Source organism: Hemibagrus wyckioides, linkage group LG09 (assembly GCF_019097595.1).
Source record: "Hemibagrus wyckioides isolate EC202008001 linkage group LG09, SWU_Hwy_1.0, whole genome shotgun sequence".
Taxonomy (NCBI): domain Eukaryota; kingdom Metazoa; phylum Chordata; class Actinopteri; order Siluriformes; family Bagridae; genus Hemibagrus; species Hemibagrus wyckioides.
Window position 1 is genome coordinate 1,613,521 of NC_080718.1, and position 72,089 is coordinate 1,685,609.

General features: G+C 37.8%; 3 long non-coding RNA genes and 2 other non-coding genes across 6 annotated transcripts; 4 read left to right on the forward strand and 1 right to left on the reverse strand.

Moving 5' to 3' along the window:
* The first annotated feature begins 1,078 nt into the window (after window positions 1–1,078).
* LOC131359058 (uncharacterized) lies at window positions 1,079–2,537 on the forward strand. 2 transcript variants are annotated; one of them, XR_009205731.1, is made up of 6 exons: window positions 1,079–1,160; window positions 1,249–1,638; window positions 1,790–1,870; window positions 1,957–2,055; window positions 2,162–2,209; window positions 2,426–2,537. It is a non-coding gene; the product is annotated as an uncharacterized LOC131359058 (long non-coding RNA). The 2 variants fall into 2 exon arrangements; XR_009205730.1 differs by having other exon boundaries at window positions 1,249–2,055.
* Window positions 2,538–2,620: 83 nt separating this feature from the next.
* LOC131359057 (uncharacterized) lies at window positions 2,621–3,692 on the forward strand. Its single transcript, XR_009205729.1, has 5 exons — window positions 2,621–2,730; window positions 2,813–2,866; window positions 2,955–3,041; window positions 3,390–3,488; window positions 3,612–3,692. It is a non-coding gene; the product is annotated as an uncharacterized LOC131359057 (long non-coding RNA).
* Window positions 3,693–23,128: 19,436 nt separating this feature from the next.
* Window positions 23,129–25,626, forward strand: LOC131359785 (uncharacterized). The gene is made up of 8 exons (XR_009205812.1): window positions 23,129–24,018; window positions 24,280–24,326; window positions 24,410–24,487; window positions 24,602–24,696; window positions 24,807–24,856; window positions 24,941–25,026; window positions 25,135–25,226; window positions 25,345–25,626. It is a non-coding gene; the product is annotated as an uncharacterized LOC131359785 (long non-coding RNA).
* Window positions 25,627–53,074: 27,448 nt separating this feature from the next.
* trnae-cuc (transfer RNA glutamic acid (anticodon CUC)) lies at window positions 53,075–53,146 on the forward strand. Its single transcript has one exon. It is a non-coding gene; the product is annotated as a tRNA-Glu (tRNA).
* Window positions 53,147–53,236: 90 nt separating this feature from the next.
* Window positions 53,237–53,325, reverse strand: trnay-gua (transfer RNA tyrosine (anticodon GUA)). Its single transcript is given in 2 exon segments — window positions 53,237–53,272; window positions 53,289–53,325. It is a non-coding gene; the product is annotated as a tRNA-Tyr (tRNA).
* Between the last annotated feature and the right edge of the window lie 18,764 nt (window positions 53,326–72,089).

A 72,089-nucleotide genomic window follows, 5' to 3' on the forward strand; every position in this document is an offset into this window, starting at 1 on the left:
AATTTATCACTTATGTATATTGTTATGGTGTGTGTCTTGGGCTGTATTATTCTTATCTTTGAAAAAAAAAAGACAATATTTCTAACAGTAGGTCGTACTGAGAAGCCATATTTTGCAGATAATTAAATAATCGAAGTCAACTAACTACACAGGACTTAGAACTTGACTCATTTTGACAGCAGGACTGTTTCTGTAGACTAACAGTTGCCATTTCAAAACAGAATGCAATATTTAATCCTTGTCTGAGGTGGGATTCGAGCCGGGTCGCTGTGGATGGGAGGGGGACTTGAATTTTTACTGATTTGTTTGTAAAAAAGCACATTTTTAAATAAAAATTTACAAAACAGGCGTATATAAATCACACGTGGCATTCTGTCTCTCTTTTGTTTTCTTCCTCTTTCTTTTCTTCTCTTTTTTCTCTTTTTCTCTCTTTCCCCTTCTTCCCCATTTTTTTCCTTTCTTCCCCACCCGAAACAGACTATTGTTCCCCAGCTTCAAGCTACTAATGCTACAATTAGTCTGTTTCTTCACAAATTAACTAGCTAACTAACTCACTAAGGTTTAAGCATTAGAAAGAAAGGAGAGGAAAACTTACAAGGTCTCTCTCTCTTTCTCTCTCTCTCTCGCTCTCTTTCTCTCTACCTATCTACTAATTAATAAACTTGGCCATTTTAATGTTGTAAAATATTAATTGTAATTGAACTTACATGAAACTCATTTATTGCAGAACCTGTGGATTTGCAGGGAGAATCATCAGATACTCCCTCAGTCCTCCAGGTAGGTGTCAGTAAAATATTTCAACTACATTTGAAACGTGTAGGCTGCTTTTGTCTAAGGGTGTGTGTGTGTGTGTGTGTGTGTGTGTGTGTGTGTGCGCGTTAAGGTTGTTGAGCCAATCCTGCCGCTGCTGCCCACAGAAACTCACCCCACATCTTCAGCTGTTGTTCTGGTAACCAAACCTGTCATTTATTTACTAAATCTGATCGCTCGGTTTTACAAGTGACAGAATGTTTGAAAGTGTTAGTGTGAAACTGCTATGATAAAAAGCACTAATGATCTTCATGTTCTACTTTTCACAGCCCCTCAGTGCTGGTGAGCTGAACAGCACCTGCTGTAATGTTGACTACAACACTGCAGACTCCTCCATCTCCCAGTCTGGGGTATTGTACAGTGCTGTAGCTGAGATACAAACACACACACATCCTTCTTTACAAGTTCTAATGTTTAGTTTTGTTTCTTTATTTTTAGCAAGTGGACCTTAGGAGAGACATCCTCAGGTTTATAAGGAGTCCAGAGAGTCGTCTCTGCTGGCATGAAACTGCACACTGCTGGACGCTCGAGGTAATCACAGTATTTCTTACTCTCATGAAGAGGTTCCACTTTAACGATTATTAAAAGAGAACTTAAATGAAATGCGGTTGTAGATCTTGAGTTTCATCTAATTGTCGTTTGCACGACAAGGGATTCCCTTACCATAACAACTGTGAGGACAGTTTCCCTGGCATTCAGGTAAGGGGTTCAGGTAAGGGGTTCAGGTAAGGGGCAGTTACTAATTGTGTTTGTGTGTTTTAAGGTCGTTGAGCCAACCTTCAGCTGCTGCCAAAAGAACATGACCAGGAATCTTCACCCATCCTTCTGGTAACCAAACCTTTCATTTATTTACTAAAGCTGATCACTGGATTTCACAGGGTTGTTTTGATTGTAAAGAAAGCGAGAGAATGTTACTTGTGTTATTATAAAATCGCTGTGATAGGAAGCAGTTATGTTCATCATGCTCTTCATTTCACAGAGGCTCGATGCTGGTGAGCTGATCAGCGCCTGGCAAAATATCCAGTTCCTCTCTGCACGCACCTTTACCTTCCTGTCTGGGGTATTCTACAGTGCTACAGCTGAGATACAAGCACACACATCCTTCTTTACAAGTTCTAATGTTTAGTTTGGTTTCTCTATTTCTAGGCAGTGGACATTAAGGGATACTTCCTCGGGATGATAAGGGGTCCTGAGAGTCGTTTTTGCTGGTTTAAAACCACCAAGACGCGCTACTTCGACCAGCTGGTAATCACCATCTTTGTTACTCTGATGAAGAGAATTGATATTAATGATTATTAGATGAACACTTTTGTGAAGTAGATCTTGAGTTTCAGCTAATTGTCATTTGCAGGGATTCCCTTATTGAACCACCATCGAGGACCAGTTCACTGCCATACAGGTGAGGGATTATCTTTTTTGGCATCACAAAACTTTTGTTAGTTGCAGTGACTAATTGTGTTCACTTCAAATTGTTCTCTTAAGGCTGAATATGGGAAGGTTACAGAGCTCATTTCAATTTCATGAAGTTTGTATTGTAGATAGTAACTCTTGAAATTTTCTAAACATATGGGTCTAGAGTGTTAATTTTTCTTTCTTTCTTTTTTAAATTTAACAGCGAACCTTGGTGTCCTGCACGTTCCTGCATGTGGCTAAAGATGGTCAGGTGAACATCTCCACCTGGGAGCAGGAGCAGGAGCAGGTTGACACTCCCCACAGTGATTCAGAGGAACAGTACAACTCTGAGGTAATTCTGTGTTTCAGACCTGATGTGTATCTACATATGCTGCTATTCCCCTGAATGGGAGGCTGTAACATTTACTGTGTGAGTTTTAATGATTTATTGCTAATGTGTCTTTCACACATTAGCAATATGAGTGAGGAGAGCCTTAGCCAGGAGGAGATGGAGGTGCTCTTTAATTGGTACGATTATCTTCACAGTTTAATGGTATAAAGCTGTAATGTATGTTTAATACACTAAGCATGTAAATCTTTTGTTTCTTAGGGACCATCTTACAGAGAGAGGGGTAACTGATATGTGATCCATGAGGCGTTTGCTGTGAGTAAAACCTTTGTTTAGCTGCTGTTTTTACTCAGGTAAAGTCCACTCTGCTTTAATTTTCTATTGTGTGCTGTCTTATATTCAGATTCATCTTACCTGCATCGACAATCAGAACTTCTTGTTTGTTATGGGGAAGAAGATTGTGATGCGTCTGTCAGCAGTTAACAACCAGGTGACTTCAGAATGATGATAGACTGTTTCCTTGTGCAACACACTTTCAGTTACTGGGCTTGAAAATGTTGCAGTTGTTAAATAAATGTGGTAATGAGTAATTAAGGAATAATAATTAAAATAACAAGCATCAAAAGCTAATTTTATAACAATCACACCCTTAGGATAACCCTAGGGCTCTGGGATATGAAGTAGTTGGACATTTGGTCCATGTAATACATCATCTGTGTATCTTTAGTAAAGTACTGGACATGCTGAGGCTTACATACTGCTTCATTTTAGGGTTTAAAATGAGTTTCCATGTTGAAAACTATAGCCAAAGTGATTATTTTGTTTGTTTGTTTAACAGGATGCAGGTCGTGTACAGCTGGCCTACGAGGCTCTGATTCATTTCCTGAAGACTCCTTCTTATCAGGACTCGATTGCAGCAGAGCTCTCCAGGTCCTATGTAAGCTTATAAATGCTTGCGTAACATGACTAATGTTTAAATCTAAAAGATTTTGATGTGATTGAAAACAGGACTCCATTATGTAAAGCTAATTTCTTTTTGGAACTTTTCTTTTCTGTGCAGGTCCACCACTACAACTTCGTGGACATCTTTTTCGAGCTGCTTCTATTTGGCTACTTCACAAACAGCTCAATACCTGAGACAGTAAGAGTCTTATCAGGAGATTTAAAAGCCATGCTTGAATGTAGTTTCAGAACCTGGTTTATTTCATCTCATTTTATTTTTCCATATTGTTAACCCTGATATGACATGGTATTAAAGGAGCTTGTTGTCTTTCTTTCCTAAAGCTTAAGGGAGGATTCTTGGAGCGCATGTTTGCACTCATCAGCATGTGGGAGGTAGACATGTGGAAGCCTGCAGCAAGGACCTACTTTAAAGTGCTTATTGTAAGTGTCTAATATCTTCTGATGCTGTGATTCTCAGTATTGTATCCTAAACTCAGTGACACTGTGTTGGATTATGATAGTGATGATGTCATTTGTCTATAGGACCAGCTTACAGATCTTGCTGAAATGCTGTTTACTCAGCCCCCGGAGTTCTACCAAGACACAGCAGCCTTATCCAGCAAACTGAGACCTTTCCTCAGACAGCGTGTCCAGAAGATGATGGACATTTTGTGGAAGCTCTGAGCAATGTCCTTCCTTCTACCCAATTCCTCTTTTCTTCCTCTGTTCCATTTCTTTTCCCTCACTTCTTTTCTATACATTGTTCAAGCTCCCCACACATAAGTAGAAATTAATTTTATTCTTATTTTTGATTAACTTAATATTAAAGTATTTTCTTTTCTTCTCTACAGGTCTGTACAGTAAACCCAGCACCCAAGGAGTAGTTTTAATATCCCTCATCCCTCATAGAGTGTCCCTTATCAATCTATCCCTCTACCCCTGTCTTTTTAGATAACAGCAAATAGTAATTAGTATAAATAGTAGCTGCAAATAATATTGTTGTAAATAAACTTATAGTTGTATAATGTTTATATAGTTTACTTTAATAAATGTTTTCATTTGCTCCTATTACCGTCTCATTCTGATTATTTTTAGTCATCAGTATGTCTGTATAATTTTCCTTTAAAAAGCAACACAACACTAAATGAACTTTTCACTTATATACAAATCCTTTTTAAAGAACTTCAGAAACTTTAAGGTTTACTAAAATGTGAAAAATGACAAATAACATCAAACAAAATTCAGATATTTGTAGTCTTGGAAAGTTTGTTTCCAAAATGTAGAAAAATCTGTAACATTTGGGGAATTGCACATTTACATTTAAGCATCCAGAGCACAGTTGTGTATAAAAAGTCTGAAATCTTTAGATAAAAATCTGAAAATCTAAATTGTAGAGGACTAAAAATGTGGATTTACAGTTTACACCAAATCACACCACTGTAGCACATCATTTATAATGCAGTTACTCTGAACTCTCAAGGTTACTCTTTAAGAAGAAATAGTTTATAATATCAGTAGCCTTTAAGGTGTTTTCCTAAATAAATAAAAATCCTGTTCACAAAAATCAAGGTTGGTTAGATTTTTAATATTAGTTAACATTAATAAAGCATGAGCTTCAGCTTAATTAAACTGCACTTGATTTTTTAACAAAGTACATTAACACATGATTTAACTGACATTTATTGAAATGTTAATGAAATACACCTTCAGTGACTAATGTTTTATTCAACGACTAAAACAAGTCCTCATAAATTAGGCTATATTAAATACAGCATGTTGCTTAATGTTGATAAATGACTGAACTTTGGTCTCCACCTCAGTTCTGAATTTTGCTAACAATGTGCATTAAAAGAAAACACACAAACTAATACTAGTCTTTGTTAGCATTGCTTATGGTGTATATTAATAGTGACATACATGGTTTGTTTATGTAAACTAATGTTAAATAATATCATTTAAGGGGACCATAAGGTAAAGCATTATTGATTGAGACATTTCCCATGTGAGTAACATAGTTATTCTACCATAATTTAAATCATATCTAAGGCTGGGTTTGATTAGGAGTGGGATTATTAGATGAATTCAGACCCTCAGTGTGAAACATCACCCCTGGACACAGGTGGACACAGCGTCCCTCATTTATTCCAAGTGTAGGGTCGCTTGAGTTCAGACACCATTAGTCAGGTGTGACAGCATTAATCATACTGCAGAATTACTCTTCACTAAACAGCTTACGAGACAGATACCCCCTGCTGAAGAAATCTGTTTGCTTCACTTTTGTTCAGTCTGAAATCTTCAAATCTGTATTTGGCATACATTTCTTAAACCTGTTGTATTTTGCTAACATTTTAGGTCAGAAATTAAATAACTTCATGCTCAAGGGCAGTGAATAAAAAATATGATAAATAAAGACAAATAAAGGTACTTGTTCACTGGAAGATCCCAGACCCAGATAAATTATTTCCTCTTGAAATCCATCTGTTTTAGTCCAGTATTTTCCCAGACCACTGCAACTATTACTACATAATAAAACACCAGCTGCAAACAAGTGGAGTATATTTTACAGCACCTATCAGTACAAGTTATTTTATAGTGGGTTGATTAGCCTCTCACTAATTTTGGTCACTGTTCAAAATCATGTTTTTTTCTTGGGCTTATGACCCAGGGACAGGTTTGCAGAAAATTACACACTTGTTTAGGACGTCTAGAAAGCAGCCATAATTTTTTTCTAATACCTAAACCACAAAGCACTAACTGGTATAAACAGGTATAAATAAGCACTAACCAGTATAAACCGGTATAAGACAGTATAAACCAGCACTAACTGGTATAAACCAGTATAAACCAGCACTAACTAGTATAAACCAGTATAAACCAGCACTAACCAGCACTAACTGGTATAAACCAGTATAAACCAGCACTAACCAGTATAAACCAATATAAACCAGCACTAACTATAACTATAAATAACTTATTCTATACCGTTTTGCCAGATCTAAAGGGCAGAAATATGAGGTGTGTCTGGGTTTATTTGATGTCCAGAGAATGCACTCATGGAAGATCATGTCTGATTATTTTTTAAGGCTTCATACAGAATCTATTCAGCTTCTGTTTCTGTTGACATGTGAGTCAGAATATAAAACACTCTTACAGCTGACAAGTGCATGAATTCTACACACTGTCTCAACACAGTAGTTTATAAAAGTTTAGGTCACAACAGAAGATGATTTTTCCCTATTCATATTGTAAATACTGAGCTTTATGTAACTACAGTGATTGGTACAAGCCTCTGAAATGTTCCAGGGTTCCATTAAATATCTACACCAATACGAAGGTCATTTGAAATACCAAGATTGTGTGCACGTGTGCATGTGTACGCATGTTTGTCTAGACATGCTGGATGGGAGAGTATGTGATGATAGGATGATATATTTTAGTTTGCAGTGTTTCAGTTAGAACTCCATCACCATATCACACAAAAATAATAATAAACATAATTTATTTAGAGTAAGCACTCTGTGTGCTGCCATTGTCCAGTATAAAGTCCATTATGATTAACTCATGTTAATAATAAGAATATGAACAATAAAATAATTACAACACAGGACAGCTGTTCTAACTGTTAGATAAGCTTTATTTCAACTCCACTGATCAAAATGTTTGCTTACAGTTGCCTTTTAGTCCTACTGCCAACACGATTTTTCCATTTTCAGACAGTTCACATTTATCTATGACAAGAAGCAAGATATGCCACAAATGATCTAAAACCACACCATCAGACTGAGCTTTGTCCAGCAACTTCCATGTACATTAGTGTCTTAAAAATCAATTTCAGCTACAGCAGTATGTCAGAGCTTGAGATGCATTTCCTCAAAACACCTGGAATCAGTTATAAATGTTGCCTGCACAGACAAAACAAGGACATTTTAAGACACATTGAGGCCATTTCTGTCATAAATGAAAACACTTAAATTAATACACTAGCCTTCAAAATAAGGAATGTACAAAACAGAAAAGAAATATATAAAAGGTGGACACTTTATAGCCTTGCTAAGGCCATAATAAAATATATAGTGGGGTCCAAATGTCTGAGACCACTAGGAATAATGCTTCTTTTTTGCATTTTTTTCTAATTTAATACATTCATTTGTTTTACAGATTATATTATTTGACAACCTGAAGTAAAATCTTTGAAATTTATGCAAGATGCCTTTCTGAGTTTCTAGCATTTAGCAAGTTGCCGTTTTTGCTTTAAATGAGTTTGTGCATTTGAGCTGCATGGACACCACAAGTTTATGCAAAACCTTACAAGCCATTTTAGATTAAATGCATCAGTGTCACTTGAACACATGCTTCAGTAAAAAAGATCAGACATGAGGAAAATCTCACCTTTAAATAGACACCTAGAAAGAGTACAGAATCTTAAATTAACTATTGTTTACTTTTTATATTTTAAAGAGGAAAAAATGCAGTTGAAGAAAAATCCCAGATTATTAATGTGGTCACAGAATTTTGAACTCCATGCATTGATTTGTTGTTTTACCCGAGTTGGTTTCTTCAAGTCTTTTTGGTGATTGAATGAATCTGACATTTGACAAATTCAGCCTTTCAGCCTGTGAAAAAAAAACCCTGTGAGGGTGGACTAATGCAAATTTTGTTGAGATGACTAGAGCACAAGCCTCCATTTAAGAATATTGAGGATTAATAAGAGCTTAATCCTAGAAGGAAAACAATGTTTTCTACAAATAAAGTTTAAAAGCTTAGGTTTATTCTGATTTCAGCTGATTTTCTTTTGAAGTGGACATAATCAATACATTTATCACATTACAATTATTTATGTGAGTAATAAACCATATAAACATACTGTGATAACACTTTACATTAAGGCTCTGTTAACTTACTTTATTTACTGCATTAGTTAACATTAAAGAAATGCTTATATGAAAGCTTATACCGTCTTTATAACAGATCACCTTAGACCCTGAATCTGTTCTTGGAGCTGGATTTGATTTGTATTGTGAAATGTGAACTGACAGAAACTTCTTAACAATTACTGGTATACTTATGAAGAACAATTTACTTTAAAATAAATAACAGAACTGTAGGATGGGAATAATGAGGATTTAAGGATTTAAGGATTTTAGTGTTTTAAACCTAAGTGCCAGAATCTCTTCACAGAGCTTTAACTATGCGGTATTTCAAGATAATTGCAGCCACATACAGTGTGATGAGATGAAATAATAATTCTCTTGGACTCAAGGTCTAAGACACATGTATGACATTCACAGTGCTGATGAGACATATATAAAGTGCAACAGGAATAAGAAGCATGCAGGGAGGGGCTATGGGTAACAGTGGGGGTAAGTACACACATGGGTTCAAAGCTTTAAAGTGCAGTAATGCTTGTAAAAGTAACCTGAGATGAATGAAATTTAAAGTGACACAGTGTGTAGTAAGGTGTTAAGTCAGTAGTCTGTGTTATTCCTGCTGCCACCTCTGTATGATGGCCTTCTGCCTCTTTAAACAGCTGAGCACACAGACCCTCAGCCAAATATGGCAATTCTGTAAACTTTTACATTCATCCTGAAGGAAATTTCAGAGTGCTTTAAGTGAAGGAAAGTGCAGGGACAGGCCTTGTTTTCTTTCCACATCCTCCAGCTGAACTTAATCACCAGACCTAACTTATAAACACTGATTCAGATGTTTGAAACTGAAAAGTGTTTAAAAAAGAAAAGAAAAGAAAAACTATTTATTATATACAAGAAGTACAAGTATAAAAACAAATTTCATTCATGTCATTTAATTCATTTATTATTTTATTTCATTAAGTGGTTACAGGCTGGTCTTCTTGTGAAAGTATATAAAGAGACTTAATGCTTTACTTCTATACTCTGTGGTACCTGTTAGTAAGTCTCCTGTATTAGGTCAATTCTCAATCTCACCACAGGATGGCAGTATCGGATACAGCTTATATAAAACAAGGCGAAACCTAGAACTACCTGACAATCATTAGATTATATATCCAACAGTGAGATTGATTTGTTGTGAGAAAGCCTAGTGCATAAATTGATTGAAATAATAAGTTGCTGAATTTTCTCAGGAACAGCCATCTAGTTAAATTCAGTGAATGTCAGATGATGTTTGTGTGTTGCCAGATGTGTAGTTTTCAGACCAAACAATTATTTCAGGTCTTGTGTGTGGCGCATGTTCCATAATCTTCTTGCCAAGTAAGAATGTCACTTTTGAGAGATACAAGTTCTTCTCTGCTGACCAGACACAAGGAGTGAGTTTTGACCAGTACCTTGTGGAACTGCACACACTGAGTAAGACTTGTGAATTTGGAGATTTTAGAGGCTCTGACACAGTGTATGTAAACTTCTGGTTTCAATGGTAAGTACCTGGGTGTTCATCTCAACTATAAACTGGACTGGACAGACAATTCCACTGCACTTTACAACAAAGGTCAGAGCAGATGGTACCTGCTGAGAAGACTCAGTTCCTTTGTAGTGCAGTGGGCAGTCCTCAAGATCTTTTTTGACTCTGTGGTAGTATCTGTCATTTTTATGTTTCTTTTTCAGCTGGGGCAGTGGCAATTCTGCTGCAGACAGGAAGAGACTGGATAAAATTATAAAGATAGCTCTTTCATAGGATGCAGTCTCGACCCAGTGCAGGTGGAGGGAGAAAGGAGGTTGATGGTCAGGTTCTGGTAGACTCTGATGACCCTGGGCAGCTCCTGTAGTGGTAGGCTACTTCACCCCAAGTGTTTGAGAGAGTGGTACTGTAGGTCTTTCCTCCCTGCTGCTGTGAGACTGTACAACCAGCACTGCTCCCAGTAGCCCCTTCCACAAACTGGACAATACATTTGGGGATTTCTACTATATCATATGAGAATTGTGCAATAACACAAGATTCATTTTTACACAAGATACTTTATCTTGATATTTTCTCTATTTTATAATCAGATTACAATTTATTATTATTATTATTATTATTATTATTATTATTATAAACTGAAGAAGATAAATTACTGAAATTGTATGAATGAATAGAATTATAATGAATTATTATTATTGTTATAACTTTATTACAAAATACAGTGGTAAAAAGAAAGTATAGACAAGAAATTTGCTTGATAACAGAAAACGTTTACAAAAATTGCTCCAGATTACTTGATGTCATTTCATCGATTCTCCAGCAGGTGGCGCAAAGGGATTGTTGGATTTGTTTTACAATTTCTCTGACAGTTAGTGACATGCATTTATGAGTACTGTGTTCATATTTACAAAGCTCTTCACACAGTTAGAGCAACAACGGTCTATAATAAAGTGTATGTGTTAACAATAAGAACAATACAATAATAGTAATTACTTTATTATTATTATAATTAATAACGATAACAAACATAAAATAATAATAATAATAATAATAATCATCATCATCATCATCATCATCATCATCATCATCATCTGCGTGACCCCAATCCGCATCTCAGGTATTCCCACGTTGGGTCTCGAGCCGCGTGAATCTGTGCATTTTAGACGTCACGTGCGCATGCGTATTCGCTTCTTTGAATAGTTTGTGTTTAAACTGTATCCATGGTGATAACGCGTCACATCGAGTAGTTTAAAACCATAGCTCGGCATTTGAGTTGCTCCTTGGATACAGACAAACATCTGCTCTACAGAAACTCATCTCTTCATCTGAACAGCGCACAACTGAACATCGGAACAACTACATCAACACCACGAACAGCGACTCCCGACGAAGGACTTCATCAACACCACGAACAGCGACTCCCGACGAAGGACTTCATCAACACCACGAACAGCGACTCCCGACGAAGGACTTCATCAACACCACGAACAGCGACTCCCGACGAAGGACTTCTGACTCTGCGATGGATTTCCGCGTAATGCTGCAAGACCTGAAGAGCTTGACCCTGGGTGAGATCGCCTGTGCTGCGGGTCTGGTCACTCTCTCCTCCGGTGTGAGTTACTTCATTTCCCGCAGCCTCCGGGGAAAAAGATCTCCTCAAGGTAGGAAGAGCTTTATCCTACCACGTGACTCAGTCTCACTGATTTTACAATAAATCCAGTTGAAGTTACAGTTACAGTCTAATGTTATGTAGCTCACAAGCGACCTCATCTGTTGCCGCGAATTAGCCTCATGCTAGTTATCGTGCTAGCGAACTTGGCTACTGGTTTAAATCACACAATAAAATCATTAAGCTTGGTTTAAGAATTTATTTCATTTCCACAGTGAAATATTTCCTCCATCAGAAGGTCACTTAACAACCCTGAGTACTGGTTTTACACTAAATCATGATTAGACTAGTGATTATCCAGTTAGCGCCCTAAAGGACTTGATTACAGATGTATGTTAGCTAGCTAGCGCATTTCGCTAATCATTTCATGTACACAATATCATATTGAGTATAAAGCTTGCTGAAGTCGGGTGAAGGTGTAAATAATTATACAGTATAATATTTAGATAGATTTTGGATGATGGACAGGGACAGGAGGTTTTTGAGACTTTAATCAGTCACATGTACAGTGAATTTACACAAGCTGAATACTAATGCTGATATTTGTCTGTTTATTCACGAGTGAACTAGCTAACAAACTCACAATATTATTAACTTTTCTGCATTAAGGAAAGTTTTTTACTTCTCCCTTTCTCTCTGTTGTTCAGACATGTGTTCATTTAAGATTAGTACATAAAATGTGTTTTTAAATAGAAAAATCCTCATTTCCGGGTGTGGAAAACACAGGTTTAACTACACTGTTAGTAAGCCTGGATAATTAACTTGGTAGCATCATTAAGATAAATAATTTATTCATTAGAGCAAAAAGAAAAATGAGTGGATGGTTAAAAAAGTATTATAAATTAATGCTTGGCTATAAATTATAGCATATATTTAATGGTTAGCTAGTGCACTTGAAAACATGTCTACCCATTTTGAAATCTCATCACAATACAACTCATAAACTTGACTATTGGTTTATATGTACGATAGAAAATATTAGTTGTAATTGAAGTTATAATTATGAATCACATACAAATAAAACTAATTTATTACAGCTCCTGTGAAAACCCCGAGAGAAACACCAAGGGCTCCTTCTGTCATGGTTGTTGAGCCGATCTCTCTGCTGCATCCCACCATACGCCGCCATGTACCTACAGCTGCTGTTCTGGTAACCAAACCTTTCATTTACTTACTAAAAGCAATCTCTGAATTTTCCAAGCAGCAGAATGTTCAGTGTGTTAGTATGAAACTGCTATGATAAAAAGCCCTTATGATCTTCATGCTTTATTTTTCACAGTTTCTCAGGACTGGTGAGCTGTACAGCGTCTGCCGAAGTGTTCCCTCCCACATTGCAGACTCCTCCCTCTCACATGTAATCACAGTATTCATTACTCTGATGAAGAGATTTGATATTAATGATTTTTAGAAGAGCATTTTAATAAAATATATCTTGAGTTTCATCTTCCCGTTATTTGCAGGAATTCTCTTATTTTGCCCACACTGAGGATGGTTTCACTGGCATTCAGGTAAGGGATTATTTATTGTGGCATTGCAAAATTGTGTTAATTGCAGTGACTAATTGTGTTTGTGTGTGTTAAGGATGTTGAGAGAAATCTTCAGCTGCTGCCTTATGCACATGATCCATCCAATACCTTTCTGGTAAACAAACCTTTACTCAAGCTGTTTTTACTGTAAGGAAAATGACAGAATGTTTGATGTGTTATTATGAAACACAAACACACACATCACACACAAACACACACATCACACAAACATACACACACATCACACACAAACACACACACATCACACACAAACACACACATCACACACAAACACACACATCTCCTTCTTTACAAGTTCTCTTTTTTTTTTTGTATTTCTAGTCAGTGAACACTATTCGATCCTTCATCAGGAGGATAAGGGGCCCTGAAACTCAGCTCTGCTGGGTTTTATACAGATTTTTAACCAACGACTTAACACCTGAGTCGGTAAGAGTCTTATCAGTGCATTAAAAAAGAATGCTAGAATTGTAGTTTGACAACACAATCTATTTTATTGCATTTTCTTTTCTCATATTTTAACCCTGGCATTAACAGAGCTTGTCTTCTTTCTTTCCTAAAGTTAATGGGAGGATACTTGGACCACCTGCTGGAGTTCATCAACATGTGGGATGCAGACGAGGAGGAGCCTGAAGCAGAGAACTACTTCACAGAGCTTATTGTAAGTGTTGAATATCTTCTGATGCCACGATACACAAATTCTCACCATTGTATCTCTAAGACAGTGACATAATACTGGATTTGTGTGTGTGTGTGTGTGTGTGTAATTTGTTGATAGGGTCAGCTTACAGGCCTTATAGATGTATTCTACGCTCAGCCACAGTTACGGATCTCCTCCAGCAGCACATAGAGAAGATGATGAAGACTTTGGAGAGACTCTGAGCAATGTCTTTCCCTTACCCCCACACCTCCCCATTTCCCACCATACACACACACACAAACAATTTTTTTCACTAGTTAATTCCCTTTTAATACTTTTTTACATTTCATATTTTGTCCCTACATTGCTCAAGCTCTCCACAGGTAAGTATAAATTAATTTTGTAATTAAATTCTAACATTTTCAAATATTTTATATTGTTACTAACATTATTAACCCTCCTATTTTCATCCTCCTATTAAGCCCCCCATCACCCCCTCCTCCCTCATCCCTCTATGTAGATCTTCATCTGTAAATAGTTCAAAATCTGTAAATAGTTCAAAATCTGTAAATAGTTGCATCTTTTATTATAGTGCTTAATTAGTAATCTTTAATAAAATATTTGAATTGCATCTATTACAGCCTCCTTCCGATCATTTCTATGCATCTTTTTAGCACAAACACATGAAATTCATTTCTCACTAAAATACAAATCCTTTTTAAAGAGTGTCAGAAACTTTTAATCATTCACTACAATGTGAAATGAAAATGACAATAAAATACAGATAGCCTTCAAAAATCCTTCAAGACCCAACCTGTCAGGATTAAAGTCTGAAATTCTAATTGTAAAGGATCAAAAATCTGAGATGACACCATCTTACACATTTTAGTGGATTTGTTTACATGGAATAGTATTGACAAATGCACAAGTTACTTCATTATAGTTAAACATCCTTAAATGAAGCCGTAACTTTATTATTAATAAAAGAAGAAATAGAAATTTTTTAAGGTATTTTCCCTAAATAATGCTTTATGTAAGAACAACAACCTAAAATCTTACTTAGATTAGACAATAAGATGAGATATACCTTTATCTATACCAGAAGTATTTCCTTACTAATATCAAGAAATAGTGTAAAATTGTATAAGATAAAAATAAATAATCAAATAAATCTGTGTGTACATATATAGCTATGTATAGATGTAGAGATGCTCTAACCCAGTCATGTAGCACTTTTTTGTGTTATGCTACTAGGTATGAAATAAATGAAAACATTATTAGTAAGGCTTATAGAAACTTATGAACTGGTTCATTTGTGTTAATTCAGTTTTTTATTGTATCTTGTGCACTATATGTAAACTTTATGTAAAAGCAGAGCTAAATAAAAAAAATAAAATGCAATTTTTATGATCCCTCTTATTTATTTATTTGTTTGTTTGTTTTACATTTTCCATATTCTGCTAGTATCTAAACTTATGATGTCAACTGCATTAGTGTTGGCAATTTTATATCCCTGTGTGTGTGTGTTGGGGGTAAAAATGTAATGAATTAGTATGAAGTTCTTTATTAGTAAAAAGTATAGAAGGTTGTTTCTTGCCTTTACTTCTCCTGCTGTTGACCACGCCCCCTTTTACTTACATTTACATGGCATGTGATGCCTAATGTGATGTCACATTAATTGTGTTATAATTTATCACACAGTTTCACTGGTTAGACTTTCACTTCTTTATTTCTTTATTTTAATAAACAATTGTAAGTCTCTGTGTTTTAAACTCCAGCTGTTTTTAAATAGTCTACAGGGGTACAGATCATTCAGTAAAACCTTTGTTAAATTGCCTGCATATGTTACAAAGGCATACACACCATTTGATTTTTGACTCCTTATGCATCAAAAGCATCAACATATTTAAATGTACAGAAAAAGTTACAGAATTCAATTTTTGCCACACTGCAGTTTTGGAAACAGAAAACAATGTGATTCTACTTTCAGTATCTAATCAGTTCCTCCAGGATTTTGTGATTCTGAGATCACAGAAATGAAAACAAGATCAAGCAAATTCAATTCAGTTCAATTTATTTGTATAGCGCTTTTAACACTTCTCTCAAAGCAGCTTTACAAAAGTATAGAAACATAGAAAAAATGTTTAAATGAAAAAGTTACTATTATTTTAAGTTACGTTACTATTTATGTCTAAAATGTATCCCTAATGAGCAAGCCTGAGGTGACAGTGGTGAGGAAAAACTCCCTAAGATGATATGAGGAAGAAACCTTGAAAGGAACCAGGCTCAGAAGGGAAGCTCATCCTCATTTGGGTGATGATATTCAGAGGAGTTTGCCTTCTTTCAGTTTTGTCCGTGTTTCAATACCTGGCCCTTTAATTAAGCTACATAGAGATTGTCACAAATCATTGTTAAATCACATCTGTGATCATCCTTGTAACAATTTGATTGAAAATGATATGATATTGTATTGCTTAACTGTTATGAAACTGTATTTTCCTGTACTTTAGGATTCACCCTGCACTTCCTGATGAAATATTTATGATAAACACACATATGTATATACCACAATTTAAATCCAATGATCTAGAGATGTCCAGAATACCTCTAATCAGTTAAATATTATCACAAATAGATCTATTGGGTCCACAATATGTCTGGTCTATATGAAAGAGGTGACCAATCACTTCTCTTAATCTGGTAGCTAGTGTTTTTGACAATACCTTCAGTAAAAGGATGTGATGACCGCTCTCCTGCATCCCACAGGCAATGACCCTCTGGTCAAGCTATCAATGAGTACTGCTAGCAAGTCATCTCCTAAAACTTCCCAGAATGTACTGTAAATACCATCTGCACTGAAAAAAATAACTCATGAACTCAGTTGTGGGCAGGACTTCCATCCAATAAATATATATAGCTCCAACTCTGTCAGGAACAGGTGGACAGTTCCCTGCCAGGCCTAGAGAGGGAGCTGGCAGGTGATTCTGTGAAGCCTGCTTTATTGTGTGTATTTTTTTGTGCCACTCCTTTCCTATTGTTCTCGTTCCCACCATGTCACCTGTTCCCCATTAGTCTTAATGTTGTGCCCTATAAATAGGGATCCTTTTATACCTGTCATTGTTCTATGTTTGTTGTTTGTAAGTCAAGTTTCTGTTCATGTTTTAGTTTCTGTTAGTGTTGTCATGTCTTCGTTATTAGGTTAGTTTCCCCATGTCTTGTGTTTATGTTAATAAAGCAGTGCCTTCTGAATCCTGCATATGGGTCTTCTCCATGGCGTGCTGATGCACGCAGCGTCCACGGAGGTCCGGGTTCACGCACGGGGCGGCAGAGACCGGACGTGACACTCATCCATGCACTGTAATTTAATTGAATTAGTCCAACTAATTTTTTTATCAAATACAGCTACAATAATAACCAGTAAAAAGTAGACTTTCATTGTGTCGTCACTCCTACCTCTGGGGCATCATTTTCATGTCTGTTCCCTCCCCTATTGTTACACCTTGCTCAGAGATGTAACATTAAGGGAGACGACACAGCGGAATAAATATTTGTTATTTTGGTTAATTTTGTTGTAATAATCAGGACATCAGTATAATCAGAGTCAATCAGTATGAAATGCAAGTGAATGGCTGCACAATGAAGTGTGGTCAGTGCTAGTGAATGGATGCGAAACAAAACATAATGCCACAGGTTTCTGATATTTTTAAACTTTATTTTTTAGGACCAAATAATTTGTGATACAGAACCTGATCTTAAAATCACAAATATTAATTTGTTAAAAAATCTCACTGGCTTCTGTCCCAGCTTTATAGGGTCTCCATTACTGCTTGCAGGTGGTAGTAGCTGGATCATCAGGAAAGCCTGGGCTGGAGTACGGAGTGGACCAACCTGAAGTAATCTCTGCTACTTGTATGTTTAGTACTACTGCCATGTAGAGGACAATCAGATGAACATCAACTAATCTCTACAGTAATCAACACAGGACAGGACACACAGAACAACCCATACCTCACAGTTTGTAAAAGTGTATATGATTCTAAACAACAAAGGTGAAGAGTTAAATCTAGCACTGAGGTTTAAGATCAAGAAAAGAGTGCGAAAGAAAGTAATGAAGAAATAGAAAAGAAGAAAATAGAGATAACAAATGGTGATGCTGTAGAGGTAGAAAACTCAAAAGATATTGATATGACAGAAGATGATAACCTGCTTAAAACACCAACAGGATGATTAAATGGGAGTTGAATCTGATATCTGTAGTAACTCTGATGATTCAGTAATGGAAAGTGAGAGTGAATCAGTGAGCTCACTTGACTCGGTCCCTCAAAGAAGAGCTAGGAGGAGTGCTTATACTCCTGAGAAAATTAACTCCTTTCTGCAAACAACTAAAGTGATGAAAGGAATTAAAGTAGAGGAGTTTTTTCCAGATGGTGGATTGTTTACAGAGTCAGCAAGAGTAGCAATGAAAGAAACAGGGCTGGGGGTTTAACAGAACAGGAGAAATACAGGTTAAAGAAAATTGTGCAAACGTTGAGTTTAAGCATGTTGAATGATGAAAAACAAGTGTTCTACTTTTCTCTTTGTTTTTTTGTGTTTGTCTTGCTCAGTGTCTTTCTTTATTCATTTTATGAGTAATTTAAGACTGGGCAGTTTAAACATAAACGGTGCGAGAGACTACAGGAAGAGAGCGATGCTCTTTGAATTAATGAGACAAAAGCATATTGATGTCATGTTTATTGAAGAAACACACAGTGACATGCAAGATGAAAGTGAATGGATGATGGAATGGGAAGGAAAAGTGATATTTCATTTCATTATTGGATTTAAATTGTGGTATATACATATGTGTATTTATCATAAATATTTCATCAGGAAGTGCAGGGGGAATCCTAAACTACAGGAAAATACAGTTTCATAAGTTACGCAATACAATAAACAATCAAATCATTTTCATATTATTACAAGGATGATCACAGATGTGATTTAACAATGATTTGTGACAATCTCTATGTAGCTTAATTAAAGGGCCAGGTATTGAAACACTGACAAAACTGAAAAAAGGCAAACTCCTCTAAATATCATCACCCAAATGAGGATGAGCTTCCCTTCTGAGCCTGGTTCCTCTTAAGGTTTCTTCCTCATATCATCTTAGGGTGTTTTTCCTGTGTTTAGAGTTAAATACTAATTTAACTTTAAACTTTATACATTTTTCTATGTTTCTATACTTCTGTAAAGCTGCTTTGAGAGAAGTGTTAAAAGCGCTATACAAATGAATTGAACTGAATTGAATTTGCTTGATCTTGTTTTCATTTCTGTGATCTCAGAATCACAAAATCCTGGAGGAACTGATTAGATACTGAAAGTAGAATCACATTGTTTTCTGTTTCCAAAACTGCAGTGTGGCAAAAATTGAATTCTGTAATTTTTTCTGTACATTTAAATACACTATATTGCCAAAAGTATTTGCTCACCCATCCAAATATTCAGAATTAGGTGTTCCAATCACTTCCATGGCCACAGGTGTATAAAATCAAGCACCTAGGCATGCAGACTGTTTTTACAAACATTTGTGAAAGAATGGGTCGCTCTCAGGAGCTCAGTGAATTCCAGCGTGGAACTGTGATAGGATGCCACCTGTGCAACAAATCCAGTCGTGAAATTTCCTCGCTCCTAAATATTCCACAGTCAACTGTCAGCTGTATTATAAGAACGTGGAAGTGTTTGGGAACGACAGCAACTCAGCCACGAAGTGGTAGGCCACGTAAACTGACGGAGCGGGGTCAGCGGATGCTGAGGCACATAGTGCGAAGAGGTCGCCAACTTTCTGCAGAGTCAATCGCTACAGACCTCCAAACTTCATGTGGCCTTCAGATTAGCTCAAGAACAGTGCGCAGAGAGATTCATGGAATGGGTTTCCATGGCCGAGCAGCTGCATCCAAGCCATACATCACCAAGTGCAATGCAAAGCGTCGGATGCAGTGGTGTAAAGCACGCCACCACTGGACTCTAGAGCAGTGGAGACGCGTTCTCTGGAGTGACGAATCGCGCTTCTCCATCTGGCAATCTGATGGACGAGTCTGGGTTTGGCGGTTGCCAGGAGAACGGTACTTGTCTGACTGCATTGTGTCAAGTGTAAAGTTTGGTGGAGGGGGGATTATGGTGTGGGGTTGTTTTTCAGGAGCTGGGCTTGGCCCCTTAGTTCCAGTGAAAGGAACTCTGAATACTACAGCATACCAAGACATTTTGGACAATTCCATGCTCCCAACTTTGTGGGAACAGTTTGGAGCTGGCCCCTTCCTCTTCCAACATGACTGTGCACCAGTGCACAAAGCAAGGTCCATAAAGACATGGATGACAGAGTCTGGTGTGGATGAACTTGACTGGCCTGCACAGAGTCCTGACCTCAACCCGATAGAACACCTTTGGGATGAATTAGAGCGGAGACTGAGAGCCAGGCCTTCTCGTCCAACATCAGTGTGTGACCTCACAAATGCACTTCTGGAAGAATGGTCAAAAATCCCCATAAACACACTCCTAAACCTTGTGGACAGCCTTCCCAGAAGAGTTGAAGCTGTTATAGCTGCAAAGGGTGGACCGACGTCATATTGAACCCTATGGATTAGGAATGGGATGTCACTTAAGTTCATATGCGAGTCAAGGCAGGTGAGCGAATACTTTTGGCAATATAGTGTATACATTATATATATAATATGAGAAATTATTTGATTTGGTTACTTTACGTTGTGTCTTACTTTAGAAGTTTTTGAGAAATGTCGGAAAGACCATCTGCTATTGATAGCCGACTTCTTTAATATTTCGGTTCCATGACCCACTAGCAAGAATGTGGTTAAAGCCGCGTTGTATGAGGTACTAGTGGAGCAGCAGATCTTACCTGAGCGGGAGGTGCTTCCGGGCGTCGCTACTCGGCCACCTCAGGCTCCCAGCGCTGCGGGTGCCGATACGGAGCCTGGAAGTTGGTTGGGTGATGAAGCCTATTTTGAGCTGCTTCAGGCCGGCTCTGTAGATCCCGGGATGCAGTTTGGGGTTGCCAATAAAGTGGCAAGAGTGTAAGATGCAGTTGCTGCGCTTTCGGGAGAAGGAGTTGGATGCGGATTGGAAGAACCTCGACCTGGCTGCTCCACAAAGCCAGTGCCTCTTCCACGGAAATTCTGCCCATCAGCAGCAGCATCCTCTGCCCCCACTGGGACTGATGTCTCCATCGCGCCAGCATCACCGCTAGCTCCGCTCCTGACCTTGCCAGTAAACCAGTGTAGTGGGTCGAAAACAAATGTGTAAAGAGAGTGTACGTCTACAAGAAAAGTAGACATCCCACAAAACAGTGAAACAAGGTCACATGATGTTCAGTTTAATTTAGTAATGTTTTCTGTATTTTGCCCTAACTCTGAAAGTGTTTTATTTTGTGTCTCCTCTAGAGGGCGCTTAGCGCTTTTGAGACACTGAACTGCGGAGCTCAGGTCAGAGTTCATTAAACATCTCTAGAACTCGCAGGTGAGGAAAATATGGTTTGTTAATCGCTTGAAACAACATTAAATAAGTCATGATGTTTTGTTATACATGTGAGTGTAGATAAATGCAGTTTGTTTTAATGAAATGGTTATTTTGTTAGATTTTGTAAAGTGGTTGATTAATTTGTGTGATCCGTGAACAAATGTGTCAAGAAACAGTGACAGATAAGCAAGCAGGTACACAAAATGAGTTCATAGGTGTGTTTGAAGAATTTTATATATGGATTATAAGTACATGTGGACGTGGATGTGAGTTAAATGTCTGTTTTGTATCAGAGTTGAAACCAGTTTGAGTTGAGCCAAAATGGCGGCGAGTGTATTGTAGTTGAGCCAAAATGGCTACGTCCATGTGAAACACAGGGTGAAACGAAATGGCAGACCTGTTTAATGAAAAGGCAAAAATAGTTTTTATGTTCTGTTTATGATTATGTGGACAGTGAATAAGTGGATTTAAAAAAAGGGAAAAACATTTGTGATGTGAATTACTATTAATGATATGAATGTATAATGTAATGTATTGTTCATTTACATGTGCCATATTGAATCACAGACAGTCATGGACTATTTGAATACATGGACTTTATTAGAATACATGGCATTCACATCGAGTTTACATGGAGTTTGAGTTTTATTGTTTTAATTTTTGGTATTTTACAAACTGTCAGTTTTCTTGAAACTGAATACCTTCAATTCATGATAACATTATAAAAGAAAAGGGAAAGAATGCAGAGTTCATTAAACATCTCCAGAGCTCGCAGCATATTAATGTGTCTCTGATTTTTCTGCAGTATTGACACCACTGTGTATTCTACTTACTCAGTCGGGCGTCTTTGGTCTGAGACGGGTAACACCAGCCTGCTTTCGATGTTAGCCGACATGTTGGTTTAGTGCCTGTATTTAGGGAAGATGAAGCTGATACTTATTTTTCTGTGTTCGAGCGAATAGCCACAACGTTAAACTGGCCTAAAAGTTTGTGGACGCTGTTGTTGCAGTGTAAACTGTCAGGAAAAGCTGAGGAAGCCTGCTCCGCTCTCACTCTTGAACAGAGTCTAGAATATGAAGTTGTTAAGGCTACTGTTCATGTGTATGAGTGCGTGCCTGACGCTTACAAAGTTTTAGAAACTCCTTTAGAGCAGACAGCTAAATAACAATTATGAAGGAAGAAACAGAGTACTTACTTTAAATGTGGGTTAGCTGTCCATAGTGTGAGCCCTTGGTGTTCACCTTGTATTTTAGTGTCCAAGACTGTTGCCTCGCATCGTTTTTGTACCGATTATCGACTCTTTCCCCTTCCTAGAACGGAGGATTGTGTGGATTGTGTTGGCACAGCCAGGTTTACTAGCAAGCTGGACCTGTTAAAAGGTTATCGGCAGGTACCCCTCACTTCATGGGCATCTAAGATTTCTGCCTTTGCTACCCCGGGCAACTTCCTCCAGTATACAGTCATGGCTTTTGGTCTCCGGAATGCCCCCTCCACATTTCAAAGACTCATGAATTGTGTATTGGGGAGGTTCCGAATTGTGCTGCTCGCCTCGATGATGTGGAATCATATTCATGTATATTTGAATTGACGTGATTTTTAGAAGAGCATTTTTGTGTAATATGTGCGCTGATAAAGAAACATCAACTAGTTTGCAAAGTGTTGCTGAGAAGAATCAAGAATTAGAACCGAAAAGACATGACTTTTGTCTGACATCTCTCTGTGCACACACACACACACAAACAAATACCATGAGAGTGTGCGCTCGAATATGCTCTAGAACCGCTCTCGCAATACTTTAATGTCATACACCTATCGGTCTGCGCAGCGCCGCTTTCACACCATGTGACTAAAATACCTTACAGCCCTTGAGCGGGACAGCAATAAAAAAAAAATGGTCAGAAAACACAACAATCTTATTATTCAGATCATTTTAATTTTTATTGTTAACACAGTTGATAAAAGTCGGCTAACAAATGTATGTTGTGTCAAAAAGGAGGCCCACTGTCTTTGATTCTGAAAACCCCTGACATAAGGACCCTTTTGAATATTATTCCCTACCCAAGACGTACAAAATCCTTAAATTAAATAAGCCTAAAGATAGATCTAAATAAAATATAATCTGTTAAAACACTAAGACATTACAGTCTGAACATCATGACTTTCTATTATTCAACTAATGCAGAATTTAAGTTAAAATACAGACATGACTTAGGTGAACAATGGGTCAGAACAGACTCCATCATTTGGCTGTTCTGTCAATAGAAAAAGGAGTTCTCAGCTCCATAAATACTAGTATGGTAATTGACCATCAAGTCTCAGAGATACACTCTGATGACTCCACCCTCAAAGAAATAGGATCAAAAAGTCACCAAGATAAAAACTGTTATAGAATATGGCATGCAGTTGCTTCAAACAATGGTATAAAGCTATTCAAAACACCATTTAATGTAAATTATGATAATCGTAATTAAGAATCACAATTACAATTTCAAGGGAATAATCGACAATTATGATTTTTGTCATAATCATGCAGCCCTAGTTGTAGATCTTGAGTTTCATCTAATTGTCATTTGCTGGGATTCCGTTATTATACTAGCTATGAGGAGAGATTCACTGGCATTCAGGTAAGGGATTATTCATTGTGGCATTGTAAAATTTTGTTAATTGCAGTGACTAATTGTGTTTGTGTGTGAAGTTTGTTGAGCCAAACATTCAGCTGCTGCTCAATGAACAACACCAAGACCCTTTACCTGTGTCCCAGCTGAAGGTATTCTACAGTGCAGCAGCTGAGGTACAAACACCTTTCTGTACAAGTTCTAATGTTTAGTTTTGTTTCTCTATTTCCACTCGGTGGACATCAAGACATACTCCTTGCGGATGATAAGGGGCTCACAGAGACGTCTTTGTTGGTTTAAAACCACCAAGACACACTGCTTCAGTCACATAGAAATCACAGACTTAATTACTCTGAGGAAGAGAATTGAGCTTGATGATTATTTGATGCACGCGTTTGTGAAATAGATCTTGACTTTCAGCTTTTTGTCATTTGCAGGGATTCCCTTATCAAACCACCATAGAGGACTGTTTCTCTGGCATACGGTAAGGGATTATTTATTGAGGCATCACAAAACTTTTGTTAATTGCAGTGACTAATTGTGTTCACTTTAATTTGTTCTCTTCAGGCTGAATCTGGGAGGGTTACTGAATTCATCTCCTGTAACCGAGTGGAGACGTCTTTCATCGTGCCACATTATTACGTGGTAAATTTATTGCACTGTCATGAAGTGTATTTTGTAGACAGTAACTTTTGGAATTTTGTCAGTTGTACTTTTATTTGTCTGCATTGTCACTATTTATTTATTTTTATTCAACAGCAAACCATTACAACGGTAACCTGTACTTACCTGTATGTGGCTGCAGATGGACAATGTACACCTCCACTTGGGAGTGGGATCAGGACGACTCTGAGGTAATTCAGAGATTCAGATCTGATGTGTATCTACATATGCTGCTATTCCCCTGAATGGAAGGCTGTAAAATTTACTGTGTGTTTTAATGATTTAATGATTTGGCTTGCAGGAGAGTGATCAGTGCCTTAACCCAGAGGAGATGGAGGTGTCCTTTATTTGGTACGATCCTCTTCACTGTTCAGTGGTGTAATGGTGTATTGTATGTTTAACATACACTAAGCATTTATATCTCTTGTTTCTTAGCTGACTGACATCGGCCTGAAGGTGCCTGCTGTCCGCGAGGCGTTCGCTGTGAGTTAAACCTTTATTCAGCTGCTGTTATTGCACAGGTAAAGTCCACTCTGCTTTAACGTATAATGTGTGCTATCTTATATTCAGACTCTGCTTGCCAGCATCCACAACCAGAACTTGTTTGTTTTTTTCATTTGTTTTAACAGGATGCAGTTGGTGTGCAGTTGGCCTACGAGGCCCTGATTCGATTCCTGAGGACGCCTTCCAATCAGGAATCGATTAAAGCAGAGCTCTCTGGGTCCGATGTGTGAAATTACAGAAATTACAGTTTAAATATAAAATATTTTGCTAATATAGAAAACAGGACTTCAATATGTAAAGCTAATTTATTTTTCTACCTTTTCTTCTCTGTGCAGGTCCACCACTACAACTTCCTGGATGTTTTTTATGAACTGATTCTCTTCAGCTGCTTTAAGAATGGCTGAACACCTCATCCAGTAAGTGTCTTATCAGGAGATTTTGCTTGAATTAAGAACATTGAATTAAGAATTTCAGAACATGGTCTATTTTATCTCATTTTGTTTTCCCATATTTGTAACCCTGATTAGACATTAGGGATGCAACAATACAGTTAACCCACGGTTCAATACGTACCGCGGTTTTTAACCACGGTTTTCTTTTCGGTTCGGTTCGGATGGCTTGGCAAATTAAAGGTTTTTTTTTGTTTTTTTTTCCCCCCATTATTCTTTGCTTAGGTGACAGGAACAGTAAGTATGTTAAGAAGAACAAAGCTGGTTTTAGTTGCAATTCTCTTTATTTTACTTAAATGCAAAAATCAACTTGTACACATTCATAGTGTACTGAAAATAGTGAGAGATAAAAATTAGCGCTTGTATGACTTTATTACAGGAGACGGGGTTGGACGGCGCTCTTTTTTCCCAATCCGCTCTGTAATGAACAGTAAGGGTGAGGTAACTCTGTTACCCACGAGGTCCAACTATCTGTTATTAGAGCAAGGCTTTGCGCATTAGACGATTCGGCTTCGATTTTTTGCATGTTTTTTCGTAGAGGTCGAGGTAATCTGTGTAATACTCTGTAATCTGTGCAGATTGGTTAGTTGGCATGTAATGCTAAGGAGGAGTCTTCATCTTACAGTGCAGTCCAAACCCTGAGTAAATAAAACCAGGGGCAATAATCACTTGTGTATTATGGAGAAAATCTTACTCAGATCATAAAGAGGAAATGTTTGTGACGTGATCTTGTTATTCAAAGATGGATTTATTATTATTATTATTATTATTATTATTATTATTATTATTATGAACCATCCTTATTTTAAAGTGTAATGTTTTCTAAAACATTAAGGAAACTAAAGAACCCATTGATTATTATTCAAGAATGTAATAAAGATGATCATTTCTCTGTCCTTGTCAACTGTATTATTCCATGTTTTTTAAGTCATACACGTTCTTAATTTTCTATCCTTTTGGGTAAAGATCTAGTCTTTTCTTTTATCACCAGACTGTATAATGCAGACCTCAAATTTATCCCTGTATAACTGTCTGTTAGACACATTTCTACAGTATACATCTGACCAATAACCACAAAGAAATAGTGACATTCTTTACTTTTGCTTCATACTTGATTTACTATTGTTGCAGTCGTCCCCCGGAAGTGTTATCTTTATACTAACATTAAGCCAACTGCTTAACTAACTGTAGTCAGTGTAAGTGCTGTGTTTTTTTCAGTGATTTTGGCCTGATGGGGGCAGTATGGTGTCACATTCTGTTTTTATTGTGCAGGTCAGGTGCTCCAGTGAGTGCTTCTCTTTATTACAAAAACTAACAACCAGTTCTCATCATCTCTTGAGCTCTGCACCAACCACTACAGCTGTTATTATCTGTTTTAAAACACAGCTGTCTTTTGCACATGAAGTAAATTTGACTGTTCAACTCTCATAAGCTGTTGATTTTTTTTTCTATAACAGCAACTCTGACAGCAGTGACACCTTCAAGACAAATCACATGTTTATGCTAATATACTTGTTATAATGTTATCATAAGATAATAACCAGATTAAAATGTGTTGATATTTAATTAAAAAAAAAAGTCAAATTGTTGATTACTGTACAGAGATTTGTATTTAGCATTTTTAGAAGGATTCTCTGGAGTTTGCAATATTCGGAGCTAAAGCTGTAATTTATTTTTTACCAACAAATGAAAGTTTTAGGATGGAAGGCTCTAAAGGTTCTCAGTATCATCTGCAAGCTCTATTTTCTGTCATAATAACTTCTAATAAAACAGGCCAGTTAGGATGACTTTTTAAAGCAATCCTATTGATGCAAGTGATATTACAGACTAACTGTACATAAGCCAAGTGTTTTAATTTCTTTAGTGAAGAACAGACTGTAACAGCATTGGCAAAATGCTCAGTTTTAACTGGATTAGAACACAAAATAATCAGCTTCCAGCTGATGACAGTTTATGCAATTTATGTTGGGCCACATCCCATCACCATTCATTTTGAGTTCTATTAACTACATTTATTGAGATTCTTGAGAAAATTGTCTTCCCTGAAAAGTGGTTATAATTAACTATTTTGTCTCTATAACCATTCAGTAATATTTATCAGTAAATGCTTAATCATAGTTAGAGTTGAGATTGATTCAAAGGAGTGTACACACAGACACACAGACACAGACAGACCGACAGACCAGGGGCAATTTAGATTGCAGACTTGCGGACAGGCGGTGGTAGCTCTGTGCTTAAGGCATTAAACTACTGATTGGAAGGTTGGATCTCACCCAGTTACCATTGCAGGGCCCTTAACACTCAACTGCTCAGATGTACAAGTGAGATAAATGTAAGTGTTAAATGTAAAATTCTCTGGGTGACACTGAAATTTTGTTAATCTAAATGGTGCAAGCTTGATACTTGTGAATCTGGTCAGTGGGTGGTTGGGGTGATGAGGGTGTTGGAGTAGTAACTCACAAGAGGGAGCTCATGCTTCATCTTAAACTTTTCCTAATAAAAAAAAATGCAGCAGTTCGACGATGAGGTATTTTATTTCAATCTTAATAAATATGGCTTTGATAAAACTATTCAAATTTTCTAAGAATATCTGAATTCACTGTAATATTATCCACTATTTCTCTCACTATAGACTCTGCCCTCAGCAGCAAAGTCCAGCAGAATCCTTCTGGTCTGATTCAATCCGAAGGAGATACAGTGGAGCTCAAGTGTCTACACGGCATAAAAAATTACATCATTCTGTGGGATAAAAACAGCGCAAAACACACATTTGAATTAATGGGGTATCTCTGGAATAAAAAAGACTATGTAGAGCCTAATTTTACAGAGAAAATTGAAATGAAAGGAGATGCGAATAGGAACGGTTCTCTCATTATCAAGAACCTTTCATCAGCTGACAGTACAGGGTATTTCTGTGCTGCCAGTTTACACAGTGATACAAATGATTTCACCTCTGCACAAAAACTTTCCCTGTACGTCTACTTGACAGTTCTTCCACATCTGTGCAAGGGTGTAACTTTGGTTTGAAGGGGGGTGGGGGGCTGGGCGCACAAAGTAAAAACTGTTCACCGTTAATGTTTTGTGTGTGAATAAAATTGAAGTAATGTGAGACTCAATTTCCTCTGTTAAACAAACTTTTATTTCAAACTAACCGCTGTACCTGAAAATGGAAAATAAATCACTTGTTGCACAAGACATTTATCAGAGACACATCCACCAAACCGAGCCCACAGTTTTCATGAGACACCGTCTTGATTCTTGTTGCTGTGCAGCTTTGGCTGAAGATAACTGGACATCTACTGGTTTTGTTTTTTGGCAGTGGGTAGTGACGGCAACTTCGGGTGTATTGCTTTGGACCTTTGTGTGCATTTGCAGGTTCTGCAAATTTTTGAGTTGCCTTTTTCCAGTTTCAGAAACCAGTTTTGACAAAAGCTGGATATGCATTCTTTGACACATTTGATTTTTCATGCCCAAAAGCTTGAGCACAGAAAAAAACATAGCATTCCATTGACTCCTGGACTGTAGTGGAGCCTAGGAAATTCACGGTACCACTTTTCTTGGAACCGTAGTGTTTTGCTGGTGAGCTGCTGCACTGCAATGAGCTTTGGGTTAGCATGGTTGGGTTCAGCTTCCTGCTTGTCTGCCTGCACTTCTTCACTTGCACCTGTCCCCTCAGGTCTCTCATATGAAAGATGAAAATGTGCTAGCCTGTTTCTGACATGAGATATAATTAAATTAAATTATATGACCCGTTACACAGCACATACCTGCAACTCTGAGCTGCTACTCCCTGTCTCATCCTCCCTGTCTTGAAGCCAATTCACCTATTATGTCCTCTGACACAAATAAAAATAAACAAAAGTTCATCAGAACTAAAACTATATGGAAACGGTCAATAAAAATATCAGGGCCTGACCCTTTGCTTCTTTCCCACTACACAAGTGAGCAGGTAAATAATATGAAACCATACCCATGTGATGATGTGACCATGTTAACAAAATATTCTAAACATCTAAACACACACTTTGGCTTCTACAAGAACAGCATTTAATTTGATAATATTCAAACTGTATTCACTACTTATCATGTACACTTCTTCCCTTTTATCTCCAACAAACCAAAATCACCTGGTCCTTCATACAGCACATAACCTACCTGTACCATTGTGCTGCTACTGCTTCTCCCTGTCTCACCCTCTCTGTTCTGAAGCAGCTCCACCTCATCTGTCCTCTGATATGAAAATGACCGAGTTATGATCATATTGAGTTTAACATTAAACTAACATCCAGAGTCTGCTTGTCATACACTGCTGACAGAAAATACACGGTTTAAAGTGAACTTGTGTTCATGCTACACAGAATCTTCTAATCTACATTAAATATTTAGCTAACTGTCTGAAGTTGCCTAGCAATAACAGTGTATGTTTACCTTAGCTCAGTCAACGGTAGGCTAACATCAACAGGTGTAGACAGAAAATATGATTATCCTGACCTGAGCTAATTTACTGAATCAACCAACTCACATCTCCTTTCTTTCTTTTCATCCATGAGGACATTAAAGTCATCTGTTGCTGCTTCTGGTGTATATATATATATATATATATATATATATATATATATATATAGACACACACAAAGATCAGCCATAACATTATGACCACTGACAGGTGAACACTGATAATCTCATCATGGCACCTGTTAGTGGGTGGGATATATTAGGCAAGTGAACATTTTGTCCTCAAAGTTTGTGTGTTAGAAGCAGGAAAAATGGATAAGAGTAAGGATTTGAGCGAGATTGATGAAGGGCCAAATTGTGATGGCTAGACGACTGGATCAGAGCATCTCCAAAACTGCAGCTCTTGTGGGGTGTTCCTGGTCTGCAGTGGTCAGTATCTATCAAAAGTGGTCCAAGGAAGGAAGTGTGGTGAACCGGCAATAGGGTCATGGGCAGCCAAGGCCCTTGATGCACGTGGGGAGCGAAGGCTGGCCTGTGTGGTCAGATCCAACAGACAAGCTACAGTTGCTCAAATTGCTGAAGAAGTTAATGCTGGTTCTGATAGTAAGGTGTCAGAATACACAGAGCAGTTTGTTGCATATGGGGCTGCATAGCCACAGACCAGTCAGGGTGACCATGCTGACCCCTGTGCACCGCTGAAAGCACTGACAATGAGCATGTGAGCATCAGAACTGGACCACGGAGCAATGTAAGAAGGTGACCTGGTCTGATGAATCACATTTTCTTATTTGCTTTTTAAAAAGGTGTTTTTGTTATCTGATGATTAGTGAGAGTTTCTTGTTCCCCACCAAATCTCTCATTCTCTCATTTGTCTGCAGAAATTAGAAACTTGTGGCAACATAGATAGATACAACTTTTTTGTCATTACAAAGTAATTTCTTTATTTGTTTTTAATTAAAAAAGATTTTTAAAAAAGATTTTAAATTAAGGCAGATGGTCCAGGAGTCTGGAAAATGATGGGATGATGTCTTCCGGGTGCTAACCATGGTGAAGCTAGAGGGGAAAAACAACTGAGCTTCAGTTTTATAGTGTCATTAATTCACACAAAAAGAATAGTTTAATGTTTAGCTGTGATTCAGATTAACATCAGTTTCATGAATGACATCATATTTCTGATTATGACAGAGCCAGTGTAAAATATTAACTGAATGCTTGTTAGTGGTGAATTTAATTAACTAATATGAATGCCCAGAGTTTTTGTAGTAGAGCCCAACACTTCACCTTAGCACGCTTGCAGGGAAGTTCAAAACTTGAGCAGGTACTCAGTGGAGTCTTTCTTTTCCTCCCAGATCTTGCTTTTACTGCTGATGGACTTTGTGTCATCCCTTCAGAAGCAGGAGACTCTGTAAAGGAGAGAACAAATGCAGTGCAAAATAGAAAATAATAGCAAATTATGGAAAATGTACTGTACATGACAAAAGGGCTTTTTCATAATTGGCCCAAAACTTGACTCTGCACCCAGTTCTAGGCTTGTCTTGGTGAAAAAAATGCAGGTTTGATTACATATAGAGGAATTCCTTATTAAATGTGGATCAGCTTTGTGAAATGTGAAACAGCTTCTAAATACAATGATGGACATTTCTCTGGAAACAGCTCTCAAAGACCAACAAATATAATACACTTTCAGAGCAGATATCACATTTCACACTGTGCATTGTACTTAGAAGTGATATCTGCATGCATGTGAAGGTTTGATTTTATTATTTAATTATTTATTTTTTGTTAACTTACCAAATGTTTCTAAATGGGTCTTTACACTGTCCTCCAGCCTCAGCTCCTCCAGGGCTTTGACAAGTAACTCGATCTCTTTCTCTTCTTTCTGTGAATGGAATATTGGATCTCATGATCTATCTGTTCGGGTTTATTTATTCTATCTATATGTTCTCTTAATGTGAATATAACAGAAATCAAGAAAACGGGCATCTTCTCTCAAGGATTAATGATGTAGTGGACGTTTCACCTTAAAACGTTTGCAGGGAGGTTGCCCAGCATCACTCCCTGAGTGTTTCCTCTTCAGTCCAGATCTCACATCAGCTGGTGTTGTAATTTCTGGGAGAAAAACAGTGCACTCTTCGCTGGACTGGGGCATTTCTGGCTCAAAGCTGGAATCTTCCTTCTATAAAATAAATATTAGTTACCTCAGCCTATCCCAGACTGTCTATTCCAGAGAAAACAGGAGCATCTTCACTTAAGAATTAAAGATGCAGTAGAGTTCAACGTTTTACCTCCACACTACTGCAGGGAGGTTGCTCAGCATCACCTGAGCAGACACTCCCTGAGCTCTCCATCATCAGTCCAGGACTCACACAAGAAGGTGATGGAATCTCCTTCCCTTCCTCAGAAGCAGGAGACTCTGTAAAGCAGAGCACAAATAGAATTTGAGAATGCACTGGAGATAACTAAGGGTGTTGTTACAGTGGGCCTAAAAACCAGGACAGATTCAAGATTCATTCAAATGCTGCTGATGGAATTTGTTTTAATTGCTTTATCCTACATTTCTACTCTTTTTACTACTAATTGTATTCCTTCATTTTTTTAGTAGAAGATGCAGGACTCACTACCTGTCTTGGTGTTCTCCTTCCCATCAGAAAGTTGAGCTACAAGCAAAAATACAGGAAAATAAAGTTCTCCTATTACAGGATACATGGTGTAAAATAGCAGCTAATAAATTTCCAAAACAACAACAATGCAATAAAAACAATAAAAATAATTAATTCTAAATTTCCCTAACATGGGTAAAAATGCTCACAGTGTTTTTCCAAAAAAATAAACAAAATAAATATAAAATAGGAATATCTGATTGTAAAATCACATCTTTTTATCCAGATGGCTATTTTCCTACTACTGTATCACATTATGTAATTAACTATTCATTTTATGTGAGAAGAATCTGTCACTCTACTCACACATGCCTGTTAATACAAGGTCTTAGACATGAACATGATACAGATATCAATTAACGTTATTCTGGGTAGTCAAGGCACACAAGGGGAACATGGGGGCTGGAAAATAGCAGGCCTTGAGAACAATGAAGTTTTCCTGTTAGGATTTATGTTATAGATAATATAGAAATAAATTAAAACCTGATAAAACACTTTACTACACAGATGTTGAAATGTGTGTGTGTGTGTGTGTGCCAGTGTTCACAGGGCACAGGTATTTGTGCATGGACACTACACAAGAAAAAGGACCATTATATAAAGACCGGGTCTGTGGCTTGTAAATTGTTTCCTACATAAAGTGCTTAAAAATGAAACATATACAGACAGCAGAAGAAAATATTAAGTACTATAGCAGGACAGTCTGACTTGGTAACTCATACAGAATAACTAAGGTGTGCTGGACACGCCTGTGTCCTGGGAATAAACAAGTTTTAAACAAATGACCAGAGAGGATCTAAGCAGATTGACTTTAACAGAAACTTGCTGCTCTACAGATTCAGAAGAAAAAAGTTCAGATTCAGCACTAGTCAATATTTCAGTATTTAGTAACTAATGCTTTGGTGTGTGATGGACAATTGGGGTATTTGGCAGTAATCTTATTCTGCTTTACATTAAAAGAAAGAAGCTATGAAAAAGAAATGTTACTTGGTGAATATGAAGAATAAAAGTTGATCTATTGTGTTATTGTGTTGCTGTATAACATCAGTAATGTTAATATAGACTGCTGCTCCAGAGTTACTCATTACGTTAGCTTACTTAGCTAACTAAAGCCTAACTAGACATGCAGGACACATTTATTCACCTATACAATAAAAATCCTTCATTCTTCCGATCTAACATTAGATTCATATGAAAGAAAATGGCCATTATGATGACCACAGGACGTGCTGACCTCTGCATGTTTCCTCAAGTATGATGTTAATTCTTCTAAGAAGAAATCGTATGTTAGTGAGGCAGAGCGAGTAGCTACTTAAAACAAATCCTGCAGGTCAGACCACTGGTCATGGGTGTGCGGGTAGCGGGATGTGGTCAGGGTTTTCCTCCATCGTAGGCTACAGTATTTCAGGCTCGGGCACTGCAGTGTTAATGCTCTAGAGAATTTGTGTACAATCACTGTCCAATTTAATAGAAACACCTGTACACCTGTTTATTTATAAAGTTATCCATTCAGGCAGTCATGTAGCAGCAGCGCAATGTGTAAAATCATGCAGGGCAAAAGAAACATTCAGAGGTAACCAGAATCTGAAAAGAGTATTTAATCACAGTTTAGTAGTGAGGACTTTATGAATTTCTTCACTGAAAAAAATGGTCTTGAAATGAATCAAGAACAAAATTGTGGATCTTCAGTCAAGTTTCAGGTCACACCATTGTACAGAAACTGTGCTAGTTAAAATCACAAATGACTTGTTTTTAGTTTTAGACCAAGGCTGGATCTCACTATCAGTTTTTCTTGATTTTAGCACTGCATTCGACACTATGCATCATGACTCCTATAGATTATGACAAAATTTCACAGGTATTCAGGGACAGGCATTAAGATGGTTTAGATCCTACCTGTCTGATCAATACCATTTTGTAAAATTAAAAGGGGAACTAGCCGGTGTAATGGCAGTGAAATATGGGTCATATAAAATTATGACCTAAATTATTAAATTCTGATAAGAAAGATATTACTATTCAGTCCAAAAAAAGTAAGTACTCTCACAATACTCCTTGCATTTAGACAGATGTACTGTTACTACTAGCTCGGCAGTGAAAGACCTTGCTGTTATATTAGACAGTAGCAAGTCTTTTGAAAATCATATCGCCCATATTACAAAAACACCTTAGACCTTAGAAATATTGCCAAGCCAATAAACATCTTATGTGTATCTGATGCAGAAAAGCTAATTCATGCATTCATGAATCACCTCCAGACTGGACTATTGTAATGCATTACTAGGTGGTTGTCCTGCATCTAAAATAAACAAGCTACAGTTAGTCCAACATGCAGCCACCAGAGTTCTTACCAGGTCAAGAAAATATGATCATATAACCCCAATATTTTATCATCCCTACACTGGCTACCTGTTAAGTTTAGAATCGATTACAAACTACTGCTACTCACATACAAGGCCCTAAATGGTTTAGCTCCCATGTATCCAACTTGTCTTCTAACATGCTACAATATGTCACACTCTTTGAAATCACAAAACTTTGAACAGTGTTCGGGGCTCAGATACACTCTCCCAGCTTAAATGTAGTTTAAAGAGTTTTAGCTCTTTAGCCAGGCATACACGTAATACATTCCATAACCTTCTGCTCCAGTACATCTGAAAATGCACATTATCATCTACTGCTTGCTAATAATATGAACAGCAGCTATGCTGATTCGTTTCATGTAGATTTTGGACATTCGAAGAGAAGATGCCAACCCTTTGAGGACTTTGAGGATAACAACCTTCTAATCAATACACAAAATGACATTCTTTAACATTGTACTTATGCTGTATTGCCATCATTGAGTTGGTGTTGAATCTATGAAGAACTCAGATGTTAAGCCAATTTGTGAGTAACCTCCAGACGACCTCGTCCAAAGCGCATATATATATATATATACACTACCAGTCAAAAGTTTGGACACACCTTTTAATTCAGTGTTTTTTGTTTAGGGATTTATTTTCTACATTCTAGAACAATACTGGAGATTTCAAAACTATGAAATAACACACATGGACTTAAGTAATCCATATGTAATAACAACAAAAAACAGTCAGTTGTTACAGTTTTTACAGTATTGTCAAGTGCATTTGCAAAAGCCATCAAGCACCATGATGAAACTGGCTCACATGAAGACCATCCCAGTAAAGCAAGACCAAAATTTACCTCTGCTGCAGAGGAGAAGTTCATTTAGAGTTACCAGCCTCAGAAATCACCAATTAACAGCACCTCAGATTAGAGCCGTTATGAAGGCTTTACAGAGCATCAGTAGCAGACATATCTCAATATCAACTGTTCAAAGGACATTATTGTGTATTTCGGCCGCCTTCAGCATTGTTTTACAATGTAGAAAGAAATAAACATCAGGAAAGACCATGGAATTAGAAGGTGTGTCCAAACTTTTGACTGGTAGTGTATATCTGGTCGAGTGCAAGTGGACAAGTAGATTAAACTTCCTACTGCCTCTCTGTACTTTCTTGGTTCTTTCATCATCTTCAGAATACTCAGGTTTCAGTTCACATGGAGTCTCTCTAGACTTGCAATTTTGCATCTCAAATCGATCTAGTATTTTCCTCACATATCTCTCCTGTGACATTTTAACTAGACCTTCTGCCTGTTCAAAATCTATCCCTAGAAAATATTTCAACCTACCCATGTCTTTCATTTTGAATCTTTCAGTGAACATTCCCTTTACACTTTTCACAACACTTTCACTGTTAGCTGCTATAATTAGGTCATCAACCCATATTATCAGGATTATTTTCTCATTCTGCCTTTCCCTTGTATACACGCAGTTATCAGCTGGGTTCTGTGTAAAACCATTCTCAATTAAACATACATGTACCATAGTGTTCCAGTTTCTGCCTGATTGCTTTAGGCCATAGAGAGATTTCTCTAACTTGCATACTAGCTTTTCACCCTGTCTTTTTGCTCATAACCCTCTGGTTGTACCAAGTAAATTTCACAGTCAATCGGTGCATGCAAATAAGCTGTCTCAACGTCCATCTGGTGTAAGACTAAATTTTCCTGTGCTGCCTTCTGCATGACCACTCTTACACTTGTCACATCTGACAAATCTCGCCTTGTATTTTTCAGATCCATTAATGTCTCTTTTAATTGTGTAGACCCATCTGCCCCCAACTGGCTGTTTGCCTGGTGGCAACTGAGTGAGTGTGAAGGTCTTATTCCCTTTCCATTAATCAAACAATTTTCTCCTCCGCAGCCCAAATTGACCCGGTCTGTTCTGATCACTTATAAAAAATGAGGTATGTATGATCACCTTTTTTTTTTTTTGTTTCACCTTTTTAGTCAGCTTGTTTCCAACACATTAACATATATTTTGCACTTTTTTATATTTGGCAAATATTTGGTATGATAAACCTCATTTATGTAAAATTATACCTCATTTTTGAGTAAAAAAAAACAGAAATTCTGAATTATTTTCACTATGGTAATGATCAGAGCCACATAAGTAGATGGAATATCACAGACTGGTATATGTCAATGTTTAGTCAGGATATTGTCTTGAAACCATTTCATTTTTTTTAATGGCAGCAAATAGTCACACCTGTTGTCCTCCCGGGTCAAACTGACCCGGTCTGATTTGACTGCTTATAAATCATAAAGTGTATAATGATCACACCATCACCACACATTTTTTTTTAACATTTTACACTTGTGATACCCAGCAGGGGGCAGCAGCTGACCTACCAACATGGGGCTACACACACACACACACACACACATACGGGGTTGGACAATGAAACTGAAACACTGGCCAATTTAGTGTTGTAGATTTCATGGCTAACTTTGACCAGCCTGGTGGCCAATCTTCATTGATTGCACATTCCACCAGTAAGAGCGGAGTGTGAAGGTTTAATTAGCAGAGTAATAGCACAGTTTTGGTTAAAATATTGCAATGCACACAACATTATGGGTGACATATCAGAGTTCAAAAGAGAACAAATTGTTGGTGCACGTCTCGCTGGCGCATCTGTGACTAAGACAGCAAGTCTTTGTGATGTATCAAGAGCCACGGTATCCAGGGTAATGTCAGCATACCACCAAGAAGGACGAACCACATCCAACAGGAGTAACTGTGGATGCAAGAGGAAGCTGTCTGAAAGGGATGTCCGGGTGCTAACCTCGATTGTATCCAAAAAACATAAAACCACAGTTGCCCAACTCACTGCAGAATTAAATGTGCACCTCAACTCTCCTGTTTCCACCAAAACTGTCCATTGGGAGGTCCACAGGGTCAATGTACATGGCCGGGCTGCTATAGCCAAACCTTTGGTCACTCGTGCCAATGCCAAACGTTGGTTTCTTGGGCTGTGGACAATGTGAAACATGTATTGTTCTCTGATGAGTCCACCTTCACTGTCTTTCCCACATCCGGGAGAGTTACGGTGTGGAGAAGCCCCAAAGAAGCGTACCACCCAGACTGTTGCATGCCCAGAGTGAAGCATGGGGGTGGATCAGTGATGGTTTGGGCTGCAATATCATGGCATTCCCTAGGCCCAATACTTATGCTAGATGGGCGCGTCACTGCCAAGGACTACTAAACCATTCTGGAGGACCATGTGCACCCAATGGTTCAAACATTGTATCCTGAAGGTGGTGCCGTGTATCAGGATGATAATGCACCAATACACACAGCAAGACTGGTGACAGAGTGGTTTGATGAACATGAAAGTCACCAGATCTAAATATTATTGAGCCACTTTGGGGTGTTTTGGAGGAGCGAGTCAGGAAACGTTTTCCTCCACCAGCATCACGTAGTGACCTGGCCACTATTCTGCAAGAAGAATGGCTCAAAATCCCTCTGGCCACTGTGCAGGACTTGTATCTGTCATTCCCAAGACGAATTGATGCTGTATTGGCCGCAAAAGGAGGCCCTACACCATACTAATGAATTATTGTGGTCTAAAACCAGGCGTTTCAGTTTCATTGTCCAACCCCTGTATATATATATATATATATATATATATATATATATATATATATATATATATATATATATATATATATATACACATATACACACACACACACCACTCAAAAACATGGCATAATTTCATGTAAATAAAACTTCTTTTACACCTCTTATGCTTATTATTATATTTAATTTATGAACAATAAACCTCATTTACATGAAACACTGATATATGGTATATGTTAAACATTAGCCAGCATATCCCCATGTGAAAGCTGACTGATGCAACTGTATTCATAAATAAGTGAGAGCAAACAAATATGATTTGCAAAACACAACATGTATTTTATTTCAAAACAATTTTAAACATTGCAAACTAAAAATACAATGAACAGAAACTGTGTGTGTGTGTGTGTGTGTGTGTGTCTTCATTTGCACCCTGCTGGACTTCCATGACCATGCTGGCAGAGGCTGGCATGCAGGGAAGAACTTGGCATCGGCTTAAGAGAGGTGTCACAAGTTCTCTTCCAAGTTCCTCAAGGAACAGCCTCCTTTTGTGGCACTTCCCCTGATTCCAGCTTGGGTCCATCTCTCTCCACAGCACAAAGGAGTTGTATGCAGACACATCAAGCATGTTGTAAAACACTGCCAGGGGCCAACGGGCTGTCATTCATTTACAACTATACACACTGGTGACCTGCAACAAAAGTAACAAACAACAAATCAGTCAAAATTAATTTATATTTTCTTACACAAGAATGCAATGCATTGAGCTGAATGAAAAATATTACATGAAAAAGTGCAATACCTTGTCGAGGTTGTCGACTCCCCCTTTGTTTTTGTTGTAGTCAAGGATGATCTGGGGCTTTTTGTCCTCTTTGGTGCTAACTGCAGTGTCACGATGCAGAGTGCTCATGAGAAGCACATTCCTTTATTTGGGGGGGGGAGTAGGAGACAAGAGCAGTGAATACAAACTTGGAGGAGAATTTTGCCCTGTCTCTTGTCTCTGGTTTATTTTTTCTCACAGTTCCCACCATGGCCAGCTTCCTCCTTAGCAGCTCCTGGCCAAAGACATAGGACATGAAAAAGTTGTCAAAGGTGATGACGTGTCCCCAAAGACCCTCTGTCACCTCGAGAACCACACGCTGGCCATCCGCAGGTTTGCCGGTATACACCTGCATGTTCCAGGCATAGCTAGTCTGGGCATCGCAGGCTACCCAGATTTTAATTCCATACTAGGCAGGTTTACTTGGCATATATTGCTTAAACCCACAGTGACCTCTGAACAGGACCAGGCGCTCGTCCATGGTCACATAGTGCCTGGATTATATGTTGGTTGCAGGCGTTGCACCCACTTATCCCAGACCTGTTGGATGGCAGACAATTTGTCTCTGGCACGGCAGGCTGGTCTGGTGCTGCGATCATCAAATCGTATGATGCTTGAAATGAGCTGGAATGTTTTCAGTGGCATGGTGGCACAAAAAATTGCCCTCCCCATCTGAGCATGCCACAGGCTGGACGTAGCCTCTTTACTGGAGTGGTAGACCCCAGCAAGAATCAATAGACCCAGATATCCCTGTAGATCTATTTGATCTAATTTTTTCCAGCTGTCACCATATACACGACACCCCTCCTTGTTGGTCATGTCTAACACTGTCTTTTGAATATAAATAACTCAAAAGTTGACTTTATGGTATCAGCACGAGAGACAGCATACCTTGTTGGCCCTTGGGGGCTCCTCTCGCGCTTTGTCCCCAACATGCGGCGTCGGTCACTTGGAGGGATGGAGGACCAGAGAATATTTCCATCTTTTGATTGGAAAATTTCTTCCGTTTCAGGAGGCTCCTCATCAGTTGATTCCTCCTCGTCTGTGGTATTTTCTTCCTCTGACACTTCCTGCTCCTCTTCTGCCGGTTCTGCCTCATCTCTGTCCTCCTCCAAAGGGTCAAAAATTAGGTCAAGGGCCTGGAATGCTGTGTAGGTCCTCTTCATTTTGCTGTCTTAGAGTGAAATGTGAAATTCCCCAAGGATGCTATAATTCAGGGTTTTTTTGTTTATTGTTATCTTGTCCCCAAATGGGCAAAGGCATATCTCATAGCTTTTGTTTTGTTTGGTGGCCCAGTGAAATGCAGTGCCCAATGCTTTGAACAGTGTTTGACTGTGTGTGTGTGTGTGTGTGTGTTTGTGTGTGTGTGTGTGTGTGTGTAGCCCCATGTTGGTAGATCAGATGTTGCATATCACAAGTGTGAAATGTTTACAAATGTGTAGCTTTTGTTTTGTCTGGAGGCCCAATGAAATGCAATGCCCAATACTTTGAAGAGTGTGTGTGTGTGTGTGTGTGTGTGTGTGTGTAGCCCCATGTTGGTAGATCAGATGTTGTATGTTCAATGTTCTGGAAAGCTCAAAAGTGTGACAATGGGTCACTACTAAATGTGGCCGGGTCAAATTGATGGTGTTATAAAAAATTATTCATACACACATAATTTAACAAAAATTTTAATATTTAATATTTTCAAAGAGCATAGTATTGAATCATCCATGTCATTTTCATGCAAGTATATGAAAGAAAACCCAAGTTATGACAATTTGACCCGAAGACAAAAGGAGGGCTAGTGATCGCATCTTTTTGTCCATAGCATTTTTCCATTGCCCTGACTTAGTTGATGTTATGGCATCCTGGTAGGTTTGAGGAATATCGCATATTGCAGCTTGTCCTCCATATCCTCAGTCTCAAATTCTCCTCTTGGCTCTTAGTGGGTTCCTTGATTCCAGTTTCAGTAACTTGACCTGGCTGTTTGCATTCACTCTGTTCAGGCATAGTCTCAGAAACACCACTTTGAATACCTTGACCTGGTACATTTTTCACATTTTCATCAACATTTCCTTCAATGTTATTGATTTTAGGATATACAACTTTTTTTTAGGATATTGTGTGTGTGATTCGGGTGTTTGTGTTTCCTTTTTTCTAGTTGTCCTAGCTGTGAATCTCACCAACCTATGCTTTTGAACCTTCTCTGTGTTAGGATAGTACACTAGATAAGCTGGGCTGTTTTTGTAGCCAGTGAAAATACCTTGCTCACATCTAGAGTCTAATTTGCTCCTCTCTCGTTTGTAAGCAAAACATACTGATCCGGACTTCTGCATTTTAGAAATGTTTGGCATCTTTCCTGTGAACAACTCGTATGGCGTTTTCTTGGTGTGTCTACTATAGCACCTGTTCCTCACGTAAGCTGATGTCTGCATAGCGTATTTCCATAACTTATCTGGTAACTCGCTTTCAGTCAGTAGGCACCTGCTCATATCATAAAGGGTTCTCCAACCTCTCTCTGCTGTGCCATTCTGGTGGGGTGAATAAGGTGCAGACGTTTCGTGTCTAATCCTATTTTTCGTTAACAGTGCCTGAAAGTCTCAACTCATAAATTCAGTGCCGTTATCTGAACAGATGCACATGACCTCTCCATTAGGTGCTATGTCTGCTAGGAACTTTTCTGTGGCTTGTACCGTGTCACCTTTAGACTTTAGAAAATACACTAACATGGTACCTGAGTAGTCATCTGTATAAGACTTTGTATATCTGTACCCTTCTGTGCTCGATGTTGGCATGGGGCCGGCTAAGTCAGTGTGGACTAGTTCTAAAGGTTTCTTTGCCTTTCTGTCTGGCTCCCTATTTCTCGTCTGAGTGAATTTTCCCTGTTTACACACTTCACATGACTGATTTGGTTTGACTGTGGTCGCTTTTATCTCCATACCTCTCACTACACCTTGAAACTTTTGTAAATCTTTATAGTTACAATGAATCTGCTACCACCTTTGGTAACCATGTGACTTTTCCCCCTTTGGAAAGTGATTGTTGCTCCTCCATTTGTTGCCCTTGCCACTGAGAAAATGTCATGTGGGTAAGAAGGCATCATTATGACCCCGTGACATTTTCTACTCAGCCCTCCTAAAATTCTGTGATTCTCCATAAACTGTACACAAATTCGTGATCTCCTCAGTCCCCTTCAAATTTCATATGAAAACGGCAGCAGACTTCGGCTCTTCCCCGTCTTTCAGCGCGTTCTTCAATCCGCAGACTGCAGCGTCACAGAGTGAGGATCAGAGGACAAGTGTGTGTGTGTGTGTGTGTGTGTGTGTGAGATCAGGAAGACTCGTATTTGGCTTGTTCAGTACTCAAATGTCATACACATCTGTGCAATACAGTGGAATGCTGCAATAAGTTTACCATCCTACCCTGTTAATCAAACCTTTATTTTATTTATTTATTTATTTATTTTATTTATTTTTTATTATACCCTCACTGGTGGCCGAGTCCCCCTTAAATGAAAATAGAATCGCCCCTGGACGCCACGGCAATAGACACTAATCAACCGTTAAATAACAAAGTAAAAAAGAAATTAGTCTACAGTATTTCACACCTCACAAGGAATAGTCAATTTTATTACGGTTACTTTTCTCAAAAAGACATTCTTGATGCCGTATTCAGAAAACTGCAATCTCCAGAGGACGCAGCGAATATAGAAAAAATGTATATGGGCAGGTCGCTGCCTCTGACTACTCCAACTATCCAATCAAAGGACGGGAAATTGCTGACGTAATCGTATGCCTGCTAGATGGCCCCAGTGATCCCAACTCGAAATCTGATTGGTTAATGGAACAGGTTCATTGCCACTTATTTTAAGCTTCAGGTGCCTGCACTTTTACTTCTGCAGGCCTTACGGCCACTAGATGAAATATGGTTGGATAAATACTCTTATCATAAATATACAATACTGGAAGCAGCGCAACCAAGAGAAAAGCTATGAAATGTAGAGAATAGACTATCGGGAATAATTTAATACACATTCATGGAAAAATATATTAAATATATTAAAATGCAAGTCAGTGATTCAGATCACTGCTGTTTAGGCCAGCAGAGAAGACCTTGCTGGCCCTGACGTCCACCACTGAGTTCAGGTGCGCAGTTCTTTCAACACGTATATGAAAACAAACAAAACATTACACGTCTCATTATCAACTTCTTTGGAACATTTATTAATAAACTTGAACAAGCGTCGGCTCTGTACATCCGACATTAACACTATAAACTTTTTACGTAGAGTGCATTGTATTATGTAATGACATCACACCCAAATGAACCGTAATACATTCAATAAAACAAGAGTAGTTCGGCTGATGCTGTAATCTAATGAGTAAGAGTGCAATACTTAACAATAAATATGAAATGATATGATTAGAAATATTCCCTTTGTGTGCTATTTAAATTAATGCAATTAAAACCATTTAAACTTGACTGTGTAATCTGCATAGTAAAATGCAGTAAACTATAACTTCTTTGCACATTATTTGATTTAAGTTGATCAATGGAGATTTACATTACTTACTCTGATGTTTAATTCGTTATAGATAATTATCACTCTGTTATCTATGAAACATTTAGATACCTGGATGCCTCTACCACTGCAGCTAATCCTACTGAAGAGACATTGTTAAAAACATTCATCTAATTTCAGCTTTTGTGTACAACCTCTTTTGCAGATTTTGAATTGCTGCATAGACAGCCACTGAATTCTGCATCCCATAAATAAGTGCTTGTTGTGGGAAGTGGTAGCTCAGTGGTTAAGGTGTTGGCTCAATGATTTGATTATTGTGAAGTCAAATTTCAGGATCACCAAGTTGCTGCTGCTGGACCCTTGTGCAGAACCCTTTACCCCTTAACTGCTCAGCTGTGTAAATGTGAGTTGCTCTGGATAAGAGTGTCTGACAAATCTTGTAAATGTAAATGCTACTGTTTGTTTGCAGTCAAATAAATCTGTATATGCCCTAGACATGCTGGATGGGAGAGTATGTGATGATAGGATGATATATTTTAGTTTGTAGTGTTTCAGTTAGAACTCCATCACCATATCACACAAAAATAATAATAAACATAATTTATTTAGAGTAAGCGCTCTGTGTGCTGCCATTGTCCAGTAAAAAGTCCATTATGATTAACTCATGTTAATAATAAGAATATGAACAATAAAATAATTACAACACAGGACAGCTGTTCTAACTGTTAGATAAGCTTTATTTCAACTCCACTGATCAAAATGTTTGCTTACAGTTGCCTTTTAGTCCTACTGCCAACACGATTTTTCCATTTTCAGACAGTTCACATTTATCTATGACAAGAAGCAAGATATGCCACAAATGATCTAAAACCACACCATCAGACTGAGCTTTGTCCAGCAACTTCCATGTACATTAGTGTCTTAAAAATCAATTTCAGCCACAGCAGTATGTCAGAGCTTGAGATGCATTTCCTCAAAACACCTGGAATCAGTTATAAATGTTGCCTGCACAGACAAAACAAGGACATTTTAAGACACATTGAGGCCATTTCTGTCATAAATGAACACACTAGCCTTCAAAATAAGGAATGTACAAAACAGAAAAGAAATATATAAAAGGTGGACACTTTATAGCCTTGCTAAGGCCATAATAAAATATATAGTGGGGTCCAAATGTCTGAGACCACTAGGAAAAATGCTTCTTTTTTGCATTTTTTTCTAATTTAATACATTCATTTGTTTTACAGATTATATTATTTGACACCAACTTGAAGTAAAATCTTTAAATTTATGCATGATGCCTTTCTGAGTTTCTAGCATTTAGCATGTTGCCGTTTTTGCTTTAAATGAGTTTGTGCATTTGAGCTGCATGGACACCACAAGTTTATGCAAAACCTTACAAGCCATTTTAGATCAAATGCATCAGTGTCACTTGAACACATGCTTCAGTAAAAAAGATCAGACATGAGGAAAATCTCACCTTTAAATAGACACCTAGAAAGAGTACAGAATCTTAAATTAACTATTGTTTATTTTCTATATTTTAAAGAGGAAAAATGCAGTTGAAGAAAAATCCCAGATTATTAATGTGGTCACAGAATTTTGGACTCCATGCGTAGATTTGTTGTTTTACCCGAGTTGGTTTCTTCAAGTCTTTTGTTTTGCGGTGATTGAATGAATCTGACATTTGACAAATTCAGCCTTTCAGCCTGTGAAATGTTAAAAAAAAAACCCTGTGAGGGTGGATTATTGCAAATTTTGTTCGTCCAAAATTAAGAGATGACTAGAGCACAAGCCTCCATTTAAGAATATTGAGGATTAATAAGAGCTTAATCCTAGAAGGAAAACAATGTTTTCTACAAATAAAGTTTAAAAGCTTAGGTTTATTCTGATTTCAGCTGATTTTCTTTTGAAGTGGACATAATCAATACATTTATCACATTACAATTATTTATGTGAGTAATAAACCATATAAACATACTGTGATAACACTTTACATTAAGGCTCTGTTAACTTACTTTATTTACTGCATTAGTTAACATTAAAGAAATGCTTATATGAAAGCTTATACCGTCTTTATAACAGATCACCTTAGACCCTGAATCTGTTCTTGGAGCTGGATTTGATTTGTATTGTGAAATGTGAACTGACAGAAACTTCTTAACAATTACTGGTATACTTATGAAGAACAATTTACTTTAAAATAAATAACAGAACTGTAGGATGGGAATAATGAGGATTTAAGGATTTAAGGATTTTAGTGTTTTAAACCTAAGTGCCAGAATCTCTTCACAGAGCTTTAACTATGCGGTATTTCAAGATAATTGCAGCCACATACAGTGTGATGAGATGAAATAATAATTCTCTTGGACTCAAGGTCTAAGACACATGTATGACATTCACAGTGCTGATGAGACATATATAAAGTGCAACAGGAATAAGAAGCATGCAGGGAGGGGCTACAGTAGGGGTAAGTACACACATGGGTAGAGTGTAAGTATAAGAGTATAGAGTATAAATACTGAAATCACAAAAAAGCACATTTAAAATGAAAATAAGACATTATAGAAAACACAGGGTCCAAAGTTTTAAAGTGCAGTAATGCTTGTAAAAGTAACCTGAGATGAATGAAATTTAAAGTGACACAGTGTGTAGTAAGGTGTTAAGTCAGTAGTCTGTGTTATTCCTGCTGCCACCTCTGTATGATGGCCTTCTGCCTCTTTAAACAGCTGAGCACACAGACCCTCAGCCAAATATGGCAATTCTGTAAACTTTTACATTCATCCTGAAGGAAATTTCAGAGTGCTTTAAGTGAAGGAAAGTGCAGGGACAGGCCTTGTTTTCTTTCCACATCCTCCAGCTGAACTTAATCACCAGACCTAACTTATAAACACTGATTCAGATGTTTGAAACTGAAAAGTGTTTAAAAAAGAAAAGAAAAGCTATTTCATTCAGTAAATTCATTCTGACATTCACTCTTCTGATCTGTATGCTGTGTAACGTGTGGGTGACTGCTTCTGTGTTATAATCTTGAAAACTGATGAAACCCTCAGATGAAAGGTCACTTACACTGACTACTAGCTGTAGTTAACTGCAGGAACTGCACAACACTAACTTGGTGTCACAAAACAATTTGTTTAGAGTTTAACCCTTTTTATCATCACACCGATGTTCCTTCTATTTAACTTATCAAACATTTTCAATTAATATAAACAAATGAATTATTTTCTCGCTGCAAATCCGTTCCAAAATTAACCACCACTGTGGAGTGTAACAACACAAAATAATTCAACACTGAACCCCCAAAACAAACAGAAATTTTCCTCTTGTAAGCTGTAAAACATTTTTTCTAGGGTGAGCATACATAGTGAGGAATGATTAACTGCCTTTACAGATGAAACCAGATGTTTACATACACTTTATAAAAAGACACATAACCTTTTTTCTCACTGTCTGACATTAAATCAGACTAAATGTTTCCCGTTTTAGGTCAGTTAGGATTACCAAAATTATTTGTATTTGCTAAATAAATGCCAGAATAATGAGAGAGTGAGTGAGAGAGAGAGAGAGAATTTTTTTTTTTTACTTTCTTCAAAGTCAGTTTTGTAGGCCGCCTTGCTCCCACATGCCTTTTCAGCTCTGCCCACAAATTTTCTATAGGACTGAGATCAGGGCTTTCTGATGGCCACTCCAAAACATTGAGTTTGTTGTCCTTAAGCCATTTTGTAACTAATTTGGTGGTATGTCCATTTGGAAGACACATTTGCAACCAAGCTTTAACTTCCTGGCTGATGTCTTGAGATTGCTTCAATATTTCTACATAATGTTCTTTCCTCATGATGCCAACTATTTTGAGAAGTGCACCAGTCCGTCCTGCAGCAAAACACCCCCACAACATGATGCTGCCACTCCCGTACTTCACAGTTAGGATGGTATTCTCAGACTTGCAAGCTTCCCCCTTTTTCCTCCAAATGTAACGACGGTCATAATAGGATTACCAAAATTATTTGTATTTGCTAAATAAATGCCAGAATAATGAGAGAGAGACAGAGAGAGAGAGAAATAGAGAGAGAGAGAGAAAGAGAGACATTGTTACATTTTTCCTCCAAATGTAATGATGGTCATTATGGCCAAACAGTTCAATATTAGTTTCATCAAACCACAGGACATTTCTCCAAAAATGAAGGTCTTTGTCCCTGTGTGCATTTACAAACTGTAATCTGGCTTTTTTATGTTGTTTGTGAAGTAATGGCTTCTTCCTTGTTGAGTGGCCTTTCAGCCCATGTCGGTACAGGACTCGTTTCACTGTGGATAATGACACTTTCTTCCCAGCTTCAGCCAGTATCTTCACAAGGTGTTTTGTTTTTGTTCTGTGGTTGATGCACATATTTCGCACAAAGCAGGTTCATGTCTGGGACACAGAACCCATCTCCTTCCTGAGTGGTACAATGGCTGGACATTCCCATGGTGTTTATATTTGTGTATAATTGTTGAACAGATGAATGTGGCACTTTCAGGCATCTGGAAATTGTACCCAAGGATGAAATCTTGGCTGATTTCTTTTGATTTTTCCCATGGTGTCACACAAGGAAGTGTTTGAGGTGTGCCTTAAAATACATCCACAGATGTGCCTCCAATTAACTCAAATGTTGTCAATTGACCTATCAACAGCTTCCATGACATCAGCATCTTGGCTTTCCCAAATTGTTTAAAGTATAATAATCTTTGTGTATGTAAACTTCTGACTTTGAAGAAAGTAATAAAAAAAAATTCTCTACAAAATTCTCTCTCTTATTATTCTGGCATTTAGCAAATAGGAATAATTTTGGTAATCCCAACTGACCTAAAACGGGAAAGGTTTAGTCTGATTTAATGTCAGACAGTGAGAAAAAAAGATTATGTGTCTTTTTATACAGTGTTTGTAAACTTCTGGTTTCAGTGGTAAGTACCTGGGTGTTCATCTCAACTATAAACTGGACTGGACAGACAATTCCACTGCACTTTACAACAAAGGTCAGAGCAGATGGTGGGAGAAAGGAGGATGATGGTCAGGTTCTGGAAGTCTTTGATGACCCTGGGCAGTTCCTGTAGTGGTAGGCTACTTCACCCCAAGTGTTTGAGAGAGCGGTACTGTAGGTCTTTCCTCCCTGCTGCTGTGAGACTGTACAATACAGTTGGGGATTTCTACTATATCATTTGAGAATTGTGGAATAACACAAGATTAATTTTTACACAAGATACTTTATCTTGATATTTTCTCTATTTTATATTCAGATTACAATTTATTATTATTATTATTATTATTATTATTATTATTATTATTATAAACTGAAGAACCCCAGCCACTAGATGTAGTGCCGATTTTTTACACTTAATCATGCTAAGTCTTGTGCTAGCGCGCTGACGGACAATTTTAGTTAACCTGCTAGTGAACTTGTCTGCCGGTTTAAATTACACTCTAAAACCCTCAACCGAGTTGATTAGCTTGGCTAACGAGAAGTTATTTCCACAATATAATATTTATTTCCATTAATGGGTCACTTTTAACAACCCTGAGTACTGGTTTTACACTAAATCATGATTGTGATGACTGGTTCATTTTTGTTAATTCATTTTTTTATTGTATCTTGTGGACTATATGTAAACTTCTGTTATGTAAAGGCAGAGCTAAATAAAAAAAATGCATTGTTTATGATCCCTCTTATTATTTATTTGTTTGTTTGTTTACATTTTCCATTTTCTGCTAGTACTTATGATGTCAACTGCATTAGTCTTGGCAATTTTATATATTTTGTAATTGTAGCATTAGTAGCTTGAAGCTGGGGAACAATAGTCTGTTTCGGTGGGGAAGAAAGGAAAAAAATGGGGAAGAAGGGGAAAGAGAGAAAAAGAGAAAAAAAGAGAAGAAAAGAAAGAGGAAGAAAACAAAAGAGAGACAGAATGCCACGTGTGATTTATATACGCCTGTTTTGTAAATTTTTATTTAAAAATGTGTTTTTTTACAAAAAAATCAGTAAAAATTCAAGTCCCCCTCCCATCCACAGCGACCCGGCTCGAATCCCACCTCAGACAAGGATTAAATATTGCATTCTGTTTTGAAATGGCAACTGTTAGTCTACAGAAACAGTCCTGCTATCAAAATGAGTCAAGTTCTAAGTCCTGTGTAGTTAGTTGACTTCGATTATTTAATTATCTGCAAAATATGGCTTCTCAGTACGACCTACTGTTAGAAATATTGTCTTTTTTTTTTCAAAGATAAGAATAATACAGCCCAAGACACACACCATAACAATATACATAAGTGATAAATTATTATAAAATACTAACAAAGTATAGAAATCTATAAACGAAAAACTATCAATATTTATATTATTAAATATAGATTTAATAATATAAATTTAAAAAAAAGTTAAGGATATTCGGCTTTCGGGTGAAATTTCAGGATGCACCTAAAATGCACTATAACCTTTACAGGTGAACTTAATTTGACCTTCTCTACACTTTTGAATGCACATGTCCAACTTCAGTGTTCAGTGTTTCAGTACTTTTTGCATAACTTGCTGTTTTCTAACAAGGTGCTTAACGGCAAAATTCACAACTGGTGTTTGATCCATGAATTGACCAATACATTTTCTGGTTCAATTAGAATTGGTATTTAAACAGTCCTCTTCATCATGCTGTTTACATTTTGACATCATGAAACCAAGACCACACCTAACAATTGACCAACAGTACCTCGCCATTGCGAGGCTTCAAACAGGATGTTCTCAGAGGGAAGTGGCCACTGAGCTTAGAGTGTCACAGAGTGTCATCAGCAGGTTGCAACAGAGATACAGAGAGACTGGAAGAATCACAGAAAGGCATAGAAGTGGACGTCCTTTGTCTACATCCCACGTTGATGACCACTTCATTGTGAACAGTGCCCTGCGGAACCGGATGATGAATGCCACTCAACTCCAGGCACATTTAAGGGAGGTAAGAGGCACCCAAGTGTCATGTCAGACCATTTGAAACCGTTTACATCAATGTGGTCTGCGTGCTAGACGACCTGCAAGGGTACCTGACCACACCACCAGGCACAGGCGTCGGGCCAGGGAGCATTTACGCTGGACAAGGGACCAGTGGACCTCAGTGCTGTTCTCTGATGAAAGTCAATTCACGTTGAGCAGAAATGATGGCTGCCAACGATGTTGGAGACGTCAAGGAGAGCGCTATGCATCAGCCACTGCTGTGGTGGTGTTACAGTCTGGGCAGGTGTGTCTACTCAATACAGAACTGCCCTACATCTTGTGAATGGTACAGTGACAAGCCAGTACTACCTGAATAACATCATTAATCCAGTCATTGTGCCCCTGCATGAACAATACAGGCCTAATTTCTTCATCATGGACGACAATCCTACAGCTCATCGAGGTCGCATCATTAGGGAACAGCTGCTGGAGGCTGGGGTACCTCAAATGGAGTGGCCTGCACTTTCTCCAGACCTTCCAGAAATCTAACAGCAGCAGACACTCCCCTATTTACATCAACGGGTCTGAAGTAGAGCGTGTCTCCAGCTTTAAGTTCCTGGGTGTCCACATCTCTGAGGATCTGTCCTGGCATCTGAACACCTCAACTCTGTTTCGGAAGGCACAATAGGGTCTTTACTTCCTAAGGAGACTGAAGAAAGTTCACCTATCCCCCAAGATCCTGACCAACTTTTACCCCTGCATCATTGAGAGCATCTTGACGAGCTGCATCACAGTGTGGCATGGCAGCTCCACGATGTGTGAAAAGAAATCTCTGCAAAGGGTTGTGAAAACCGCCCAACGCATCATCGGCACCCAACTACCTGCCATTGGGTCTCTTCACCACAGTAGATGTCTGCGCAGAACACACAAAATAATCAAAGACTCCTCCCACCCGAGTCACAAACTGTTCAACCTTCCATCCAGGAGGAGATACAGGTCCATCCTCACCAGAACCAGTAGGTTTAGGGCCAGTTTTTTTCCTTCAACCATAAATCTACTGAACTCTACACTACACCACTAGGACACTCATGTCTTTCTACACTTACCACTTTACAGTTCTGCTCCACTCTGTACATTCTGTTAATATAATATTTTTCACTGTTAAACATTCTGTTGTACATTCTGTTATAATATAATTTTTTCTCAGTGTGTAATATAATTATTGTACATATTGTCCATTTCATAGATTACACCTAGTATTATCTATTTGTCTATCTATTTATATACATTTACATATACTATATTTATACATACTATATAATATATGTATATTATCTGTTACTGTTGTACATACATTTTACATAATGCACACATTTTTAGCACAATTATAATTACACCTGTCACTTTATCTACTGTAAATATTACTTGCACATACTTCTCTATGCACACTCTGACATAGCCTTATTTATCGATGTACATATTTACATATTTATCTGCACCTGTTCATTGGCAGAATTTCTACTATTTGCACTTCTGGTAGATGCTAAACAGCATTTCATTGCTATGTACCTGCACTCTGCAATGACAATGAAGTTGAATCTATCTGTCTGTCTGTCTGTCTGTCTGTCTATCTATCTATCTATCTATCTATCTATCTATCTATCTATCTATCTATCTATCTATCTATCTATCTATCTATCTATCTATCTATCTATCTATCTAATGCACAGGGTTTCACGCTGTCCACCAGGCGCCTCAAAAGTGATGGGCCAAAACCTTCAGATTTGAACATTTGTGTGCATCGCTGCACGTCAAAGCTTTTCCATAGGACAGACATACCTGTTCTTGTCTAGACCTGATCGGTGAGCAGTACACCCCATATGGCTCGCCAGCTCATCACTGTGCAAACACATTCACGCACTCGCTCATACCTAATAGCAATTTGTTTCAGCTGATCCACCTACTGGCATGTCTTTTGGAGGTGAGAGGAAACCGGAGAACACCGGGTGTACACACACGGGGACTCCGGACAGACTGCAAACTGGTGACCCTGCAGCTGAGAGGTGGGACCTCTTTTAAGTCTTTTGAGACAGTCTGTGCAGACATTCTGTTGACGTTAAAGCGAATTTGTTTAAACTGCTGTTTCCTCAGGTGTAACTCATCCGGAATTGGCGTAAATCGGCACTAGAGGCCAATCCTGGGTGCTGCGCCCAGCCGCACGAGGCCCACACACCTGTCTGCGTCTCCCTGGTGGTCTAGTGGCTAGGATTCGGCGCTCTCACCGCCGCGGCCCGGGTTCGATTCCCGGTAAGGGAAACGAGCTCTTTTTCGCGCCCGGCCAGAGCTAGCGGCCGCAAGAAGCCGAGGTACTGAAATGGCGCGTTTCCCAGAGGCTGGTAAAAGCTGTCCTTCGAGCCGGATTTGAACCGGCGACCTAAGGATGTCCATTTGTAAGCACCTACAGTCCTCCGCTCTACCAGCTGAGCTATCGAAGGGAGAGCTCAGGGATGTCTTTTGGCAGCGACCTGGCAAACGGGACCCCTGGCGATTTTGTCTGTTACGAGCCACATTGCGCAGCAGTTTCAGGGGTGCTAGGCCAGATTTACTGGGGCCTATAAACGTGCTTGTCGATGTTGGACCCTTCTTCACCGACAAACTTTACAATCCCGTTTGCAATCTCAGGTTTCTACGCGTGGCCGCCCTCACCGGTGCGTTGACTTAAACTAAGTAAATACAGAGAGGACCTAATGCGCAGGGTTTCACTCTGTCCACCAGGCACCTCAAAAGCGATGGGCCAAAACGGTCAGATGTGAACGTTTGTGTGCATCGCTGCACGTCAAAGCTTTTCCATAGGACAGAGATACCTGTTCTTGTCTAGACCTGATCGGTGAGCAGTACACCCTGCATGGTTCACCAGCTCATCACAGGGCACTGAGCAAACACATTCAAGCACTCGCTCATACCTAATAGCAATTTGTTTCAGCCGATCCACCTACTGGCGTGTCTTTTGGAGATGAGAGGAAACTGGAGAACACCAGGTGTACACGCACGGGGACTCTGGACAGACTGCAAACTGGTGACCCTGCAGCTGAGACCTCTTTTAAGTCTTTTGAGACAGTCTGTTGATCTTAAAGCGAATTTGTTTAAACTGCTGTTTCCTCGGGTGTAACTCATCCGGAATTGCCATAAATCGCCACTAGAGGCCAATCCTGGGTGCTGCGCCCAGCCGCACGAGGCCCACAAACCCGTCTGGGTCTCCCTGGTGGTCTAATGACTAGGATTCGGTGCTCTTGCTGCGGCGGCCTAGGTTCGATTCCCGGTCAGGAAAGCAAGCTCTTTTTTGCGCCCGGCCAGAGCTAGCGGCAGCACACAAACGGCGTGCTTCCCGGAGGCTGGTAAACGCCATCCTTCGAGCCGGATTTGAAACGGCAACCTAAGGATGTTCATTTGTAAGCACCTACAGTCCACCGCTCTACTAGCTGCGCCAAAGTTCAATAGTCTGCTTTGGGTGGGGAAGAAAGGAAAAAAATGGGGAAGGAGGGGAAGGAAGAAAAGAGAGAAGAGAGAAGAAAAGAAAGAAAGCAAAGGAGAGACAGAGTGCCACATGTGATTTATATGCACCTGTTTTGTAATTTTTTTAATTAAAACAAAAACCTACCAATATTTATATTATTAAATATATATGTTGAAGCACACACCTAAATAAACTTATAATGATAAAACAAAGAATACATTCAAGTCAGGTCAAGAATCTTTTATTGTCCTTTTGACCACATATAGCTGATGCAGTACACAGTGAAATGAGACCATGTTTCTCCAGGACCCTGGTGCTACATAAACAACATAACATAATTACAAAACACAGAGCTAAGGACGGAAAGTAAGCTGTCCTAGCTTCATAAAGTACATCGTGTGCAACATGGTGCAAACAGTGCAAGACAAAAGACAGTGCAAAGAGACAATACAGTACGTATAGCAGCAGTCGAATAATGTGCAAATACAATTCAAATAATACATTATTTAATACATGTACCCTAATAATAAATACAAGTGACACATTATAAAATAGCAATATATTAAACTATAAACAAAACAGAAAAATACTATTTAAACATCAAATATTTAAATATAAAATACATGTAACTTTGTAAGAATACAAGTGCTATATGCAACATATCTATATTTTCTTTATTTTTTTGAGCAACTGTTGTTCTGTCATCATCTCTGTCACTGGACAATAAATTCTGGCCTTGTCTTGGCTATGTCCAGTTGCTGATGTCCTAGAACAACCACACTTTCTGCAAGTGTCGGCCTTCACCTAATGTATGCACGTGGTTGACGTGGCACAGGTGGTTGAAATGCTGTTGGAGGAACACGGCTTGGTTGATGGACCATCAAGTAGGGTGGAGCGCTGCTGGGCTGGGGAGTGCTGGTTGCTGAGGCTCCAGGGTCCATGTCCAGGGTCCGAATGCGGGTTCGGTGTGGGGACCATGCTTGATAAAAGTGCTGGGCTCGATGGAAACAGCACCAGTTTGCGCCAGTATGCGTAAAACATGATGAAGAAAATATACATTAACAGTCTACATATATGGCAGTAAAATTTAAGCAGTGGGTAAAGAGTTTAGGTGAGATATTTCAGATGTAATATACTGAGATATTTACATACCAAATTCTCCTCAATAACTCTAGTGGGAGAATCTGAAAAAAGTCATGTGTCCACAGGCCTGCACTGGACATTTGCTTATCTGTAACATTAAAAAAAACACTGTCAGTTGGCACAAAACCTAAAGATTACACGGTATGGCTTTGTCTTTTCTATACATACCCTCTGGTGAGGAGCAGGTCTGTCCCCAGCTGCAGAGGGACACACACCTGTGCTGGAAAACTGCCATGGCCTTTTGATTTTTGAGGCTTTAGTAGTTGAAAATCTGTGAAAGTTAAATTCAGCATGTTGAATTGAATAATATCATAATTAAATAAATAAAAACGAACAACATGCAATTCCGTACAATTTCCAGCCCTCTTATATTATAAATTGTACATAAAAATGCACACTATAATAATAATACACTATGATGAATAATACCAGTACACTATGATGAATAATACCAGTACACTATGATGAATAATACCAGTACACTATGGTGAATAATACCAGTACACTATGATGAATAATACCAGTACACTATGATGAATAATACCAGTACACTATGATGAATAATACCAGTACACTATGGTGAATAATACCAGTACACTATGATGAATAATTTTTTTGTATACTTATAACGCATATCAATACATGATACACATCGAGGCATGGATTTAAACAAAAAACAGCTCTTACCTGGGGCGGTATAATGTTCCAAATCCTCCTAAAAATTAAGGTTAATCACAGCACATGATTATAATAGTCCAAAAGTTATTAAAATAAACAGGTAAAAACGCGATATACGGAAAACACACACTGCAGGCGAAAACACGTAACTTGAATGACACGTCACTGCGCGTGCGCGATTTGATTGGCGGATTCATCCGTTTCCGTGGGCAGGCCCATCGGCGCGAACGAACGCGATTAGCGGAGAATGATCAAATTGCGAGAGATTCGATTGGCTCGGACGGGCGTGGCCATCATTGTCTGTCCATCTTTTCAGCGCAGGGATTGGGGAAGAAACATGTAACGGATGTAACGGGCCAATGTGATTGGCCGAGAAAGATTTCCCCTTTTTCCGAGAAAGATTTGAGCTTTGATTGGCTGGCTGACCATGCTTACATGTCCGTACGAAGCCCGAAACCTCTTCACTCACTCTAGCTGACGACACACACACACACAGTAGCGGTCTGAAGTCCGTGAAAAATACATTGTTGCTATTACCGTTTAAGCGATATGTTGCTTAAACTATTGCAAGAAATTCTGAAATAATATATAAATACAACTCTGAGTGGGTCTCGAACCCGGGTCTCCAGCATGGGAAGTGGGTGCTCTACCAAATAATTACCAAATAATAGCACACTTAAGCACAACATGAGCAACATTTTAGCGTTGGAACTAATATATATATATATGAGATATGTTGCTTAAACTATTGCGAGAACTTCTGAAATAATATATAAAGACAACTCTGAGCGGGTCTCGCGCATGGGAGGCGGGTGCACTAACAATGTACCACAAGCGATGAAAGCTTTCACTGGCAAGTAAACTTATTAAGATGAGGTTTACATCACAGCACGTAGCACTACACTCCGTTACAAATATAAAAGCTATACATGCTTAAACTATTGCAATACATTCTCAAATAATATATACAAACTAAAGTCACAGTTAAAATATGAAATCTAAACTAGTGTGTGCGCTGGGAACAGTTTAAAGACGATGCATCCAACCTCTTCCTCACTCTAGCTGACGTCACACACACACACACACACGCACACACACACACACACACACAGTAGCGGTCTGAAGTACGTATTGCATTTAAAAATTAATATAAAATAAACTATAATACTTATCAGCATGAAAAGTAATAGCACACTTAAGCACAAAATGAGCAACATTTTAGCGTTGGATACGACTTAAAAAAACAAACCTCTTCACTCACGCTAGCTGACGTCTCACACACACACACACACAGCAGCGGTCTGAAGTCCGGGAATAATACATTTACAAATCCATATAAAAAACTATAATATTTATCAGCATGCAAAGTAATAGCACACATAAGCAGCACTGTAGCGTTGGAACCATGTTTCTAGCCATTACCGTTTAGGACTAGTAACCTTTTACGTGCTTGTTTACGACATCTACAGATGCTCGTTTACGGCACCTACCGAAAATCTCAGAGAAAGACCGAACTGTACAGAAACCAGGAAGTGCAGTCCGTGAAAAATGCATGTACAAATTAATATAAAATAAACTACAATACTTATCAGCATGAAAAGTAATAGCACACATAAGCATAACATGGGCAACATTTTAGCGTTGGAACCATGTTTCTAGCTATTACCGTTTAGGACTAGTAGAGAGTCCAGGAACCGTAATAATAATAATAATAATAATAATAATAATAAAAAATAGTGATGATAACAAGAGTGTGATTGCGTAAGCAATGTTGCAATGTTGCATTTCCAGGAGAAAATGCGAGTGTGATTGCGAATATGTTGCTTAAACTATTGCAAGACATGCTCAAATAATATTTAAAAGCTAAAGTCACAGTTTAAAAAGTTTAAGGTAGTTTATGTGGCTGTAGAGTAAGAATTCAAGCTGTAGGAACAGTTTAAAGATGATGTGTCCTTAAAAAACACCTCTTCCCTCACTCTAGCTGATGTCACACACACACACACACACACACACACACACACACACGGTAGCGGTCTGAAGTCCTTGAAAAATACATTTAAAATCCATATAAAATAAACCAATATTTTTTTTTCACACCAATTTTTTTTGTTACATGTTTTTTAAATAAGAAAAATGTACTTTATAAATAACAAATAATGTATAAAACAATAATAATACATAATAAAAGAGAATGTAAAGAAATAAACTGGTTTTACGTTGAATTTACGTTGAAGATCAGACGAAGATGATGGCGGAGGTGGAGGAGATTGGAGGAGGAGGGTGGCGTTTTTCATTTCGTGCTCTATCGCTTAATTTAACTTACTCGCTACACACTTAATGCTACAATTAATTGCTAAATTTAACTTACACACTATGCTACACTTTATTGCTACTTTTTTTATTTTTTTTTCACTTCACCTAATCATCTTCATCTCTGACTTTTGCCTTTTTCGCCACGCCCTTTCACTTGCAGGGCGTTTCAATAAAAACCTGTCCAAGGAGGTTTGTTTCTTCCTCCCTTTCAAAATGTTTGGAAAATGAGTGAGGAAGTGTCGTTACACAGCGCCAACGCACGACCTGGAGTGATAACCACGTGAACTGACCGCTCGCTGGGCTACCAAGTGGCGGGTGGCGTAAGCTCGCTCGCTCGTAACTCAGATCTCGGCTCATATCTTAAAGCAAAAAATTGAGCGAGTGACGGCTCGTATCTCGGAAAACTCGTAAGTTGAGTCACTCGTAAGTCAAGGTTTCTCTGTATATATATATATAAATATATAAACTGTTCTGAGAACTTCTGAAATAATATATAAATACAACTCCGAGCAGGTCTCGAGCATGTGAGGCGGACGCTCTACCAAATAAGCTAAACTGCCACTTGTAAAGTCATTGAGATCAGTGGTACTAATACTTTACATGCACTACCACTAGCCACCATCAAATACACAATATATGATATACACGCTAAATATGCTTAAACTATTGCAAGACATTCTCAAATAATATACAAACTAATATATATTTGAACAAACAAACAGTTCATATTTGAACTGTGACAAAGTCACAGTTAAAATATGTCTATTATCGTATTATCGGGCGCTCTACCAAATAAGCTAAACTGTAACTTATAACACTATTGAGATCAGTGGAGTAATGTTTTACATGCTTGTTTACAGCATCTACAGAGGAATGTTTACGGCTTCTACCAAGAAACTAAACTGCAGCTTATAATACTACTGAGATCAGTGGAGTAATGTTTTACATATCTACAGATAACCAAAAAAAACCCTCATCCCTCACTCTAGCTGACGTGTCACACACACACACACACACACACACACACACACTAGCAGTCTGAAGTCCGTGAAAAATACATTTAAAAATCTATATAAAAAGTATAATACTTATCAGCATGAAAAGTAATAGCACACATAAGCAGCATTTTAGCGTTGTAATCATGTTTCTAGCTATAATCGTATTATCGGGCACTTTAACAAATAAGCTAAACTGCGGCTTGTAATGTTATTGACATCAGTGGTACTAATATTTGACAATATTTTACACGCGTCTCCAGCATGGGAGGCAGGCGCGCTAACAAAGTGCCACAAGCGATGAACGTTACAAATATAAAAGCTATACATACTTAAACTATTGCAAGAAATCTTCAAATAAATACAATCTAGCGTCACAGTTAAAATATGAAGTCTAAACGAATTAGCGAGTGAGCTTTGCATTTAAGCATAAGTCCGTATGAAACCCAGGAAGTGAAGCATAGCTAAAGTTTAATGTAGTCTGTGTAAGTAGTATTTACCAACACCGCTTTGCCTGCACCACCGCTAGCCTCCGTTACATATATAAAAGTTATACATGCTTAAACAATTGCAAAACATTCTCAAATAATAAACACAAACTAAAGTTACAGTTAAAATATGAAGTCTAAACTAACCAGCGTGCGCGCTATGCTGAAATGTCCGGGAAGCCCAGGGAGTGAAGCATAGCTGAAGTTTAAGGTAGCATGTAGCGGTACAGTTAGAATTCAAGCTGTAGCAACAGTTTAAACACGATACTACCTTAAAAAACAAACCTCCTGTTTACGGAAGCTACCGATAACCTCCGACAAAAGCCGAACTGTGTGCACTCTTTTTAAATGTCCATATAGAAACCAGGAAGTGAAGTCCGTAAAAAAATGGATTTAAAAATTAATATAAAATAAACTACAATACTTATCAACATGAAAAGTAATAGCACACTTAAGCATAACAGGATGAACGTTTTAGCGTTGGAACCATGTTTTTAGCTATTACCATTTAGGACTAGTAGCGAGTCCAGGAACCGGAATAATAATAATAATAAAGAGTGACGATAATCACTTACGCAATCACACTAATTAGCTATTTGGCTAGCTAGTGCTAGTTATAGCTTGGCATTCGTGTTTTTCTGAATGAAACCAATAGCATATTGCATTAGCTATTTCGCTAGCTAGTGCTAGCTATAGCCCGGCATTCGCGTTTTTCTGAATGAAACCAACACACACATGCACACACACACACGTACACACACAACTGTACACACACACACACACACACCTGTACACACAAATCTGTACACACACACACACACCTGTACAGGTGTTCTCACATGGCAGGGTCCTGCCATCTGGAGCACACCAACAGTGTGGGGCCCAAAACGTTGCTAGAGCTAGCTATAGCTCTGCATTCATGTTTTTCTGAATGAAACCAATAGCATTTTGCATTAGCTATTTCGCTAGCTAGTGCTAGCTATAGCTCGGCATTCGTGTTTTTCTGAATGAAACCGATAGCATTTTGCAGTAGCTATTTGGCTAGTTAGTGCTAGGTGTAGCTCGGCATTCGCGTTTTTCTGAATGAAACCAATAGCATGTTGTATGAGCTACTGTGCTAGCTAGTGCTAGCTATAGCTCGGCATTCGTTTCTTTCTGAATGAAACCGGTAGCATTTTGCATTAGCTATTGCGCTAGCTAGCTATTGTGCTAGCTAGTGCTAGCTATAGCTCGGCATTCGTTTCTTTCTGAATGAAACCGGTAGCATTTTGCATTAGCTATTTCGCTAGCTAGTGCCAGCTATAGCTGGAGCACACCAACACTGTGGGGCCCAAAAACGTTGCTAGTGCTAGCTATAGCTTGGCAATTGTGTTTTTCTGAATGAAACCAATAGTATTTTGCATTAGCTATTTGGCTAGCTAGTGCTAGCTGTAGCTCGGCATTTGTGTTTTTCTGAATTAAACCAATAGCATTTTGCATTAGAATGTTGCATTTCCAGAAGAAAATGCGAGTGTGATTGCGAATATGTTGCTTAAACTATTGCAAGACATGCTCAAATAATTAAAAAAACCCTCCTCCCTCACTCTAGCTGACGTCACACACACACACACACACACACTTGAAATACAATACATTTAAAAATCCATCTAAAATAAACTATAATAGCAAAAAGTAATAGCATACCTAAGCAGCATTTTAGCGTTGGAAGCATGTTTCTAGCTATTACCGTTTAAGCGATATGTTGCTTAAACTATTGCAAAACATTCTCAAATAATATATAAATACCACTCTGACCGGGTCTCCAGCATGGGAGGCGGGCGCTCTACCAAATAAGCTAAACTGCAGCTTGTAATGTTATTGACATCAGTGGTACTAATATTTTACAATATTTTACACGGGTCTCCAGCATGGGAGGTGGGCGCGTTAACAAAGTGCCACAAGCGATGAACGTTACAAATATAAAAGCTATATAAAAGCTTCTGAAATAATATATAAATACAACTCCGAGCGGGTCTCGAACCCAGGTCTCCAGCATGTGAGGCGGAAATAATTATGGTACAGATAAAGGTACATCTCATCTTATCGTCTAATCTAAGTGTTTTTACATAAAGCATTATTTAGGGAAAATACCTTAAAAAATTTCTATTTCTTCTTTTATTAATAATAAAGTTACGGCTTCATTTAAGGATGTTCAACTATAATGAAGTAACTTGTGCATTTGTCAATACTATTCCATGTAAACAAATCCACTAAAATGTGTAAGATGGTGTCATCTCAGATTTTTGATCCTTTACAATTAGAATTTCAGACTTTAATCCTGACAGGTTGGGTCTTGAAGGATTTTTGAAGGCTATCTGTATTTTATTGTCATTTTCATTTCACATTGTAGTGAATGATTAAAAGTTTCTGACACTCTTTAAAAAGGATTTGTATTTTAGTGAGAAATGAATTTCATGTGTCTGTGCTAAAAAGATGCATAGAAATGATTTTGATGCATAGAAATGATCGGAAGGAGGCTGTAATAGATGCAATTCAAATATTTTATTAAAGATTACTAATTAAGCACTATAATAAAAGATGCAACTATTTACAGATTTTGAACTATTTACAGATTTTGAACTATTTACAGATGAAGATCTACATAGAGGGATGAGGGAGGAGGGCTTATGGGGGGCTTAATAGGAGGATGAAAATAGGACAGTTAATAATGTTAGTAACGATATAAAATATTTGAAAATGTGAGAATTTAATTACAAAATAAATTTATACTTACCTGTGGAGAGCTTGAGCAATGTAGGGACAAAATATGAAATGTAAAAAAGTATTAAAAGGGAATTAACTAGTGAAAAAAATTGTTTGTGTGTGTGTGTATGGTGGGAAATGGGGAGGTGTGGGGGTAAGGGAAGGACATTGCTCAGAGTCTCTCCAAAGTCTTCATCATCTTCTCTATGTGCTGCTGGAGGAGATCCGTAACTGTGGCTGAGCGTAGAATACATCAATAAGGCCTGTAAGCTGACCCTATCAACAAATTACACACACACACACAAATCCAGTATTATGTCACTGTCTTACAGATACAATGGTGAGAATTTGTGTATCGTGGCGTCAGAAGATATTCAACACTTACAATAAGCTCTGTGAAGTAGTTCTCTGCTTCAGGCTCCTCCTCATCTGCATCCCACATGTTGATGAACTCCAGCAGGTGGTCCAAGTATCCTCCCATTAACTTTAGGAAAGAAAGAAGACAAGCTCTGTTAATGCCAGGCTTAAAATATGAGAAAAGAAAATGCAATAAAATAGATTGTGTTGTCAAACTACGAATCTAGCATTCTTTTTAATGCACTGATAAGACTCTTACCAGCTCAGGTGTTAAGTCGTTGGTTAAAAATCTGTATAAAACCCAGCAGAGCTGAGTTTCAGGGCCCCTTATCCTCCTGATGAAGGATAGAATAGTGTTCACTGACTAGAAATACAAAAAAAGAAAAACAAAATGAGAACTTGTAAAGAAGGAGATGTGTGTGTTTGTGTGTGATGTGTGTGTGTTTGTGTGTGGTGTGTGTGTGTGATGTGTGTGTGTGATGTGTGTGTGTTTGTGTGTGATGTGTATGTTTGTGTGATGTGTGTGATGTGTGTGTTTGTGTGTGATGTGTGTGTTTGTGTGTGATGTGTGTGTTTGTGTTTCATAATAACACATCAAACATTCTGTCACTTTCCTTACAGTAAAAACAGCTTGAGTAAAGGTTTGTTTACCAGAAAGGTATTGGATGGATCATGTGCATAAGGCAGCAGCTGAAGATTTCTCTCAACATCCTTAACACACAAACACAATTAGTCACTGCAATTAACACAATTTTGCAATGCCACAATAAATAATCCCTTACCTGAATGCCAGTGAAACCATCCTCAGTGTGGGCAAAATAAGAGAATTCCTGCAAATAACGGGAAGATGAAACTCAAGATATATTTTATTAAAATGCTCTTCTAAAAATCATTAATATCAAATCTCTTCATCAGAGTAATGAATACTGTGATTACATGTGAGAGGGAGGAGTCTGCAATGTGGGAGGGAACACTTCGGCAGACGCTGTACAGCTCACCAGTCCTGAGAAACTGTGAAGAATAAAGCATGAAGATCATAAGGGCTTTTTATCATAGCAGTTTCATACTAACACACTGAACATTCTGCTGCTTGGAAAATTCAGAGATTGCTTTTAGTAAGTAAATGAAAGGTTTGGTTACCAGAACAGCAGCTGTAGGTACATGGCGGCGTATGGTGGGATGCAGCAGAGAGATCGGCTCAACAACCATGACAGAAGGAGCCCTTGGTGTTTCTCTTGGGGTTTAACAGGAGCTGTAATAAATTAGTTTTATATGTATGTGATTCATAATTATAACTTCAATTACAACTAATATTTTCTATCGTACATATAAACCAATAGTCAAGTTTATGAGTTGTATTGTGATGAGATTTCAAAATGGGTAGACATGTTTTCAAGTGCACTAGCTAACCATTAAATATATGCTATAATTTATAGCCAAGCATTAATTTAAAATACTTTTTTAACCATCCACTCATTTTTATTTTTGCTCTAATGAATAAATTATTTATCTTAATGATGCTACCAAGTTAATTATCCAGGCTTACTAACAGTGTAGTTAAACCTGTGTTTTCCACACCCGGAAATGAGGATTTTTCTATTTAAAAACACATTTTATGTACTAATCTTAAATGAACACATGTCTGAACAACAGAGAGAAAGGGAGAAGTAAAAAACTTTCTTTTTAATGCAGAAAAGTTAATAATATTGTGAGTTTGTTAGCTAGTTCACTCGTGAATAAACAGACAAATATCAGCATTAGTATTCAGCTTGTGTAAATTCACTGTACATGTGACTGATTAAAGTCTCAAAAACCTCCTGTCCCTGTCCATCATCCAAAATCTATCTAAATATTATACTGTATAATTATTTACACCTTCACCCGACTTCAGCAAGCTTTATACTCAATATGATATTGTGTACATGAAATGATTAGCGAAATGCGCTAGCTAGCTAACATACATCTGTAATCAAGTCCTTTAGGGCGCTAACTGGATAATCACTAGTCTAATCATGATTTAGTGTAAAACCAGTACTCAGGGTTGTTAAGTGACCTTCTGATGGGGGAAATATTTCACTGTGGAAATGAAATAAATTCTTAAACCAAGCTTAATGATTTTATTGTGTGATTTAAACCAGTAGCCAAGTTCGCTAGCACGATAACTAGCATGAGGCTAATTCGCGGCAACAGATGAGGTCGCTTGTGAGCTACATAACATTAGACTGTAACTGTAACTTCAACTGGATTTATTGTAAAATCAGTGAGACATTAAAGTCACGTGGTAGGATAAAGCTCTTCCTACCTTGAGGAGATCTTTTTCCCCGGAGGCTGCGGGAAATGAAGTAACTCACACCGGAGGAGAGAGTGACCAGACCCGCAGCACAGGCGATCTCACCCAGGGTCAAGCTCTTCAGGTCTTGCAGCATTACGCGGAAATCCATCGCAGAGTCAGAAGTCCTTCGTCGGGAGTCGCTGTTCGTGGTGTTGATGAAGTCCTTCGTCGGGAGTCGCTGTTCGTGGTGTTGATGAAGTCCTTCGTCGGGAGTCGCTGTTCGTGGTGTTGATGTAGTTGTTCCGATGTTCAGTTGTGCGCTGTTCAGATGAAGAGATGAGTTTTTGTAGAGCAGATGTTTGTCTGTATCCAAGGAGCAAATGCCGAGTTATGATTTTAAACTGCTCGATGTGACGCGTTATCACCATGGATACAGTTTAAACACAAACTATTCAAAGAAGCGAATACGCATGCGCACGTGACGTCTAAAATGCACAGATTCACGCGGCTCGAGACCCAACGTGGGAATACCTGAGATGCGGATTGGGGTCACGCAGATGATGATGATGATGATGATGATGATAATTATTATCATTATTATTATTATTATTATTATTATTATTATTATTATTATGTTTGTTATCGTTATTAATTATAATTATAATAAAGTAATTACTATTATTGTATTGTTCTTATTGTTAACACATACACTTTATTATAGACCGTTGTTGCTCTAACTGTGTGAAGAGCTTTGTAAATATGAACACAGTACTCATAAATGCATGTCACTAACTGTCAGAGAAATTGTAAAACAAATCCAACAATCCCTTTGCGCCATCTGCTGGAGAATCGATGAAATGACATCAAGTAATCTGGGGCAATTTTTGTAAACGTTTTCTGTTATCAAGCAAATTTCTTGTCTATGCTTTCTTTTTACCACTGTATTTTGTAATAAAGTTATAACAATAATAATAATTCATTATAATTCTATTCATTCATACAATTTCAGTAATTTATCTTCTTCAGTTTATAATAATAATAATAATAATAATAATAATAATGATGATGATAATAAATTGTAATCTGATTATAAAATAGAGAAAATATCAAGATAAAGTATCTTGTGTAAAAATTAATCTTGTTATTGCACAATTCTCATATGATATAGTAGAAATCCCCAAATGTATTGTCCAGTTTGTGGAAGGGGCTACTGGGAGCAGTGCTGGTTGTACAGTCTCACAGCAGCAGGGAGGAAAGACCTACAGTACCGCTCTCTCAAACACTTGGGGTGAAGTAGCCTACCACTACAGGAGCTGCCCAGGGTCATCAGAGTCTTCCAGAACCTGACCATCATCCTCCTTTCTCCCTCCACCTGCACTGGGTCGAGACTGCATCCTATGAAAGAGCTATCTTTATAATTTTATCCAGTCTCTTCCTGTCTGCAGCAGAATTGCCACTGCCCCAGCTGAAAAAGAAACATAAAAATGACAGATACTACCACAGAGTCAAAAAAGATCTTGAGGACTGCCCACTGCACTACAAAGGAACTGAGTCTTCTCAGCAGGTACCATCTGCTCTGACCTTTGTTGTAAAGTGCAGTGGAATTGTCTGTCCAGTCCAGTTTATAGTTGAGATGAACACCCAGGTACTTACCATTGAAACCAGAAGTTTACATACACTGTGTCAGAGCCTCTAAAATCTCCAAATTCACAAGTCTTACTCAGTGTGTGCAGTTCCACAAGGTACTGGTCAAAACTAACTCCTTGTGTCTGGTCAGCAGAGAAGAACTTGTATCTCTCAAAAGTGACATTCTTACTTGGCAAGAAGATTATGGAACATGTGCCACACACAAGACCTGAAATAATTGTTTGGTCTGAAAACTACACACCTGGCAACACACAAACATCATCTGACATTCACTGAATTTAACTAGATGGCTGTTCCTGAGAAAATTCAGCAACTTATTATTTCAATCAATTTATGCACTAGGCTTTCTCACAACAAATCAATCTCACTGTTGGATATATAATCTAATGATTGTCAGGTAGTTCTAGGTTTCCCCTTGTTTTATATAAACTGTATCCGATACTGCCATCCTGTGGTGAGATTGAGAATTGACCTAATACAGGAGACTTACTAACAGGTACCACAGAGTATAGAAGTAAAGCATTAAGTCTCTTTATATACTTTCACAAGAAGACCAGCCTGTAACCACTTAATGAAATAAAATAATAAATGAATTAAATGACATGAATGAAATTTGTTTTTATACTTGTACTTCTTGTATATAATAAATAGCTTTTCTTTTCTTTTCTTTTTTAAACACTTTTCAGTTTCAAACATCTGAATCAGTGTTTATAAGTTAGGTCTGGTGATTAAGTTCAGCTGGAGGATGTGGAAAGAAAACAAGGCCTGTCCCTACACTTTCCTTCACTTAAAGCACTCTGAAATTTCCTTCAGGATGAATGTAAAAGTTTACAGAATTGCCATATTTGGCTGAGGGTCTGTGTGCTCAGCTGTTTAAAGAGGCAGAAGGCCATCATACAGAGGTGGCAGCAGGAATAACACAGACTACTGACTTAACACCTTACTACACACTGTGTCACTTTAAATTTCATTCATCTCAGGTTACTTTTACAAGCATTACTGCACTTTAAAGCTTTGAACCCATGTGTGTACTTACCCCCACTGTTACCCATAGCCCCTCCCTGCATGCTTCTTATTCCTGTTGCACTTTATATATGTCTCATCAGCCCTGTGAATGTCATACATGTGTCTTAGACATTGAGTCCAAGAGAATTATTATTTCATCTCATCACACTGTATGTGGCTGTGATTATCTTGAAATACCGCATAGTTAAAGCTCTGTGAAGAGATTCTGGCACTTAGGTTTAAAACACTTAAATCCTCATTATTCCCATCCTACAGTTCTGTTATTTATTTTAAAGTAAATTGTTCTTCATAAGTATACCAGTAATTGTTAAGAAGTTTCTGTCAGTTCACATTTCACAATACAAATCAAATCCAGCTCCAAGAACAGATTCAGGGTCTAAGGTGATCTGTTATAAAGACGGTATAAGCTTTCATATAAGCATTTCTTTAATGTTAACTAATGCAGTAAATAAAGTAAGTTAACAGAGCCTTAATGTAAAGTGTTATCACAGTATGTTTATATGGTTTATTACTCACATAAATAATTGTAATGTGATAAATGTATTGATTATGTCCACTGAAAAAAAATCAGCTGAATCAGAATAAACCTAAGCTTTTAAACTTTATTTGTAGAAAACATTGTTTTCCTTCTAGGATTAAGCTCTTATTAATCCTCAATATTCTTAAATGGAGGCTTGTGCTCTAGTCATCTCTTAATTTTGGACGAACAAAATTTGCATTAGTCCACCCTCACAGGGTTTTTTTTTCACAGGCTGAAAGGCTGAATTTGTCAAATGTCAGATTCATTCAATCACCAAAAAGACTTGAAGAAACCAACTCGGATAAAACACCAAATCTATGCATGGAGTTCAAAATTCTGTGACCACATTAATAATCTGGGATTTTTCTTCAACTGCATTTTTTCCTCTTTAAAATATAGAAAATAAACAATAGTTAATTTAAGATTCTGTACTCTTTCTAGGTGTCTATTTAAAGGTGAGATTTTCCTCATGTCTGATCTTTTTTACTGAAGCATGTGTTCAAGTGACACTGATGCATTTGATCTAAAATGGCTTGTAAGGTTTTGCATAAACTTGTGGTGTCCATGCAGCTCAAATGCACAAACTCATTTAAAGCAAAAACGGCAACTTGCTAAATGCTAGAAACTCAGAAAGGCATCTTGCATAAATTTCAAAGATTTTACTTCAGGTTGTCAAATAATATAATCTGTAAAACAAATGAATGTATTAAATTAGAAAAAAATGCAAAAAAGAAGCATTTTTCCTAGTGGTCTCAGACATTTGGACCCCACTATATATTTTATTATGGCCTTAGCAAGGCTATAAAGTGTCCACCTTTTATATATTTCTTTTCTGTTTTGTATATTCCTTATTTTGAGGGCTAGTGTATTAATTTAAGTGTGTTCATTTATGACAGAAATGGCCTCAATGTGTCTTAAAATGTCCTTGTTTTGTCTGTGCAGGCAACATTTATAACTGATTCCAGGTGTTTTGAGGAAATGCATCTCAAGCTCTGACATACTGCTGTGGCTGAAATTGATTTTTAAGACACTAATGTACATGGAAGTTGCTGGACAAAGCTCAGTCTGATGGTGTGGTTTTAGATCATTTGTGGCATATCTTGCTTCTTGTCATAGATAAATGTGAACTGTCTGAAAATGGAAAAATCGTGTTGGCAGTAGGACTAAAAGGCAACTGTAAGCAAACATTTTGATCAGTGGAGTTGAAATAAAGCTTATCTAACAGTTAGAACAGCTGTCCTTTGTTGTAATTATTTTATTGTTCATATTCTTATTATTAACATGAGTTAATCATAATGGACTTTTTACTGGACAATGGCAGCACACAGAGCGCTTACTCTAAATAAATTATGTTTATTATTATTTTTGTGTGATATGGTGATGGAGTTCTAACTGAAACACTACAAACTAAAATATATCATCCTATCATCACATACTCTCCCATCCAGCATGTCTAGACAAACATGCGTACACATGCACACGTGCACACAATCTTGGTATTTCCAATGACCTTCGTATTGGTGTAGATATTTAATGGAACATGCCATTTCAGAGGCTTGTACCAATCACTGTAGTTACATAAAGCCCAGTATTTACAATATGAATAGGTAAAGATCATCTTCTGTTGTGACCTAAACCTTTATAAACTACTGTGTTGAGACAGTGTGTAGAATTCATGCACTTGTCAGCTGTAAGAGTGTTTTATATTCTGACTCACATGTCAACAGAAACAGAAGCTGAATAGATTCTGTATGAAGCCTTAAAAAATAATCAGACATGATCTTCCATGAGTGCATTCTCTGGACATCAAATAAACCCAGACACACCTCATATTTCTGCCCTTTAGATCTGGCAAAACGGTATAGAATAAGTTATTTATAGTTATAGTTAGTGCTGGTTTATATTGGTTTATACTGGTTAGTGCTGGTTTATACTGGTTTATACCAGTTAGTGCTGGTTAGTGCTGGTTTATACTGGTTTATACCAGTTAGTGCTGGTTTATACTGGTTTATACCAGTTAGTGCTGGTTTATACTGTCTTATACCGGTTTATACTGGTTAGTGCTTATTTATACCTGTTTATACCAGTTAGTGCTTTGTGGTTTAGGTATTAGAAAAAAATTATGGCTGCTTTCTAGACGTCCTAAACAAGTATGTAATTTTCTGCAAACCTGTCCCTGGGTCATAAGCCCAAGAAAAAAACATGATTTTGAACAGTGACCAAAATTAATGAGAGGCTAATCAACCCACTATAAAATAACTTGTACTGATAGGTGCTGTAAAATATACTCCACTTGTTTGCAGCTGGTGTTTTATTATGTAGTAATAGTTGCAGTGGTCTGGGAAAATACTGGACTAAAACAGATGGATTTCAAGAGGAAATAATTTATCTGGGTCTGGGATCTTCCAGTGCACAAGTACCTTTATTTGTCTTTATTTATCATATTTTTTATTCACTGCCCTTGAGCATGAAGTTATTTAATTTCTGACCTAAAATGTCAGCAAAATACAACAGGTTTAAGAAATGTATGCCAAATACAGATTTGAAGAATTCAGACTGAACAAAAGTGAAGCAAACAGATTTCTTCAGCAGGGGGTATCTGTCTCGTAAGCTGTTTAGTGAAGAGTAATTCTGCAGTATGATTAATGCTGTCACACCTGACTAATGGTGTCTGAACTCAAGCGACCCTACACTTGAATAAATGAGGGACGCTGTGTCCACCTGTGTCCAGGGGTGATGTTTCACACCGAGGGTCTGAATTCATCTATCTAATAATCCCACTCCTAATCAAACCCAGCCTTAGATATGATTTAAATTATGGTAGAATAACTATGTTACTCACATGGGAAATGTCTCAATCAATAATGCTTTACCTTATGGTCCCCTTAAATGATATTATTTAACATTAGTTTACATAAACAAACCATGTATGTCACTATTAATATACACCATAAGCAATGCTAACAAAGACTAGTATTAGTTTGTGTGTTTTCTTTTAATGCACATTGTTAGCAAAATTCAGAACTGAGGTGGAGACCAAAGTTCAGTCATTTATCAACATTAAGCAACATGCTGTATTTAATATACCCTAATTTATGAGGACTTGTTTTAGTCGTTGAATAAAACATTAGTCACTGAAGGTGTATTTCATTAACATTTCAATAAATGTCAGTTAAATCATGTGTTAATGTACTTTGTTAAAAAATCAAGTGCAGTTTAATTATGCTGAAGCTCATGCTTTATTAATGTTAACTAATATTAAAAATCTAACCAACCTTGATTTTTGTGAACAGGATTTTTATTTATTTATTTATTTTGGAAAACACCTTAAAGGCTACTGATATTATAAACTATTTCTTCTTAAAGAGTAACCTTGAGAGTTCAGAGTAACTGCATTATAAATGATGTGCTACAGTGGTGTGATTTGGTGTAAACTGTAAATCCACATTTTTAGTCCTCTACAATTTAGATTTTCAGATTTTTATCTAAAGATTTCAGACTTTTTATACACAACTGTGCTCTGGATGCTTAAATGTAAATGTGCAATTCCCAAAATGTTACAGA